Source organism: Lygodium microphyllum, chromosome 25 (assembly GCF_053477565.2).
Source record: "Lygodium microphyllum isolate KBCC chromosome 25, Lygodium_microphyllum_v1.1.10, whole genome shotgun sequence".
Classification (NCBI taxonomy): Eukaryota; Viridiplantae; Streptophyta; class Polypodiopsida; order Schizaeales; family Lygodiaceae; genus Lygodium; species Lygodium microphyllum.
This window is the reverse complement of record NC_141159.1, coordinates 133,383,483-133,455,571: the sequence shown is the minus strand read 5'-3', so window position 1 is coordinate 133,455,571 and position 72,089 is coordinate 133,383,483. Positions and strand designations below refer to the sequence as shown.

Below are 72,089 nucleotides of genomic sequence, written 5' to 3'. Positions count from 1 at the left end.
AAATTCAAAGCAAGAGGCAATCCCTTTTCTTGTGCATGGATCTTGCCATCTTTCCAAAAGATAAGCTGTCGTGCCAAGGCCTCTTGATAGGCAGCACAATCTTTTCTCTCGTGCTGCAAACTGTCACACCATATACATCTTTTTCCAGGCTTAGGGGCTGTTGTTCGTCCCCTTTCCTCTTGTCCTTTTTCATCCAATTTTGCAACCTTCAATTGAAGATTCCGCATCCCTTTGACCAATTCATCTAAGACATCTTCCCTAACAGAGAGAACGATAGCAGGTACAACCATAGGGTTAGGCACAGAAGGAGGTGGCTTACTGGATACTTCAACCATCTTACCCATAACAGTGGGCAAGAGAGAGATACATGTAATCTTTCTCTTCTTATATGCTTCTTCACAAGCACAACAACAACTTCCTTGACATGTCTCCACTCTATTTTCAAACCTATCTCTGTAATCTGATCCTCTAGCAAATCATCAAGTTTCTCTCGAAGCTCAGGATCAGCTGCCTGTAGAAACAATTCAATTTTCTGACTTGCAAGAGCTTGCTATTCTGTAAGATCCAACTGCTCAAATCGACTTTCAAATTCTCTTAACAATTCTGTAGCCACAAGACCCTTATTGGGTCGTATAACCCACTCCTGAAAAGTCTTGTGCGTAATCAAATTGGTGTCCTCAATGTAAAATTCTTCCCTAAGTATCTTCTTGAAGGCTACCCAATCAGCATCCTACAAGTATAATTTAGTAATTCGTGCTTTCAGTTCATGAACAATAACACGTATAAAATACTGGCTCCATGCAGATTGAGCCACTCCAAAGAATTCCATCTTCTGAGCATAGGTATGTACATATGCAGATACATTCCTGCCATTGAATAACTTCACCTCACGCTCAACTGCTTGCAAAGCATTCATCACAACACTTTCTGTTTGAGTTGAAGCTTGCATCACCTGTTGTTATTGTTGTACCTGCATAAGCATATTCATATTTTGTACCAACTGTTGCAAAACATAACTAGAGATTGTATTCAAAGGTTCTCCCATATTATCTTTCCTTCTTCTATGACGACCTTTCACGTCAGGTTTACCAATGTCGGAGGGGTTTTTGTCAAAAGGTCGAATCCACCGGGGATCAGAAGTAGAAGGAAGTAGAGATAGTAGATAGAAGAGAAGATAGAGAATAGTTAGGGCCATTCAAAATAATGATGCCAAGACAACAACTAAGTTCTTATGGGTGTTAGATATGCTCAATATGCCACCCTCGTAAAATGGCACCAATGATCAATGATGCTCAAAGTTGTAAGGCTTCCATTAGGAGGAGAAGCCATGTGTGAGCTTGGAAATTGTTTAGGTCCTCACTTGTATGTTAGATGAGGTCTATGTGACTATATGCAAAATAAGGTGATATTTGTGGATCTTGCCTTTGGGTTAGATAGAGTAGTTAAGTTGGTAGCAAGTTGAGGCACACTACATTGAGTTATAGGTGTAGGACTCATCAAGGACCCCTAATTTTGGGGCCCTATGGCCATGATAGTGGCCCTTGGTGGCAATAAGGGAACATTCTTTGGAATATTTCTTATCTCTAGGGAAGGTTCATAATAATATAGGTTGGACATGCCAACTTGACTATCACCCCAGCTATAAAAGGAAGTTCCCTTTAAAGCCATCATTAATCTATATTTTACCTAGTTAGAGTTCTTTTAGTAGTTGGCCTTAAGCTCTTCACCTATCATTTGTCTAGATCACCATCTAAGCTCCATAGAGGAAGAGCGTGGGTCGATAGAGCTATCTTTGTATTAGTTCGTTTGGAATTTAAAGAAGTTTTTATTTTTCTCTTATTTGTTGTGTATCCTCTATTCCAAAGGATTGTGCACACAAATTTCTTGGTCATTAGAGGAGTTGTATGGATACTAATCTAAAATATGTTAGGAATTTAAATAATTGTGATCTTCTTCTTGCATATTTATTTATATAAGAGTTAACTAGGAAAAAACGACAATAATTATCTTCTCTTGTCTCCTAAAATCATATAAAACTTAAATATTTTAATCCTACCACACTTCTTTTATTATAAATATAGTTGCATAAAGACATATTATTTTGATCCTTTATAATATATAATGTAATGTTATAAGGATCCAATATAATTTAAAAATTTGATGCTCTAGAATGAAAAAGGACAATAAAGATAAGTATACTGGTGATAAGATTAAGAGTTAACAAAGTGGCACTTGATGGTCACTAGTTGGAACGTAAAAAAGAAGTAGATTATATACCACTTATACTAATATAACTTCTAATGTTGAAAAATTATGCTTGTCCTTTAGAATTTACACATTGAAAATATTAATATGATTATAATGCAAATAAAAGATGATATATGATTAATATAAGAGTATTATAAATTGAAATAGTAAACACAATCCCTCATTACACATGGTTAATGTTTTCTATGTTTTTTCTTAGTTTGCAACTTATTGAACCTTTTCCTTCCTTTGTCCTGTGCCCTTTCGGTTATCTCCTTTTTCCATTTTTTCGCTCCTCTGCTCCATTTTCCTGCTCCTTTATGCTGCAATAAACATTACCCCCCTCCTAGCTGAGTGCCAATCCCATGGCGCTGTGGTGGGGAGTAGTGGGGTAGTTGGGGTGGTTGCTAAGTGAAATTGGTGGGTAGATGACCACAATCAAAAGGTGCTGTTGTGAATGAGAGGTGATGGGGTTTGATTAACGATAATAACTGGGAGAGATTCTGGCGTGGTTTAGACTTCATGAAGATGCTCAGTATTTCTCACACAGTTGTAGCTCCCATTCTGCGACGACCGCTGATAAAGGTTTTGCATGGACATCTCTAATACCGATTGTTGAGGACCATGTAGTCGTGCATCCCGTGTTGATCCGAAATCACTTAATCAATAAGTAATCCGCATGTCTAGGGGTTTGAACATACATTTGGAGAATATGATGTTCCAAAATCTATGCCAATGGTGGGTCCATCACTGAGTTTTCCTTCTGCTTGATTTGGTTTAGTCATGGTAGCCATCAACAAGCAGACGGTCGGCTACATCAAGTATGTTGGTCCATCCAACGATCGGAGTATGCAAAAGCTCCTGAAGCTGCTGTAGTGGTGTCATGTCCGACTTAGGGAAAATTTCTTGGTCATTAGCGGATGTCGTGGATGATCTTCTTTAGCTGGGTAGCCATTCACTGAGTCACGATCATAGCCTGCAAGAGAAAGTTGTGCACTCCCTAAGGGGTGTGTCTGTCTCACGATGTGGTGTAAGTGCATGTGTAGTGGAACTAGGAGATGGGTCTATCCTTGGGTAAACCCTTGGTAATGTCCCACACTTGAGGACCCAGTTTGTGTGTTGTTGGATGTGCAATGCAAAACTTAGGGTGACAGGTCTGGAAGTCCTGCCCTTGATGTGCCCTAAGCGTGAAGTGGAGGAGGGGCTAGGTGTAAACCCTAGGTGTAGTGAGTGAAGTGAGCCCTCGTGCTTTTTTCTTTTCTCTTTTTCTTTTTCTTCTCTTTTTTTTTTGAAGAATTGCATATAAGAAAGATGTCCTGGCTAATACTGCGATCACCTTCAGCTGGATTACAAGGCGGTCGCAAGCATTGGGATAGGAATGCACGACTTTGTAGATATTCTTTAATACCGGCCCAGGCCTTTAGAGGTGTGGATGACAAGAAAGGATGATTGCACCTCATGAAGCGAGTATCACTCATATCCTCTAAGATTTCTGGGCAAAAGGAGAGAAGCAGGGTTGCCCTCATCATTAGTCTAGTCATGGCTCTACTATCTATCCCTAGGTTGATGTCAAAAAAGAGTGGAGGGAGGTGGGCTTCCTCGGCTGTGGGTACTAATGAACTTGATAAGCCTAAGATAATTACAAGTAGTTAAGAAGACTGGATCTGGGCAAGAAGAAAAATCTGCGAGGAAGCGGTTGATAAATGGGAGGAGATCCTCTAACCTAAAGACTAGGCATTCCTCGGGGCTCCGGGCATTAACGTTATATATCTTAGGAAAGTCAAAATCCCCATGAATATTTCGATCATAGTCAACTCCATGTCTACGGGGGTAGGACATGTAGATGCGATCGTTGCGTTCTTCAGGGAGTGAGCTGCAGAAGGCAGTTTAGGTGTCAAAATTGGTATCCCAAATCCTCCTCCGCCACTTCGACTGTGCCTCGTAGCCTTGGACGGTTTTGGAAACCCTATTTACCTTGTCTTGCCAGTAGTCTTCAAGCTCTTACCTCCATCTGATTATTATGAGGCTTCTTTCCTCTATCCACCTGTTTGCAAGATCATTAGCCAGATCCTTGATCTTGGCTAGAATACCTAGAGGCAAAGCATGGTCCAAAGAGCGTGGATAAGCAAATGAAAGTTCAAATGGCCTCGTCTGCAACTCCCATTGACGCCATATGACCAATTCCTGAGGCCAATCGATAGGATGGGAATCCCCTCGTAGTGGCATAGGCTCTTCAGGGAATTGTCTTGGTAGTGATCATGCTCTGCATTGGGCTTCCTCTGCTAGTTATTGTCTTCTTCTTTTGGCTATCACAATGCGCTCGGCATATGGGCATCTTCGGGCTCTTCAAGCGAGAGGTCTGGTAGAGGCGGACTAGGCATTCTTTGTTGCTCTTCTTCAATATCCTGCTCAAAGTTTGGACCCTCTTCGACATTCTACTCGACAACTGATGGAACTGCTTGTGGTGGTGGTGGTGGCTGCTCATACTCTTCAAACCCAAGTTCCTTAAGCTTAACAGTGGAGAGATGGGCACGGCAGAGGTAGTGAAATTGCTGCTCTTTTGTGATTCATGTGCCTGTTGGAAGCTCCCGTTCTTGAAGGCCATACTTTAGTGCTCGGGTGGTCAGTTCTAGCTTCCTTCTTACCTTCTCCATTGAATCATTACCCTCCGCCTGGGTGATGTGTAGTACTATGCTGAGGAAGGCTTGCCTTTGTGTGTTGGCACATACATCAGCAGCTTCTGCCATGGACTCTGCAAGCATTCTCTCACACTTAGCCACCGCCAAGCGTTCTATTAAATCCCTAACACTTTCAAAAAAAATTCTTTCCCACTCACTAGCTCTCTCGTCCATCTTCTTTCTTCCCTCCTCCGACTCACTTTCCAAGGTCGTCACAACCTGCTGTTGCTCATTCGTTAAGAACTAGAGTTGGTTCCTTTCCCTAGATTTTTGAGCCAGCTATTCTTCAGCAATTTCTTTTGCCTGATTTGCAATGCTGAATCTTTTTTCTGCCTCAGCAAATAGCTCTGACTTTTCTTGCACAAGCTGCTCGTGACTTTGGATCTCTATGAAGTGCAATCTTCTTTGGGTGAAGGCCATGGCCATGAGGGCCTCTATGTCTCCCTTGGTAATCTCCAATGCATCTTGCAGTCGTTGTGCCTCATTCTGCAGCCTTTGTGCTTCTGTTGCAGGAACTCCCAGCCTTTCCTGTTCTAGGAATTCTATTTTCCTCTCCAATCTGTCTTGTTCTTCAAGTTCATACCATAGCCAGAAAGCTATGGCATCTTCTTGTTGCTCACTTGGCTCGCCCTCCTGAGCTTCTATCTATCTGTACCTTTCCAGTTCGGCAGTTCTCTGTTGCAAGTCAGTATAATGCTGCACTAGTAACTTCAAGCTTCGTTGTTCTGCCACCAGGTTTTGCTCTTCATCTTCCAACCTTTGTCTTAGGCGGCTCTCATTGTCTTGGGCTTCCTTGGTCTTTGCTTCCAGCTGATCTTGTAGAGTTTTCACTTCTCTTCTTCGGTCGGCTCCTTGCTTTGAAACTTCCAGCCTTAAGGCTGCCGAAGTTTCCTTTTCTTTCTCTAACTCCACCAGCGCTATCTTCTTTTCTTATTTTGCCTTGTCTAATTGTGCTAGAAGCTCAGCCACGTAAGCGTCATAGTTGGCACCAGATGGCATGGGAGTAGGGGCTGCAGTGGTTGATGCCTCTAGCTTCTGTCGTTTTGGATCTTGCCTAGACTCGGCATCTGCGGTATCAGGCCTTTTTGCTCCGGCTTCTGGTACAATTTCAGCCACTTTACTGACAAGTAGCTGCATCGTGTTCATCAATTGGGCCATGTCTAGAGAGGGAGTGGGTTGCGGGGAGGTTGTGGTTGTGGTGTCGGTTGGTACTGGCACAAAGGAGGAAGGCAGGGGGTGCAGCAGGGACTTGCCCTTGCCTACAACTACTGAGGCCGTTTCCACACTACATTTGCTTCAGCTTCATGGCGGGGACTCAAAGGATCGATCTCTCCTCCCCCATGGGTTTCTTCGACAGATCTATGAGTGGCCTCTACCAACTCAGCAAGTTCTTTCATTCTTAATTCTTCGGCTTCCTCCTCTGCCCTTCTTTGCCTCTCTTCTTCTGCCCTCTTTGATTCTTCTCTAAATTTTTCGAGTTCTTCCTCTTCTTTTTTCCTTCGTTCCTCCTCCACCCTTCTTGACTCTCTTTGAGCCCTCTTCATCTAGGCTCGCTCTTCTTTGCTTAGTCTTTCTTTCTTCTCCTTCTGGCTCTTGTCACTCTTCTTTTGCTCCCGTGGTTTAGCCGCTTGAGTAGGTGGTACTTCCGACTCTCCTTTGTTGCTTATTGTCCTTTCACTTGAGCCTTCTTCCTCCCGGTGAGGTGAGCTTTGATGCACAGCTTGCTCTTCATCTATACCAGCATCCTTGATAGCCTCATGGATGATTGCCGTCAGGACACCGCCATATCTGATTATGGAGGCTTTCGAGGCAGGCTTTTTCCTTGTGAATCGTGCACTAGAAGCATGGGACTCCCCACCAGCTGGTGCTATGGTTGGAGCCAAGAGCACGGCTGAACTCTTGATAGTTTTCTGCACAAAATCGTTCCAATCCACCTCCTCTGGAACTCCTGCAGAGATGATCTCTAGTAATGGCACCCCGATTTTGTTCATTAAAGCATTGTATCTCTGTCTTGAGAAAATTGCGTGGACCATTTTAGCTTGCATCTTTGTTGTGGGGTCTGGAATATTAGCCAAACTGATTCCATCCACTGTGTACATGTCATCTTTTTTAACTCCCATCATGGTATATACATCTCTTCTTGGGCGCCTCTCCTTCTTGGACATAAGCCCCAAGGCTTTCTCGACGATAGCTGCATTAAGGGGCACTTGCATCCTTCTTTTCTGGTCACCAGTCCTTACTGTGACTGTGCCACAGCTCCTACCCTCATCAAAGCTCTTTAAAAATTCAGCGCACATGCTGTAATCTACAGCCTGTCCAACCTTTTCCACATACTTTCGGAGGTTGTATTTGTTTGAACGTGAACTGGCTAAATCCACGTGTCTCAACACTGATCCCATACTTTGTCAGCTCCTCTTCAGTGAATGGAAGTTTACCCCCCCCTTTTCTTGTCCTGCCATGGTAGGTGCCTATCATTACACAATGCCAATATTAGTGTTATGAATTGACTCATCACTAACAAAAACCCAAGAAAGAATGCGTGTGACAATTTACCGTGTTGCTTCAGAGGTATGAAACTTGGAAATAATTCAAAAGCAACATCTATTTCCTCCTTGCATTCTTTCCTATTTAAATTCAGTTGATCATTTTCATCCATCACTACACCTTGCTACATCACTTGGCTCTCACTTTGCTCCCCCCCCCCCCCCCTTCCTTAAGTTTTAAAGGAATCCTTCCTAGGATTAGCAAGGGAAGAAGGAGGACTCACATGGACTTTGTGGGGCGAGTTACTTGGCCAACAGCCAAGTATAGAGGTTAGGGTTATATTCAAGCTGGGCATGACAATCAAGTTCACATGGTCATATGGAAGCTTGGGTGATATAGGTCAAGACATCATGAAAGATGTCCCCGGAGTTGAGGTGGCTAGCAACGTGCAGTTCCTCTTCCGTAAGGAATTGGTCAATGTAAGGGTGGGCTAACACATGGTCATCTAAGTGTATGTTACGTGTAATGGCCAAAACCCTAAATGAAAGAGGTGCCACATAAGTAGGGTCGTGTTCAATTGTTTTGATTGCCCTTCTTTGCTCAGCATTGGTCATGATGCGGCAACCTTTTTTCTCCCATTGGAGTTGCAAGGCATACCACAGTTGTAAGAACGAAGAATCAGAGCTGGCAAGCTGCGTGAGCTCCTCCAGTTCTTGTTCATGTGCAGAGCGAGCAGGCTTGCGGTACGAGGTAATTAGTCTTCTGAGAATGGCTTGCTTCTTTGAGATTTCTCCATTAGCGATTAACTCGACGGCAATTTTGGGGAATTTGACGGTCATAAATTCGTAGTCTTCCTAAGTACATGGCAACACACAAACATCAAATGCAAGGGGTTCATTGAGAAGTCCTAGGTCAAGCCTCTCATAGCTCCTAGCGAATGTGGTGAAGGTGTTATCTAACAACTTGATGCATGTCACAACGTCATCTCCCGAGGTCTCAGCAAGATCCTTGGCCACTGAAAGGAAAGATCGTATTTCATACAAAGGCCTAAGGCCTGCTAGTGGTGATGGTGCAATTGGGCTGGACAGTGGTGACTCCATTGATGGCATCACAGATGGGACTTTGCACTCAGAAGCATTTTGAGATGCTGCAGGGGGCTCTAGTGGCATAGGAGGTGTGCTGCATTCTATCTGAGCCGGCATGGGGGTGCTCAACTCCTCTGACTTGGATAATTCTGGGGCATCTAGCTTTGGATGATAAATGTATTGGGATTCATTAATCACAAGCGGTGCTAGTCCAGCTTGCTTTGCAGCCTAGGCTCTGTATGTGCAAGCCTCTCTAGCTGGAGTGAGGTTGCTTAGAGTTGAGCCTCTTGAATGTCCACTCTTAGGCACCCATATCCAGGGGTTTCCCTCATAGTATCCTTGTGCTTGCAAGAGATCTTTGGGGATCCATCGTGGCATGGTCACGCGCCTACGTCGATAGCGTCTGAGCTGCCTCTTAGGCTGTGACTGATAGTTTTTGCGTTTAGAAGCACGTTTTTGCAGTTTACAAGGAGGTGGCCCTTGTCGTTTTGGCACCCATATGAGCGTGGACTCCTTGGCCTTGTGAATGGTCTCGGTGGGCTTGGTTCTAGTAGTTTGAGCATGGGGTGAGATATCACAGCCCTTCTCCCTAGGCTTGGTCATAGGCGTGGTTGTAGGGGTCTCTATCGGTGGCTTTGCAATTGTAGAAGGATCAAGATAACCCTTGTTAAAAGTAGTCACTATGCGCACATTGCCTATAGTAAGATGGATGCGATCTAGGTTATAGTCCACATTGCAGTTCGTCTGCTTTTTAAAAGTGAGACCTAGTAGTGACTTATTACCGGCCCCTTTTGTGTTTGGCAACACATAAAAGAAGACTGGTATACTTTCAGACTTGATAGAAACAGCCACTTTGCATTTTTCTAAGAGTAAGTGTTGCCCCTAAATGGGCTGAATTTAGCGTTTGTGGGCTGTAATTTAGGTTGACCAATGCGTGTCCAATGGTCATGCATCAAGATATTATAGTTGGCACCTTCGTCGATCAAGGCATAAAAAGAATACGTCTGTTCTGCAGTGACCATGATTCATAGGTAGGCGGGTGCCACTACTTCTTCATCTTGATCTGTCAGTTCAGTAATAGTGGCCACGCAGATGTTGACAGGGGCTTCAAGCATAGGTGGCTCATGCAATAGATGGGAAGGAGGATAGTACTTTTTCATGCGACTGCCATTGAAAAAGCCTATTCCTTCACCTTCGAGCGTCTCCAATTCAACATTGCCTATTCTACTAATTGTACGTACTCAGAAAGGTCCTAGTCCTCGAAATTTCATTTTCTGCTTGTGACCCTTCACAAAGTATAGTAGAACAAGGTCCCCCTAATCAAAGTTGCGATGTTTGACATGCTTGTCAAACCACATCTTTCTTCGTGCCTTCTCACAAATCAAAGTGTGGGTGGCTAAGAGTCGAGTCTCCATGAGACGCTCTAACTCCACTAAGCGGTTAGTCCAAGCCTCTCTTCCCTCCCAACACTCTTGGGCTGCTATCCTTAAGCTAGGGACAAAGAACTCTAAGGGTAGAATGGCCTCCGTTTCATAAGTCAGCCTAAAGGGCGTCTATCCTACAGCCTTCTTATAAGCTGTATGATAGGCCCACAAGGTCGCCATTAATTTGTTATCCCAATCACTTCGTGATGTGGATACCATCTTCGTAAGCACGTTGACTAGGATTTTATTTGTGGATTCTGCTTGGCCATTTGCTTGGGGGTAGTAGGGCAAGGACCTTCTATGAATGATTAGGAAGGTCAAGAGCAGGTGGGATATCACTGATCACTTAATAGTTCAATTGGATAACCAAAACGTGAAAGGACCTGCTCCCGCAAGAACTTCGCAGTGGTTCTAGTGTCGTTCTTCCTATTGGCTCTTGCCTCTGCCCACTTCGTCAGGTAATCAGTTGGCCACAATGATGTAGCATGCTTGGGAGTACTGTGTCGTAGGACTGATAGGTCGAATGAAGTCAATGCCCTATTTTTCGAAGGGCTATCGTGCTATTACGGGGGTCAACTCCATCTTATCCTTGCGCACAAGCACCTTAGTCCTCTGGCACTCATCGCAGTGTTTTACAAATTTAGCAGCATCATGGAATAGGGTGGGCCACCATAGTTGGAATTGTAGCACCTTACGGGCTGTTGTATTCCCACTAAAGTGTCCTCCAGCTATTCCACCATGCGCTTCTCTCAATACATCGTGCATCTCGTGCTCACACATACATCTATGCAACAAACTGTCTTGTCCTAGCCTATAGAGTTGGCCGGTGATCAATTGGTATGGCTGGATCTTTAAGATAAGTCTCCTTAGCCTGGCTTTCTCAATAGGTCTCTCAGATAGACCGTTCTCGAGCACTTGAACTACATCATCGGCCTAATATCACGTCAGATCGGCTCTAAACAAGTCTCTTTCACTAGACAGGCCAAAGAGATGAGCGTCCGGTAGGTCGTCAGGTATGCCTTGTCCAGCAGCTTCTCCTGTGGGTATGCGGGACATGTGATCAGCCATGTAGTGCTGCTTTCCCTTACGTACAACCACAGAGAAATCGAATTCCAACAAGAGAAGTAACCATCTAGCTATGCGACCTGCAGCGCATGGCTTGTCCACGAGATAAAGCAAGGCTTGATGGTCAACGAAAAAGACGAAGGAGGTGGCCAACAGATAATGCCTAAATTTCTTTACAGCAAACACCATGGCTAACCCTTCCCTTTCTGTAGTGGAATAGTTCATCTCCGTTTCAGTGAGAGCAATAGCAAACTTAGAGGCATCTATGTGTACATGAAATGTTATGCTCCAGTCTGGGGCTCGTAATATTGGTGCAGTGGTGAGAGCCTTCTTCAACTCTTCATATGCACGCTGGCATTCCTCAATCCACTTGAATACGATCAACAACTTGTACAATGGTCTAGCAATCAATGTGTAATTTAGTACAAAGCGTCGATAGTATCCTGTATGGCCTAGGAAACACAGAACACCCTTGTAGTTAATGGGTGATGGTAGGTCGACAATAACCCTGACTTTTGAGAAGTCAATGGCAATGCTGTTCCTTGACACTACGTGCCCTAGGATACATCCGTGCTTCACTCAGAACTGGCACTTTAAGGGGTTCAACGAGAGGTTGTATAACCGACACCATTCAAAGACAGCTCTCAACTTTTCTAAGTGTTCAGTCCAACTAGAGTGTACGCATAAGTCGTCTACGAACACCTCTAGCTCGCGTCTAAGCATATCCTTGAAGATGGTGCACATTAATCGTTGAAAGGTCGCAGGCGCATTCATTAGCCCAAAGGGCATAATAATATAGGCGAATACACCCCCCTCCGTGGCAAAGGCAATTTTGTGTCTGTCATCAGGGTGCACTCGCACTTGATTATAGCCAGAGAAGCCATCTAGGAAACTGTAGGCTTCTTTGCCTGCTACCCTCTCCAGCATGTGCTCGGTATGCGGTAAGGGGTAGTTGTTCCTCTTCGTAGCGGCATTAACTTTCTTGTAATTCATGCACACTTGCATCTTACCATTCTTTTTCATAATGATCACTATAGGTGATATCCAATCCGTGTGCTCAATCTCATATAAAAATCCTACCTTCAGGAGCTTATCGATTTCCTCCTTCACTGCATAGGCATAATTGGGATTCATAGGGTAAGGTCGTTGCTTTGTTGGCACCGCATCTGGAACCATTGGGATATTATGGGTCACAACCCTAGGATCGACTCCTTTAAGTTCCTCCAAAGACCAGGCAAACACGTCGACATACTCTCGTAGGAGAGCAACAAGTTTAGCCTCCTCATCCTTGGTCAAGTCATCAACAATGAGCACAGGTCGAGGCTTCTCACCTTCCCGTGCCAAGTTGACTTCCTTGACCTTGGCGAGTCCCTCAATTGGCTCACTGGTTTGCCCTTGTCTCTTTGCTCCTAGCATAATCACCACTCTATCACCCTTCTTAAACTTTTTGAAGCGTTTGGGGAGATCATGTGGCTTCTTTTGCCTCTCTGCTTCTAAGTCCTTAGTTCGCTTCTTGGCCTCCTCCTTTAGCCGTCTGCGCCTTAGGTGGACTGGCAAGTCCCCTTTGGTGACCTTAGAGGGTTGGGGTATTTTGGGATCACTCTCTGTACTGACTTCTGACTCCGAGTTAAACTTACATCCCTCGCTTGAGGAAGGTGTTTCGCCAAGGGGTCATAATTCAATAGGTGTATCCGTCTTAGGCACTCGAACTACCAATGGTTGCGCCACTCCTACCTGCTCATAATCCATGGCTCCTATGTGCTCCAACCAGGATCTATCGCACTCCATCCACATGACTCCTCTTTCATTCCAGCCTGTCCTTTCCCTTCTAGGCCTAGAGTCTGCCTTGATCTATTCGATCGTTCTCCCTTCAGTGTCATATTCTATTGTGTCTAACTCTTCTTCACTCTCGTCTCCAATAGAGCGGCAATCCTCGTACTCCTCATCATCAGAGTCTTGCCCCTCTGACTGCTTGTCATCCCCCAGGCTTTCCTCTCCAATCTCCTTTTCATCAGTGACTAAAGCCCCAATTGTATAATAGGCTCAGATCGTGAATTTTGGTCCATTTCCACTCAGGCTTAGCCAAAAGATCACTTAGGGGTTTTAGATTGGCAGCCATGTTGCCCTTCAGTTTATCGGTCAGGTACTCTATGATTTCCTGAAGCTCAAGCTTGTTGGTGGGGATATGGAATGAGACCGGTTTCCCTGGGTTACGTGAGCTTCCTGCCATCATGCAGAGTGGCACGATGGGCTCCCTTGCTGGCATGCTTGGGGATTTAGCAGCTTGCCTATATAGCTCTTCCTCATCTGAGAACGGTAGGTCAATGGTTGCCAAGATGTGCATCCAATCCCGCTCGTCCTCAGGGCAAGGGATGTACTTGGTCAATGATCCATAGGGTTTGCTTGCCTGTGCATCACCTTTTAGCATGGTTGAGATAGCATCAAGGTTGGCTGGGGTAGTCTTCCAGGTATCCATCTCAACCCTTACCGCTTCTATTCTATTCCCCAAAAAGATGAGATTGTTACCCCAATCTTCAATAACTCAAGCGTTCCTCATCCAAGATCAGCCTAGCAGTATGTTGTAGTCCACTCCCTTCATGACAATGAAGTTCACGGAAAACTGCACCCCTGCGACCTTCACTGGCCAGTTCTTTAAGACCCCGAATGGTCTGACCTTCATTCCATTGGCCAATGTGACATTGAACCTAGCCGTTTCCACAGTTGGGTTTCCCTAGGCCTGTAGAACTGTGTGGCTCAAGACACTGACACCGGCGCCTGTGTCTACGATTCCTTTTCATGTTACATCCACAAAGGCTAAGATAGGTAAGACTGCATGCATCTTAGTGCCTTTCCAGAAAGCATTGACATGCACTACCTTAGAACTGAGTGTAGCATTAGGCTTGGAATCTGTGTGGTTGCATCCTACTCTTGCAAGTCAGCGATAGTGTGCTCCTCTTTTCCCTCCACCCAGTGCTTTAATTCTTGCCATAAGGAAGGGTGCTGCCGAAGCAGATCTCCTAGGCTCAAGGTTACTGGCATGGTTATTAAAGTGGTGAGGAGGTTGCTGGGTGGTTGCCTTCCTCCTTGGTCAGCACTCTTTGGCCATATGTCTTGGTTAGCTTACTGACATGCTTCTTCCTGGTCTTGCCTCTGTGGCATCTCATGTGGTGTGGGTGCGTTCCCTGATTGAGGTCACGATGGTGAAACGGGTGCACTCACACTAGAGAGATCTTCAATTTGGTCTTCCAATATAGGCTCTACGTCCTTAAGGTGTTCCTGGGAGTCCTTGATCCACTCATTGACTTTGGCTATAGCCTCGAGTTGCCGTTTGGGGTGGGGATATTCCTCTACCTTGGCACTCCCTAGTTCTGTTGTCTTAAGAGCTGAGGTCTCTACCTCTGCATCAGTGACCCTCGTTCCTGTCACTAACGTTGTAGCTTCCTCGGTCTTAAGGGTAATCTTTGTGTATATTCTCTTTCTCCTTCTCCTCCAGCTTTTCTTTCCCAAAACGAGGTTGCATCCAGGTTACTTGGCCCAGGCAATGAGATGCCTGCCTGTTTTTTCTGTGCTCACATCATGACATGTAGTGGGATGGGCGCCCTCGCTGTCAAAGGTCTCCACACCAAACAGCCCCAAGGGTACTGAGGGCACATTGGCATAACTAGTTGATGGCTTCCGTCTAGGACAGTCAGGAAATAGGTGTGTGATTCCACACTCGGTGCATCGAAGGTCAGCTTTCTCCTTGTTTGCCTATTCCCTTTCCGGGCAGCGTGATTAAATATGGCCTGGATGACCACAAGTCCAGCATGAGATTGGATATTGGCTTGGTCCTCCAAAGCCTCTGCCTCTTCCTCTACCTAGTGCCATCACCGGTACTGGTCGGTAGTCCATTAGGGCTGGATTGCCTTCCTCATCATAGGATATGTATGGGTTCACGTAGGTCTCCTCTTCACTAGGTTCTTCCACATAGTGAACATGAGCGTCACTCGGTGGATGGGTTACATAGGGCCCTAGTGGTCTGGGTATGTCTGTTGGGTTCATCTCTAGCCTATGAATGGCCGATCTTGAGTCATTTGGTGCTGGAAGCACCAACTGGCCTCCCCTACCAAAGAGGTTAGGTGGCCTGTTGCCTAAGTATGGAGGGTTATATTGCTGCGCATATGGGAATCTCCTTGGCAGTCTACATTGTAATGCGTTGTCAAAGGGTTTGCAGTCCATAGCATGAAACATGGAGTTCTTCTACTTTTAGATGAACTTCAAGAGCATCCATATGACATAATTTCATACATAAATTAGTTGTTGCTTTACTTCGCTTGTCACTTAGTTTGATAAAGTCTACTTGGTACTTCATATGGGAACTTCAGTTTGTTGTATGACAACTAGTAATGTTAGAGTACATGAGGCTATCCAACTTGGTCTACAGGTGTTACTTGACTATTTGCAAGACATGTCACATTAATTCATGAAGTTCATTTGCTTGGATGAAGCCAAGTTTTGCCAAGTCCATTAAGTTTCTATCATGGGACCTAGTATGTAGTCTTTTTGAGGGTCTAAGTGACTTGTATAAGTCATATGACTTTCAAATGGATGAGATTGAAGGAAGAGAAGGGCCATCGCATTTTTCAATGCAAAATGCGGACTGAAACAGGGCTAGAGATGGATGCGCCAAATGGACCACATGGAGACTATGAGGAGCATGCAAACTCAAGTCAAGAGCAAGGGCAATAGTGAAAACAACTCTCATGAAGGTATGTGACTTTTGGACCATACATTTGGAGAGAGAAAAGAAGAGCTTTGTGGCTGTGAGAAACAAGGGGAAAACAGGGATTTAATGTCCAGCATGCTCTCTTGAGCTTTCGTCTCCATTCTCTTGCCATTTCTTGTAACCATTTAATGCCTTCTTGTGCCCGGGTACTCTTGTGACCTTTGGGGCAAGTAAAGGTGAGATCTTGGAGGTGTATGGGACTCATTTGGATTGCTAAAACTTGTCATTAACAAGGTAGCCCACTGTTCTTGTCTTCTTGAAGGGAAATCAAGTGATCTATGTGGTTGCAAGTGTTGGTATTGACCTCTAAACATCAGGGCTTCATTTGAGAGTGAATAGAGAGGCATATTCTTGAGTTTATGTACATTTTGGGGGCTTGTTAATGGGCTGGAAATTACTGTCATAAAACAGGGCTGAACTGTACTTAGAGCTTTATCAGTGCATTTCAAGAGCTTTTGTTCTATGTCTTGGAAGTAGTGGAATCTACCACTCAAATACTTGTATCTTGGAGGAGTTGTTCATTGGCATTCATGAAATTGTAACCGTTTGGGCTTGCATTTGAAATATGTATTCGGATTAAATATGAGATAAAATCTCTACATGTAATGGTCTATTAACCTCATAAGCATTTGATGTAATCGAGTCAAAGTCTTTGATGCCATTCATGTATGCTAAGTATATGAAAAAGCTTGAGGTCTTCTTCTCCAACCGAATCATCTCTAAAACCCAAGATTTATCAAACCCCATTCTTTTCTCTCTCTTCTTACCTTGAATCTCTCACTCCTCTTTTGCTCCATACCCCGGTGGTAGATCTTCGACCCCAACACAACGACAGTGATGAACCCGACGTGAAGGTCGGCTGCTCTGCAGAAGAGAAAGCACAATGGAAGAATCATCAGGTTCAGGAGGAGATGCCTTGCAGTAGTTGGTTTGCGTCTGATGCAAGAGAACCAACAACAACAATTGCAATTTCAGTAGCAGATGCAACTACAGCAACAATGGAGGCAAGATGAAGAGTGGAGTGATGCTACTGCCATTAAAGCTTTGGAGGCAGTTGGGTAGGAGCTCAAGCAATTTAATGGGAAAAATGTGCCCTCTTTTATCTGCCTCTATATTGACAAGATGGTCTTCTTTGGGGTCCCTCATCATGCTTGGAGCCGATACTTTGCCCGTTTGGCCGTGCATGGCCTCCAAGACCAGATTCATGGTCTTTTCTAGAAAGATGCAGGATGGTCTGCATTCAAGAAGGCTCTTCGAGAAGAATTCTTTCTTGAAGATTATGGCCTCATGACGAAGAAAATCTTCATTGAATGGGTTGAAAGGCCCAATAAGGGACTAAATGCCACTACTCTTCACCGCAAATTTGAAAGCAAATTTGCTCAGCTAGATCTTGAAGATCGGCAGAGTATGGAGAGCCAGAAGATTGAATTGTTTCAGAAGGCTGCGGATCCTCTTCTTCAAGAGAAACCGACTGATCGGCTTGAAGATCCTGACTCTGAGACGGGATTGAAGACTACTAGGGGTGATGTCACTGAAGCAGTTAATATGATTGCTCGGAGAGAGCGGATGCGTCTAAGGTGGGGTTCTACCTCTGCACCATCTGAGTCCATAAAAGAGCCTGTTCCTGTATCTCGACCTCCTATTTCTATGGCCAAGCAACCAAGAAATCCTATTGTTCCACCTCCAAAGAAGGATGTCATGGACGAGCTGATCAAGAGCATGCAGGATCTCCATCTTAATCTAACGGAGATTAATTCCAAGGTGGAAAGGCTTGATGTGAAAGTGGAAGAAAGACGATGAACAGCTGCCCAAAGACCCATACGAGAAGGCTTCAAAAGATGATGTATCTCGTGTGGCAGCCTATAGCATGATAAGAGGGAGTGCAATGCATTCCGTGAAGCTGAGGCGCAAAAATTGGTCTTTTGGAAGGATAGTAAAATTCATGCGACCGAAACTGGGCTTCGTCTTGAGCCAAATTTCGGTAACGGTGGCATGAAGAAAAGACTGGAGGATTTGGCAACAAGAACAGCCTATGCAGCTGTTGATGCAGCTACTTATGGGCTGCAAATTGAGCCAACCAATGAGATTATTAAAGCATGTAAAGTTGATGTAAAATCTAAAGTGTGAATGCAGGCCTTAGATCTCATGGAGCGAGGCAAGGCGTCCAAATATGATTTGACTACTGCCAATCAATGCATCTGAGGAAGAATCGGATGGAACGAGCCAGTTGATTCATTTTCAGCTTTTGCTCGGTTGATTGAAATCTATTATCAAGAAGCTGTGGTAGAAGAAAAGAGAAGAAGATGTTGCCGGTCCCTCATCTTCAAGGCCAACCAAACATGTGACAAGAAGTAAACCGGATCAGCAGAAGGCTGCTAAAAATCCACCACCACCACCAGAGCATGTCATGGAAGAAGCCCCACAAGCAAAGAAGACGGAAGGAAAGAGAAAAGGCAAACATCCCGGCTACAAGCTGCAGTCTGACATAGAGACTGCGACGGATCTCAAGTGGGTCCTAGAAGAAAGGATTCTTGGAAGCAAAATTGAATTTACATTGGGTGAAATTCTCGAAATTGCAAAACGAGGATTTCATGATGTAATAATTGATGTAATTAAACGGAAAAGACAATATGTTGGTGAAGAAACTAAAGAATCTATGCATGCTTTTTTGCAAGCTCTTCATGTGTAATTGCAGGATAAAGAGAAGCTGAATACTCAAGGGATTCGATTGGAGGTAATCAAAGAATTGATTGCAACCATAGAAGCCAAAGATGAAGACATCTATGCAGCTGAAATTGAAGAAGCTATTGCAGAGAATGTTATGGTGGGGTCTTCTCAATCCAAAGAGCAACCCATGCATAAGAAAGAAGCTCGTCCTCACAACATGCAAGAAGAGATTGATGCTCATTTTATTCCAAGTAGTCACTACTCCCATAACCATTGGGCAAGGGCGACTACCGAAATCGTTGTCAAGATTGGAGAAAGAGACTCCATGCATTGCCCTTATAGACCATGGTTCGGAGATCAAAGTCATGCCAAGAAGTCTCTATGAGAATGGCAGATGGCCCATAGATGTGGACCTGGGATGGCACATGAGAGCAACCAATAATTCTTCTGGCGATCTCTATGCAGCATGTCCTTATGTACGAGTTACTATTGGTAATGTAAAAGATGAATTCCATTTCTTTGTTCAAGATTCTTGTAGCTATCCTATCATTCTTGGTCAACCTTTTATTTCTAAGTCTTGTTTGGAGACAAAGGCCCTTGATGATGGTTCATCTTACGCTTGGATAAGAAGTAAGGATAATGACAAAGCTATCCAATTTCTGACTATTTGTGTAAATCATCACCGGAATAGAGATCGATTGAGAGATCATCCTGTGCTTCCTAATGCCCGAGAATTTAAGGGATTTCGGGCTACACTGCTGTAAGTGGAGGCTATGCCAGTGCTTCATGTAATAAAAATTTACCTCCACATGTAAAGGGGGCTATGTCAAAGGCTGATTCGCAGGTATTTATAGCCAATAGTGTGGGCTGTTATAAGCAGTTTTTAGCCATGAATAGGGCTGAAAGAAAGCATTTATGTCATGTGGAACGGGAGCTAAAGCAAGTTGATGTTTTGGCTGAAAATGAAGAGATTTCAGGACTGTTTTATGGGCTAATTTATAATGATACATTGGCTGAAATACATGCAGCTGTTCATGCAGAAAATCAGGCAGAAAATCAGTCCATACAGGTATGCACATTGGATATTTATGACACAATTCGAGAATTTGCTGATCATGAAGCTTTTGGACAGCCAAACAGGGACGAAGCAAGAGTAGAAATGAAGTACAAGACAGTTGACGAGAAGGTCAAGCCGATGGCAACTCCACTACCTCCCGAAAGTGAGGGACTAGCTAAAAGGGAATCCAAACAGCCAAGTCTTCGTGACCCCAAAGATATTGGTCACCAATTTACAGCTAAAAGCTTACGGGAGCTAAAAATTGGTGAAGACTCTTTTCTCTTGCCAGTTGAAAAGCAATCTTTTATGCATATATTGAAGAAACATGGAAAAGTTTTTTCATTTTAGCCTCATGAAATTGGCTGTGTGGATCCAAGTGTTGTGGCACCAATGGTGATTTTCACGGTCCCACACATCCCTTGGAATCTTAAACCAATTTCGGTACCAAGGGCTCATTTGCTTAAGTTACTGGAGCTTTTAAATGAAAAGATAAAGATGCAAATATTGGAGTCATCTTCAGCTCCGTATTCTAAAAGATGGTTTACCATGCCTAAGAAGAATGGATCTTTGCGATTCATTCAAGACTTACAGCCTGTCAATAAAGTCACTATTAGAAATGTTGGTTTGGGTCCAATTGTTGATGAATTTGCTGAGGCTTTTGTAGGTAGAACAATTTATTCCATGGGTGATTTATATTCCGGCTATGACCAATTTCAGCTTGCTTTGGAAAGCCGAGACATTACCACAATGAAGACGCCTCTTGGTTTAGTCTGCATGTGTACTCTACCCCAAGGAGCTACAAATTCAGTGGCTCACATGATAAATGCCATGCATAAAGTATTGAGAGATTATATCCCCCAACTTACTCTTCCTTTCCTTGATGTTGTATCGATCAAAGGATGTGAAATTCATGAGCAGAATGAAGAGCTCAATGAGCTTGGATGCCGCAAGTTTGTTTCCAATCATATTAATGATTGTGCTCAAATCTTATCTAAACTGGAAGAAGTCCATCTTACTCTTTCAGGAGCTAAATCTGTTTTTGGAGTTGAAGAAGTTCTTGTGGTTGGGCATATGTGTGGCCCATATGGCCGAAAGCCTTCTCCAATCAATATTGATGCCATCAGCAAAATGCTGGAAATATGCACAAATGTTTCGGAGGTGAGAAGATTTATTGGAGCGTGTGTTTTCTATCTTATTTGGATCCCACACTTCGCTCATGTTGTTGAAAATCTTTATCAATTGTTAAGAAAAGGCCAAATGTTTATGTGGGAAAAAGAGCATACTCAAGCTGTTCGAAAATTGAAGAAATTGCTAATTTTAGCCCCCACCTTGAAGAGGGCTGATTACTCTAATGGACAGCCTATCATACTCACGGTAGACACAAGTCCTATTGGGATAGGATGGGTTGTTGGTCAAGATGATCTTGAGGGCAACAGGTATGCAAACCGCTTTGGAGCAAAGGTTCTTAATGAACGACAAAGAAGGTATGCTCAAATTAAAAGAGAACTTTGGGGAGTTGTAACTGCATTGAAGTGTGATCGGGAGTACTTCATGGGTGCACATGTAGTAGTTGAAACAGATTGTCTTCCACTCTTGGGCATGGTTGCCAACTGTTCCACTCCCGACATAGCTATGATAAGATGGATAGCCTATATTAAATCCTTAAATCCTGATTTGAAACATATTGCACGAAAAGATAATCTAGTTGCTGACATGCTTTCGCGTGCCAGATATAAAGATGAAGAAGAGATGATGGATGAGGAAGTAACAGAGTCTATATTTGCTGAAAATGATGCTGTAATTGCAGTTTCAAATCAGAAAATAGCATGTACAGCTATTCTTAATGATGGCACAACTGTCATAAATGCAGGTACATCATTAATTACAGTAAGTACAACATGTACTGCTGCTGCAACAGAATTTATAGCAGCAAAGAATGAAAAAATAACCATGGAAAGACAGTGGGCAGCTGAAAGACAGCATACTCAATGCTTTGTTTTAGTTTGTTCTCACTTTATGGAAGAATATTATGCAGATGATTGGCTAAAAATTGGCCAATACTTGAGCACTATGGCGAAGAAGGAAGATTGGACTGATGAAGAGTTCAAGAGAATCAGGAGAAAGGCTTATGGCTTCTTTCTCAAAGACGGCTACCTTTGGAGGCATGCGAAGAAGAAAGGAGGAGCACCTGTTCATGTTTTAGGAGACAAGAAGACTCAAAGATAGGTCATCCAAGAATTTCATGAAAGCCTATTGGCTGGCCATAGAGGCATATGGGGCACTTTTGCCAAAATAAAATAGAAATTTTGGTGGCAAAACATGTATAAAGACATTGAGCATTTCGTTGAGTCTTGTCATGTTTGTCAAATATACTCTATGGTTAAGCATAGAAATGGGCTTCAGCCTACCTTTCCTTTATCCATTCATTACAAATGGGTTATTGATTTAGTAACCATGCCTACAGGAATTTGGAACATGAGATATCTAGTGCTTGCTAGAGAAGATCTCACAAATCAGGTGGAAGGAAAAGCCTTGACAACAAAGACCACTCAAGCTGTTTGTAGATTTTTACTTGAAGAAGTGTTTTGCAAGTATGGCTGTGTTGCCAAAGTAACTCCTGATAGAGGAGAATTGGATGCCGATGAGGCTCGCCATTTCTTTGCTCAATTGGGAATCAAGCTATCTCTTACATCAACCTACAATCTTGAAGGCAATGGTAAGAGTGAAAGAGGTCATCAACCGATTCTCAAAGCTTTGGCAAAGTCTTGTAGAGGGAAGATGAGAGAATGGCCTAAAATGCTTCCAGTCGCATTATCGGCTGATAAAACTACCCATAGTGCAGTGACAGGTTATATGCCGGCTGAACTAATGTATGGGCAGCCACCTATTATGCCTATTGAGGAGTCTATTATCACATGGAGTATCTTGCCTTGGGATGAAGGCATAAATAGAGAAGAACTGCTGATTTTGCGCACAAGGCAGCTTGAAAGAAGGCCAGAGGATGTCAAGACAGCCATTGAAAGGCTGAAGGCAGCGAGGTTGAAGAATAAGAAGAGGTTTGACAAGTGTCATCAACTCCATCCAAGAGCTATCCAAGAGAATGATTGGGTACTTGTCTATGACAGTAGCCTAGACAATCAGTATAGTGCTCATAGGAAGCTAGCCAAGCGATGGTTTGGACCATATGTGGTGAAGGTAGTACATGATAATGCTACTTACACTTTGGCTGAAATGGATGGGACCATGATCAAGATACCAATAGCTAGCAAACGTATCAAGCTCTTCAAATGAAGAGAGTCTTCTACTTATGAGCCTAATGACTTGGATGTGAGCCATCTACTTGAAGACAAGGAAGAAGAAGAGGAGGAAGATGAAAATATATTAGAAGAAGAGTCTCCTTAATCTGCAATTTCATGAAGTGGCACATGCCGGAGGATGTGCAGGTTAGGAGGGGGTGAATGTCAAAGGGTTTGCAGTCCATAGCATGAAACATGGAGTTCTTCTACTTTTAGATGAACTTCAAGAGCATCCATATGACATAATTTCATACATAAATTAGTTGTTGCTTTACTTCTCTTGTCACTTAGTTTGATAAAGTCTACTTGGTACTTCATATGGGAATTTCAGTTTGTTGTATGACAACTAGTAATGTTAGAGTACATGAGGCTATCCAACTTGGTCTATAGGTGTTACTTGACTGTTTGCAAGACATGTCACATTAATTCATGAAGTTCATTTGCTTGGATGAAGCCAAGTTTTGCCAAGTCCATTAAGTTTCTATCATGGGACCTAGTATGTAGTCTTTTTGAGGGTTTAAGTGACTTGTATAAGTCATATGACTTTCAAATGGATGAGATTGAAGGAAGAGAAGGGCCATCACATTTTTCAACGCAAAATGTGGACTGAAACAGGGCTGGAGATGGCTGCGCCAAATGGACCACATGGACAGTATGAGGAGCATGCAAACTCAAGTCAAGAGCAAGGGCAATAGTGCAAACAACTCTCATGAAGGTATGTGACTTTTGGACCATACATTTGGAGAGAGAAAAGAAGAGCTTTGTGGCTGTGAGAAACAAGGGGAAAATAGGGATTTAATGTCCAGCATGCTCTCTTGAGCTTTCGTCTCCATTCTCTTGCCATTTCTTGTAACCATTTAATGCCTTCTTGTGCCCCGGTACTCTTATGACCTTTGGGCAAGTAAAGGTGAGATCTTGGAGGTGTATGGGACTGATTTGGACTGCTAAAACTTGTCATTAACAAGGCAACCCACTATTCTTGTCTTCTTGAAGGGAAATCAAGTGATCTATGTGGTTGCAAGTGTTGGTATTGACCTCTAAACATCAGGGCTTCATTTGAGAGTGAATAGAGAGGCATATTCTTGAGTTTATGTACATTTTGGGGGCTTGTTAATGGGCTGGAAATTACTGTCATAAAACAGGGCTGAACTGTACTTAGAGCTTTATCAGTGCATTTCAAGCGCTTTTGGTCTATGTCTTGGAAGTAGTGGAATCTACCACTCAAATACTTGTATCTTGGAGTTGTTGTTCATTGGCATTCATGAAATTGTAACCGTTTGGGCTTGTATTTGAAATATGTATTTGGATTAAATCTGAGATAAAATCTCTACATGTAATGGTCTATTAACCTCATAAGCATTTGATGTAATCAAGTCAAAGTCTTTGATGCCATTCATGTATGCTAAGTATATGAAAAAGCTTGAGGTATTCTTCTCCAACCGAATCATCTCTAAAACCCAAGATTTATCAAACCCCATTCTTTTCTCTCTCTTCTTACCTTGAATCTCTCACTCCTCTTTTGCTCCATACCCCAGTGGTAGACCTCCGACCCCAACACGATGACAGCGTCATGACCGAACCTACCACAGTTCTAGCACGTCCTAGATCTAGAATCTTGGCACTCGACTGGGAGGTGGTTACCGCCATAGTGTATACACTGCACATGCGACCTCACAGGTTTCCTCATTTGGTCTTGCAATCGTGGAAGCTCCATTCTCACCTCAACCAGCTCTTGGCCTTGGTCAACACTCTTTCCCTTATCCTGTATGCTAGAGTTCTCTCTCTCTCCTGAAACTGTTGACCGCTTTGGAGCTCTTTGACTTGTACTGTCTCGACTGGTGTTCCTCATGCTTCGCTCCCTAAGCTGATTGTCCACCCTTATTGCCTCTTCAAAGACTTTAGCTAACACGTCTCGGTGTAGAGTGGAGTTACTAGCCAAAGCCTTGTAGAGCTCCTCACATCGAATTCCATTTACAAATATGGTAGACACAACCTTCTCGTTAGGTCGCTCATTTGCAGGGATCCTCTTGAAGAGGCTACTCACATGAGTGACATAGTCCCTTACGTCTTCTTTTTCCCTCTAACTGACATTCATCAACTGGACGATGAGATTGTCAGAGTACCCTGCCTCAGAGAATCTCTTGATAAAGAGGTCCTTAAGACGGGCAAAGTTCGTGCGCTCAGCTGCATTTAGACTAATGTACCAAATTCTCCCCTTATCACCTAAGCACAGACCGAAAGCTTGAGAGCATTGTGCAAGGTCCGTGAGACCGTTTGCTTCGCAAACTTGTTCAAATTGCTCCACAAAGCTATATGGGTCATTGCTATGTTCATAGTTGTCTAGCTGCTTTGCTACAATAGGGATTCTAGATTGCCCCTTGTATGACCCCTAATCTCGAGAGTAATGTGGTGGCTAAGGCTATTGCACTCTGCTTAGCGGACGTATTGTCCATGAGCCGTTTAACGGACGTATTGTCCATGAGCCGCTTGGCTACGAGTTCACTCAACGATAAGTCAGCCTCTGCTGCTCGTTCTCTCTCTGCATTTGGCCCTACTTTGGCTGCACTAGCCAAGGCTAGCACACGTTGGGTTCGTATATGTCTATATCTTGTTGGAGTTTCCTAGCCTTCTGCTCATGGTTATAGGCAATTATGCTCTCTAACGCCTTTCTAATCGCCTTTCTTTCCTCTTCTAGGCTTGCTACCACTTCCTCTACTGGTCTGCCCTGAACTACCGTCCTAGTCAACAAGTCGTACTCATTAACTAACTCCTGCACTAAAACTGAGAATTCTCCCAAGTCCAGTCGGTCCTCTCCTTGTCCGCCTCGTGATCCTGACATTGCTCTCACTTTCAGCTCCACAAGGTCGTCGATCAATTTGAGTAGCTCCAGCAGCGTCTGATCCTCTATCTTGTCACCTTCTGGATCTTCGTATCCTCTTAAGGTCCTACTGATGGGGCTCTCAGGCACCCAACTATGTTTTGGGATCTTCTCCTAATAGTGGGTTCCTTGATGTTATTATATCTCCTGATGAGTTCCTTGTTATTGAAAGTAGTTGTCAATCTTATTCACAAGTTGTGCTTCGTGCTTTCTAGTGCTCAATGCGAAAACATGCTTTTTCACAAGTTCGTAGCCTGATATGGCTCTAAGCGCAGGTTTTGGTTGATCTAAGGTCTTACTGAAAGTCCATGCTGCGTTCTTTATTCTGCTTCAGGGTTGGTTGGTTCGTTACCAAAAGTCAAGTCAAGTTCTAAATTCAGTCCGCTCAGTGTCTAGCTATTTGGGGTGAATCCTCAGTTATCCTGTTTGGTCTCTGGCTTCTAAGGGCTAAATTGGGTTTCCAGGGGGGTCAGAGATGTGAACAGGGTGGCTAGGACTGTCAGGCAGGTTAAAAAACCCTCTATTTTAAGTTCTGGTGAAGTGGTCCGATTCCCAGAATCGGACCGTCCGATTCTGGGAATCGGAGGGGTTGGTGCGATTGTGAAAATCGGACAGGGATGTCTGATTGTGAGACTCGGACAGGGTGGTCCGATTTTGAGACTCGGACAGGGTGGTCCAATTTTCGCACTGGGTCCGACTGCTGGAACTGGATCGGACTGAGTGGTTCGATTCTCGACAGTTAGACGGAGTGGTTTGATTCTCATAGTTGAACGGAGTGGTCCGATTCCAGAAATCGGGTGGTTCAATTGTGGGAATCGGACCCAGATGACTTGGTCCGACTGCGCAGATGACAGCCTCGCAGGTTGCGCGCGATGACTCAAGCTCAGTGTCTACTCCATGAAATCATCCAGTGCCTTCCAGATAAGTGCAAAGCGCTACAAGGAAATGCCAGACATACTTGGAATCATTGTGGTGCTCGAATCAAATGATACTCCAAGGATCTCTCTGCAGCTCTCTCTCTCTCACTCTCTCTCAAAGCAAAATGTCAAATGTGGTCTTTCTTGCTTCCAACCAGAAATTTGAATTTGTGCCCCTATTTCCCTGTTTCCAACAGAGCAGAAGAACCGTTTCAGTTTTCCTTCTTTTTTCTATCCTAATCTTAACCTAATGCAATAAAAACAAAAAACAGAGATGGAGATGGATGGTCCTACTCTGATATTCAACAACAAATCAAAATACTTACTTGCTCTCATGATTAAAACCTCCTAAATCTCCTAACTATCTCGAGCACCGATTCGGGCTACAAACCCTACTTCTATGCTCGATTCGATGCGTGCACCGCTCGAGGCTCGATTTCGTCGGTCCCGGCAACAATGGAACCAAAATGAAGGGGAGCTACGGAGCTCTACCCTGAGACCTACGGACCGCTTATTGATCAAGCGTTTTAAGCCGAGCGGCCATGGCTACCTCTCACATAGCCGACGCGCAATGCCTACCTTACGGGTGTAGTGAGCTTACCTTGATGCTTGATCGAGTTCCCTCCTCTCTCTTGCACTCCGGTAGCTCCATGATCCTTGCGCAAGCTCAAGCCCTCTCCGTCAAGCTCCATCCTCCATAGCCGCGCGAGAAAAGAGAAGAGAAAAGAAGAAGAGAAGATGAAGAGAGAAGATGGGGAGCTTCTTCTCCATGATCCCTCGCTCTCACACGCTCACTCCCTCAATTCCTCACTCAAGCACAAGCAAGAAGGCAAGAAACAAGAGAAGAAGAAGAATAAGCTTTGGCCACACACAAGAATGAGCTTCTCATTCACTTTTTAACTTTATATAAAAAACCCTAAATCCCTTTTGGACCGTTATCCCCACTTTTTACATGGCCGGCCATTAGCCTAGGCCCTCCTTTCCTATTTCCCACCGTTCTAACTTATCCCATTCCCAACTAGTGCATACAATTTGCACAGGAGTGAGCCTGGCACTCTTTTACAAGGATTCGGGAGCGCTTTCACAATTAATGGTGCACTTTTACTCTTTTTTTTTCTCGAGGCAACATTGAGGCCTTCTGGAGAGGTCGTCATTCAAATTTTCAAGGTTTGACTTCCATCCAGGGCGCCTTTTCCTTCCTTTGTCCTGTGCCCTTTCAGTTATCTCCTTTTTCTATTTTCCTGCTCCTCTACTCCATTTTCCCACTCCTCTGTGCTGCGGTAAACAATGTCCCTCTTGGCCCTTATCCTCACAGGTGACACCTTCTTCTCCCCTACCTCCGCCTCCTCCTATGGTTCCTCCACACATGCACACCACATAACCTGCACTTTGATACCATCATGTGGGATCTTAATGACTACACTGATGATCATCTACAGATTCAACATCCCCCCCTTGAAAGTGCATCATTCTACTATCAAGGTGGACCATCATGACCCTATCAAATTTGATGATGATAATAATAGTCAAGACAACAAGACAAATCCTAATGATATAACTTTGTACTCCGACACCATCATTAGGGATTTAATTAACAATGCTAATAATCATTTGCACCACTCCATCTTCCTAGATACCTTTGTTTAAGACTTCTTGCAGCATGTCATGGAGGCCTACATCTACATTATCCAATGCTCAGAGGTCGCTTATGGGGTTATCTCTTGAGATTGTCCCATGACCTTGCCATGTTAGCTTCTCCATTTGCCCCTCAAGGCTCACTCCTCCCCACAATAGGCCACATAGACTCCACCCCACTTATCATGTACCAAGCTCGCTTATGGGGTTTTTTGCCATAAATACCACGGACAAAGGTATTTCTCAATTAATTAACTCTAAATTATACATATATTATTTATATTACATAGAATTTTGTATTTTATATGTGTGTGTGTGCGTGTGTGAACTAGCACTTCATCTAGGAATATAAACAAGGTACGCTTAAAATACATACTACAAATAGAATTGCAATTGAAGGTGTTTTTGATATGTGTCTTGTTCATTTGATGTAGTACTAAAGATGTCTATGGATCAATGACCTATTCATTGATGTAGTCAATATTGCAATCGAAGGTGTGCGTGAGGTTAATATCATGCTTGTGTCATTTAGACTTGACATCTTACTTGTGTGATGCAATTGTGTCATGTGAATACAACTATGACTCAAGACCTATGGTCAATGTCTTGTTTGTGTGATGCAATCATGTTGTATAGAATTTAATTAAAGTCAATATGTTTTTAATAGTTGTTGCATGTTGATTCAAGCATTGATTTAATATTTCACTAATACAATTATATTGTGTTGTCTATAACATCATTGATTGCTAATTTTATGATAGTGCTATTTGTGTCATGATGTTGTTTAATGCCATTATACTCATGTGCTGCTTTAATGCTATCATCCATGTGATAGTCTTACCTCGTGACATATGCAATTTAGTTAATATGTTAGCTAACATGCACATGTGTATTAAATAGTTATAAGCAATTATTTAGTTAAACTTTATACTACCATACATAATGAAATTTAATAATGATAATGTATATTATTAATAAATTTAATAGGTTAGGGCAATATGCTTAATAACTTACTGTATGTATTAATACTCTAATATAATCAATATTATTATGCAGTGCTCTCTTCATGAGAAGAGTTTCTTCCAATACTACCTTTTTTGCGGCTCAACCTTAAAAAATACAATCTATATAGTTGAAGATGTTATGGAGCTACACATCAACCTCCAGTAGTATCGCGAGAAGAAAGGCAATAATGGGAGGTTCTTATGTTTGTTTTTGAGAAGCTAGGGATATTGCAAAAGTTAAGACTCTCTTCATAATCCATCAGATACCAAGGTTTGGTTAAAGTTAAGGCTCTCTTCACAACTACTCTGTACAAGTAGTTGAAATTGACATTATAGTTAGTGTTGGATGCAACGGTTCCTTAGGAGTAAGGATTTTAAGATAAAAACCCTTGCATAGCAATCTATGGTCTACATTATCTAAATAGTTAATGGTCTAAATAATTAATATTTAATGTAGCTAACAATAATTAATTAGTCTAAAATTTTAGTGTTAATTAGCATAATGAATAAAATATAAAATAGTAAAAAGTACAATTAAATGCTAATTGTTGTTTGAGATTAAAATGCTAGTTTCCCATGATTCTTGTAGGATTGACTACAACAAATACATTTGGGATCTTTAGAAGTACAAACTTTGCGAGGGTTAGAAACTTATTATAAAACCATGTTTTTGATACCAAACAATAAAGGAACGTAAAGAAAAGAAAAGAAAATTTGAGAGTGTACGAGGACATGGCACCTCCCCCATAATTATAAAACAACGAAGAGATGTGTGCTAGCTCTTCAACACGCTACTTGTATAGCATGTTCAATTTTTTTTCTTTGGTTTTATTGCTATACTTTTATAAAGTCATAAGTTAATTCTTAATTGGAAAAATAGTGAAATGTAAAAGCAATTGCATCTTAGACTTTGATCAAGCAACTTTTTGGCTTTTGGTGTTATATTTTGCAAGGTGCTCTTTATCAATGCAAAGTCCCAAGTTATATAACAAATTCCAACTAAAACTGATTATCTTTCACAAAGTTATAACCTACCTTTTTATCATAACGAACAATAAAGGAAAGTAAAGAAAAGCAAATAAAAGTGCAAATGTTCCGTTTTTTCTCAAAAGATGTGGGAATGACACATTTTTCCATAATTATAAAATAACGAAGAGACCTTTGCCAACTCTTCGACATTCTGCTTGTATAATATGCTAGTGTTTTTTGTGTTACTCCTATGCTTTAACGGAGTTATAAGTTAAGGCTTAACTAAAAAAATTTAGTGAAAGGTGAATATTTTGCAAGGTACTCTTTATCAGCGCAATGCCCTTATGCTATACGACAAGCTACTAGCCCAAATTTGATCAGCTTCAAAAACTTTGAGTGTTATTTATCTAATGTGTAGTTAAAAAAAAGACATTTCATTATGCTTAAATATGGTTAAAAACACATTCAATTCAGCAAGATTAATATCATGCATAAAAATCCACACACGATTCTGCTACCTAAATGAGGTTGCACATGTCGACCTAGTTTACAGATGAACTGGGCAGCCCCTCCTTGCGAGGGAACCGGCGAGAGGTAGTCCGTAAGGGGCGTAAGTTCTTGCATATGACTTGGCCTTGTGGAGTCATTATCATCGTTATCATTAAGAAAATTAAATTAATAATTGTTTGTGGGATGGGAGTTATGAGGGGAGGGGCGGGGCGGGATTTCATTTTTTTAATGGTTTTTTGTTTTCTTGCTTTTTATATTCGGGGGTTCGATTGCCTGCTATACAACAACGACCACCTCCATGTCGAAAAGAAAGGTCGAGAGAGTATTATAGGCTGCCTAGTGGGGCTCGACAACACAGCGCGACAAAGAGGGCAGCGAGGGAGATTATTTCCATCGCAGGGTACACGTTCGTTGTCTCAGTCACCCGGCCACTTCTCATGCCACGTGTAGATTTTGACCTGCCAAGAACGCCACGTTGGATGGCTGGCCTTGCCACGTCTACCAACATCCCTCCCGTGTAAGTTTTGCAGGTCCGTCGGCTATGGCGGCAACTCAACTGACACGATCCCTAGGCTTTCTCTGCAAACCCTAATCTCGTCGATCGCTTGCCGCCGCCGCGCCTCTCCCTCCGCAGCCTCGTCCTCGACCCCCCGGCCCTGCTCCTCGGCCCCCCCCTTCCAGCTGTGTTCCTTCACCCGGCCGCCCTCCCCGCCCCGTCCCGGCCAACCGACGTGCCTCAACTGTCCGCGGGAGCCGTCGCAGGCCGTTGCACCTTCGCTGTCCGTGTCGCCTGCCGTGCTGCATAACTTTCCCCGGTCGGCCTCCGTGCGTGACGGCATCGATTAGGGTTTCCTGCGCTCTCTCCATGGCTTCCGGTGACTTCTCCCTGTTAACGCCTCGCACAGGCGGTAAGTCTTCACCGCCTCTTTTCTTCAGTACTTTTGAACATCCATAGGGTAGACTCTCGCATCACGATTTGGACGCAACAAGATTGTCGCAGAACTATTGAGGCACATGCCATACGGCGGGAGCATGAATGAATGAGTAGTGTCTGAGATGATGTTAGTCTCTGTACTGGTATGATGCATAACGGACATCTGCTGAAGGTTCATCTCGTGGCCAGCTTACAAGCATGGACACGGGACTGTAGAATTTAGGGTCCGCGTAATGATCACGTTTATCATCCAGAATCTAGAATACTTATTCGTTTGCAAAGCAGTTATCGGTTTACTGCTCTTGTGCATGCACATGTTGTTCAAAATTATTTGGCATTGTTAAAGTGAAGTGTCAATTTACTCAAGGGCAAACGATGATTCCTCACTGTCTTGGAAAAGAAATTATAATCTGGGACATTTGAAATTTGCAGTGTTTGGGCCCTTCACTGCTAATTTTAACATTTCATATGCTATGACATTATCTCCAAAACACTGATCTTTTTCTGCTTGCAGGCACGAACCTTGCTCTGAGTTTTGCTACAGTGTGAAGAAGTTGGCCTGAGCACCGATAAGGTAGAAGATGATGGGTAAAGGTGCAGATGGGGGATGCCGAGAAAATAGTTGCAATGCAAGATTGGACCCTTTCTTCTGTCCTACTAAATCCATTGGTTTAGGTAGGATAGGCGGAAGGAATGGGCTAGGCAGGAGTGTAGATGGATTTTCACAAGTCCTTAAAGCACTTGCTTTAAAGCCAATGTATACAAGTGAGGATGGTAGTGCAATATCGAATGGATCATTTGTTGCAACAAACTCAGGTGAAAACAAGCGCAGAAATCGAGTTAAAAAGATGGATGTTATTGGTGGTTTGCAGAAAGACCACCTTGAGGATAGCTGGAACAGAGACTCTTCTGGGGGCCAGTTTTGGCTGCAGGTAGATGAATTTTTCCGAGACCTGACACCTGAGGATATTCAACTGCTATACCCAGTCACAAAATTGCCTACTCGATGGACTCAGGATGCATTGGACCCACTCCTCCAACTTCCCCCAGTTGCTTGTTTTTACAAAGACACATGGAAGGAGAAGGAACAGCCTGATGGTTTGACCATGGAGGAACACCCTTCCCTGCCACCTGTCATAACAGTGCCAGAAGATGAGAGGGACATCAAAGAGAAAGTTGTGAAAGAAGTTGTACAGTCTCCTAAGGTGTCTGTACTGGAAATTCCAGTCATAGGGTTAAAGCGAAAGTTTCCTGCAGGAAATGTTGCCAACAAAAAAAGAAAGCTCACAGTTCCAGCTGCAGAACTAAGCACGACAGTCATCTCCCCTCCTGTAAATGATGATGATGAGCTGTGTGATGTTTGCTATAGTGGTGACAGCAATGAACAGAATCAAATCCTTTTTTGTGATTCTTGCAATGTTGCAGTACATCAGGAATGTTATGGCATTAAGGTCGTACCAGATGGTCAGTGGTTGTGTGCATGGTGTTCCAATTGCAGTGCCAGGGCTAAAGACTGTGCCAGGAATCAGCCAGGTTGTATAATGTGCCCTACAAAAGGCGGGGCATTGAAGCGGATTGCCACAAACAAGAATGCCAACAAAATTCCTCCCAAGCCTGCATTTGGGCACTTGTTTTGTGCCCAGTGGATACCAGAAACATATATTGGTGATGTTTCCAAGATGGAACCGATAATGAACGTGGATGGTGTGAGAGAGGAAAGGTGGAAACTTCTGTGTAGCATGTGCAAAGAAAAACACGGGGCATGTATCCAGTGCAGCCACGGTAATTCTATTGATTGCTTTGCCTCTGACATTATGTCGACCATTCTCTTGCTGATGTTTTCTAGAAGACAGGTGGTCACTGGTTGTTCCAGTAAGTGTCGATCTTGATGTTGAAGGATAGGTTATGTCACATTCATGTCGGATGCTTCTGATTTTGTATTAGAAACCTCTATTGAACCTTTGATTGAGAAAAGTGATAGGTTGTTGTGTAATCTAACTACACAGACTTTTCTGAATAGTTACTTTGATCTGATGTTGTAACAAACACAGACTTGATTTTCGTTGTTGTGCCTTCACTATGGTATTCCTTACTGTCTGAAAATGGATGATGTCATGTGGGTCTATTTATAGTGCCTGGTCTTCGTCAGAGTACAATGATTGAATATAGTGTGTGCGGTGCTTCGATTGTTCGTCAATTGATGTAATGTAAATTCACATCAAGTTCACCATCAGAATGGCCTGTGAGTATAACACATGTTTAATGTATGACACATGATGTACAGCTCTTAATGTGAATTGATATGTAGTTCATTAGGTTATGTTTGTGAGTGTGTGGATGCAAAAGGACTTTCTCATCTCCAACTTCTGTATCATCATGGCAAGACCGTGTCACTTCTAGGCCCTTGCTACAAGCTGTTTTATGGCTTTGTGATCTGGCTTGAAACTTGTGTGTAGGCTTCATGTGATGGTTTACTTTCTCATCTTGCGCAGGTATGTGCGCGACGGCTTTCCATCCTCTTTGTGCAAGGCAAGCAAAGCTTCGTATGGAGGTCTCTTGCTGGGAGGGAAGTGAGGAGGTAAGCAGCAGGCCTACATTTATAACTGGTTTAACCCTGTTCTACCATGCCTTTTATGAGGTGCATGTTATTCATATTTTTGAAGCATTTGCAATTTCAGGTTGATCTTCGTGCGTTTTGCTCAAGGCACACACTTCAACTTGGGAAACCTCTTGCAAGCTTGCACGAAGGCATGCAAATGGAACAAGAGGAGTCTAGGGCTCAAAATTGTGTTACCTCTGAGACTGCTCCATTTAACAAAGTTGGTAAAATTTGCACAACTGACAGTGCCAAAGAAAATTACGGTAGTACAGTGGGTGATAGAATAACAGGAGTGAAGGTTGATCAACCTACCAACATGAAGGAGGACACAGAATTGAGTTCCTTGGAGTTAGAAAATGACAAGGCTGTATCTGCAGAGATGTGCAGCCCTCAGTCTAGGCTGGGTTCAGAGAGTGCTATTGGCATGATTGCCGATGATAGATGCACTGTGAGGAAGGTGAGTTGCACTTCTGGAAAGCTCTTCTACTTCCTGGTATTAGCTGCCTGCATTTGATGTAGAGGATCAGCTAGAAGACTGCTTGAAGATGTGTCTGGTTTTGTTTTCAGATCATGGGCTGGGCTTGCAGCACTGTGTCTGATATTGCCATGCAGATGGGTATCTCAGAAAGCAGTCTTTGTTCCTGGCTTGAGGTATGATCCAACGTTTCTGCATTGTATGAATGCATGTGGCAGGAAGTTCGACAGCGCTTATCACTCACAGGTGGTTATTGTGTGTCCATTGTGCAGGATAAGGAGATAAATGATCAAGAAGTTCACAGCAAGATAAAATTGTGGCTTTCAGCTTCATTTGGTCCTTTAGCAAAGGATATGCATGGCACTGATGCTTCAAAAAAAATTCCATTTTCAGAACAGAAGGATTTAGCAAAAAAGAACACTTCCCTTAAAACGTATCGCAACAAGAGGCGCAAACTGGAGCAGCCATCAGTCTCTGTTCATAAAGGGCAACCTGATATAGCTGATATACCTCAGGACCTTTCTTGTGCTTCTCAAAGAGGGGAGGATTTAAAGGTAGTAATCTCATGTCGAGAACTTGCATTTGTAGTTTGTGTGTCAATGGACCTAATATCAAATGTGATTTACTTAGTAGAGAAGTAAAATTGGCAAAATGTTCACTTGAAATTGAGTCTATGAGCTTGGTTTCTCTGGTAGAGTAGTTAGGGCTTGCTTGCTGGTAGATTAGTAAAGGTTCCCATTGCAAGACTTCCAGCTGTCACAGCAGTCACTTTCATAGTTTCTCCAAAGCTAGAAAGATGCTGTAGACTCATGGAGTTCTTTTAGCTTGAGGAACATTGGAAGCCATTAGGTAAGATGCTTTTAGGATTCAAGTATTGATTGGATACTTCAGCTTTCCTCGGTGATTTTAATGCTGTAGTTGGACGTATAGTGGACCTTCAACTTTCCTGGTTCAAAAGCTCTGAGGCATCCTATGTTGTTGATAAGTGCCGAGCTGGAGGAGAAGTCCATTGCTCATGCGATAGATGCTCTTCTATTGCTCTTGCAGATAAACCATTTTGTGTCTTAATGCTTTTGGTTAAGTGGTCTAAAATAAGGCCTGAGGCTGAGTGCTCTGTGCTTTGGAAAGTGGAGATACTAAGGAGCCAAATGTTGCATGTTGTTCAGTCACCACCACATCTTTGGTTTTTTTTTTTGGGTGCTAACTTTGCAATCTCCTAGTTTAGTGTCCAAATTTCCAACTTGTAAGGTTTCTAGCAGCGGCAGAATTATGAAGAGCTGCACTGTAATCTAGCTAAAGGTTTACAACCGCTCTAAAGTTTGAAAAAGTTCCAATTAGACAAATTACACTTAAGCTTATACAGGACTAGGTTCCAAGAAATAAGTGACTTCCAAAATTGGATTGTACCTCTTGCTTCCTTGTTTGAACTGGCTGTTGTCAATAGTTTTGTTTCTTTGTATACTCAAATGTCTTAATTCAAATGATTCCTTTTTGATCTGTTTTAGCGTTTGATGACTTTACACTGTTTGTTATTTATTCGTTAACATCACAAATTACTGCTACAGTCAAGGTTGGTATGTAGGGGTCCCAAGTATTGTTTTGCTTTAAAGGGATTCCTTTTTCCAGCACTTTATTTGTGCCAATTATCCCAGCATTTCAAGGGATTTCTATCGCAAAAATGCCACATGAAAGTACTCTGATTGAAAACCTGAAGGGATAAATGGATTTAAAGCTCAAGTTCATTCTAAGGATTAGAAGCACCTACAGGCTACAAATCATTGGAATCTTTTTCTCACAGGTCTTATTTTAAGCCTCGGTGCTAGTTTTTAGTTTGCTTTTAATGCTTCTTGGGAATAGCATTCCTGATCCATCATTGTTTGTCGTAGGTTACTCCAGTTTGAAGATTCTGATGTTTGGTTTTAAGTATGTTATCTACTAAGTACTTTGATTCTAAAAATCGCTAATGGTTTTCCTCCCAGTCATGGTCTAGTATTCCCTTATCTAGGTGGTTGGAGGAATTGGCTATTCTGAATGTGCTAGCACTGCTGCACAATTTATTGTCCTGCAAAATTGGCAAAAGTGGAATGAGAAAAGCTGTCTCATGCTTGAAAAGAAGCCAGGAGACACTCCTCAGTAGCAGCTGATTGCAACAATCTCACTCACACTCCATCCAATGTTTAACAGAGACTTCGAGAGGCTTGGATGCTGATAAAGGCAATTCAACTTAACCGTCTCAATGACGTGAAGGAATCAGAAATCAAGCAAGGCATTGGAAGACTACTGATAACAGCAGTGCTGGAGCCTTTATTATGACTTTGTATTGCTGGTCTTTATTTTTGTGGGCTTGAACCAGTATGTTTGTGAGTTGGACACGCAATGGAGATGTTTCTAATCATTGCCCAAGTAATCCCTTGCTGGCTTGGGCAAACTGCCTGCCTGTTGCAACTTTTTAGCAGGGAAAAGCACTTGAGCAGCTGCTTATTTATGTTGAAGCGCTAGTGCTGTACTCCAGTGGCTAGTTATATCCCATACTTAATGTCCTTGTAGGTTGAGCACTGCTTTGTAGGTTCCGGCCAACAGAGCTTTTGGAAAGGCATGCTCTAGCAGACTATTGCCAACATAAAGTTTGCATAATCCGAGGAAACCCACGTCTTTTGAAAGGACAAATCCAGCCTGCTGGCTGTAATGTAACATTTGCTCTGGTTAATGATACTCATGGTTGTTTTCTCAATGTACATATTCCTTGCATATGTTCGACTGTGCAGATTCATTGAAGTCACTGCACGGAACATTTTCTATCAAAAGAGGTGTATGCACTGACTCCGCAGATTCATTGAAGTCACTGCATGGAACATTTTCTATCAAAAGGGGTTTATGCACTTTGGTAGCATGCACAAGGCTATTTGATCTAATGTCGACTTCAATATGTTGCTCATTATTTCCAGGATACTGCCACATGTTTAGTGACAAGAGGCTTTATCTATCTCTGTCTTGAGTAGCAGGGCTTGTTTTGTGACATTTATGCTGGTCTCTTCAAATAAAACCCGAGGAACACTATTTTGTATGTCAGTGTTACGGCTATTTGTGCTTTCGATTAAAATATTGTAATTTTGCTTCTTTTCCTAGAGAACTGTACATTTGCCATAGCTGTGGTATTGCATCAGTGCCTTAAAATGTTATGGCTTCACAAAACTTTTCAGTATTCTTGTCTCTTGTGTAGTTATTTTCATGCCCCCATACCCATATCCATTTCAAACACCAATACAGAACTCCGAGTTAAAAAATAGATTTTTTTTTTGGGGGGGGGGGGGGGGGAGCAGATATATATCTACACACATGTGCATGCACGCGCACACACACAAACACACAAAAGCCTTACATTAAAAAAGAAAGAGTTATTAGCCTCTATTAGAGGCCAAAATGGCCTCTGAGACTGAAATCATAAGTACAACTGATCTATGCTATGTCTTATCATGGATAAGCAAAAGAAAGATGAAAACTAACATAACGAGAGAGAGAGAGAGAGAGAGAGAGAGAGAGAGAGAGAGAGAGAGAGAGAGAGAGAGAGAGAGAGAGAGAGAGAGAGAGAGAGAGAGAGAGAGAGAGAGAGAGAGAGAGGGGGAGGGGGTTTGATTCAGTCCTAGCTATCCATGACCATGTGGGCCGTGTTCTGAGGTTTTTATTGTGGCAAGTTATTTCCATGGTTTCTGCTGGTGTGATCCTTAGAGAGGTGGCTGCTGCATGGATGGATAGCATCCGCACCACTCTGGTTGTGCTGCTTCATGATCCCCTTCTGTAATTGTAGCCTTGAGTTTTTGTAGCCTTTTGAGTTTGCTTGGTTGGCCTAAAGGCCCTTTGTAAATATTTCAATTCATTAATTCAAACTTCACCTGGAGAGAGAGAGAGAGAGAGAGAGAGAGAGAGAGAGAGAGAGAGAGAGAGAGAATCTTAAAAAGGCTGCAGTGTCTATGATGCAAAGGAATATACACTAATCAAATCTCTCGTGTGATAGGAAATTTGAAACAATCTATCTTTTGATAAGGTATAAGGATATCAGGGAGCCTATGGGGCTTGCAGAGCCTAGTGCATGCATGGGCAACGATATTGTGCATATGAAGCATTCTCCTCAATCTCCAGTGTTTGTGGTAGGGCCACATGACAATTGTGAGAAACCTCATTTGTCTCTGATGTCTCTGCTGAAATTGAACTGGCAAGTGGCGGTTGCCTAGGTCACCGATCAAGTTTGAGCTTGGTCTGCCTGCTTAATGACATTCAAGGACATGTTCTTTCTGGGGTGCCAGAGTGCCCTGCTTGGTCTGTTCATTCTTCAGGGTGCTTCAGGCCATGGGCTTACAAAAGTAAGTCATGATTACTCTGTACGAAGCCTTTCAAGTTTGGATCCTCATTGACGTTTTTGATGATCTTGCCCAACTTGACAAGGAAAATTCCACATGTAATTCTGATTTGCAGCAGACTGCCCATACATCTCGCAGTAGGTTGGGTATCCTACTTATGTAAGTTTCCTGTGACTCCACCTATTTAGTGTTACAGAATCTCAGACTTGCTCCTTATGCTAGACTATGCATCGAAGAGTCAGACTCGGCTCCTTGTGGTATATCCAGCGAAGAATCAAGTTTGCAGTGGATGAGATGAGAACATGAATCATAACCTACAACTGAGCCTCTTTGAATGGCATTTTAGGCTGACCCAGGGTTTTGGGTCTCTAGGACAACTTTATTGCTTAAGCGGGGTACAATTGATCTTCAGCTGTGGTAGTGGTAAGTTGGTGCATCAAATGTTCTAGTTGATCTATGGTTTTGCAAAACTGACTGATCCATGAGCTCACTAGGGCGGTGCACATGAGTTTCCCGAGCAGATTGAATAGACAGTGCATGTGGATTGTGTTCATCCAAGTAATATCTCTCTGTTTGTATCATAATATGTAGCTATTGGTGGTAGTCCTTGGGTTGGGGTGTTGAAAACTAATGGGGTTTTTCGGGGGAGGAGGGAGAGAGACATGTCATTAGAGAGAGACGTCGTGGCACACAGCTTAGGATTGGACACATGGTGCCCTTTGGAGGGTTGGCTGCTATCTGCACCTCATTCTTTCCACTGTTACCATTTATAAACCAGACAACCATGCATGGTGCTCCCCTTTGTATGCAAGTGGAAGTGCAAGTCTTTGTGCTGGATAATGATTTTGAATGGAAGCACAGCCTGTCGGCTGTTGTCTAATTGAAAAGGTGGATACAGGAGATAATTACACTGGCCTTTTCCTGGTGCCACAACAGTTTTATCAGATTTCTACTGGGTCATGTGCAGCAAACTAGTCTGCTTCCTTTGCTATTTTTCTTTCATATTTGCCAAAAACTATTATGTGGTCCCTAATTTTGGGGTTATTTTTAGAAGATTTATGGACTTCCTCATACAGCATCAACTTTCTAGGCTTTTTTGTGAATTATTTGGCATTCTGGGCTCCTTTAGACATTGTAAGGCAATGCATGACCATGTGAAGCAGTCTTTCCTGTTAGTGGCTAGTCTTTGCTAGCCTAAGGGCTTTTCTCCACATTTACAGCAGTAATATATTGGAAGTGATGAAATAGGTTTTTTTCCATATTTGTGGGGTAAAGCCTTTCCCTGCTCAGTTGATCCTGAAGTGCTCAGGGAAGCTTTTGTTGTAAACTTACACGATTACTGCACGAATTGTGGCACTAAATTTTGGAAGACCAAAGAACAGTTTGAAGTGGGAAGACCAAGGTTTTGCACCATAAAGGCTGACAATGATTTCATATGGACTGACTGATTTTCAGTGTTGGTTATATAGTTAGCTACAAACTTGGGGCAGATGCAAAAGGTCATCATATTGTTGGTGTTAAAGGTGGTCATGCTTAATCTCCTGTTCATGGCTTGAGTCCCAAGGTCAACACGAGATGCTGTTCACTGGCACTGTGAACTGTGAAAGGTGACTTAAGATGTTCCACTGGATGCACTGAAAGCTCCACGTAAACATTTCTCCTGGATGAAAATTTCTGTTAGTTCTTGGATATATATGACTTTCTCCAGTTATCTCTAGTAAGAACTTGTTCCTGTGGTTTTCAAAATCTCTCTTTCACTTCCCATCATTTTAGAGAGGATTGTTAGTTCTTTCCTGGGCCTTCTACAATATGGCCAAAAATCTGAAATGTCCAAATACGCAGTGAGGTTTGTGACTTTCAGATTTGGGATATTACAATTCCCTACATCCCCTTTACAACTTGGTGGATGACAGAAGCCTGCAAATTCAAGATGTGGGGAAGTTCATGCCTTTAAACTTTGTTTACACTGGAAAAAGAGAGAGGAGATGATCATCCCACTATAAAGGCTAGACATTAAAACACCAAACTGACACAGAACGGTTGAGGTCCCTTCAAAGAATATTATCTCCAACAAGGGAAGTATGGAGAACAATGGTTGGCCTATCAGTATGCTAACAGGAATAACCTTCAAACTGGCTACCCACTATCTAACTAGTTGGAACTAGATGATGGTCCACAGGAACAATCTTCAAACTGACTACCCATTATCTAATGGTTGCAACTAAATGATGGTCCACAGGGGCAGTAGTCACAATTGCACGTGGCTTCATATCTCGTCTTTGCAACTTGGTTTGCTCCAATTCTTTTGTGGTGAAGCTTCGCAACAACCACCTTGTTCATCTTTGTTGCATGGAGATCTGTTATGAAATATTGAAAGAACTTAACTGTTGGATGTACACATTTATTGTATAGGAAGAATCATGAGAGAACAAAGGCCACAAGATTGGCCCAAACACGTGGTGGGAGAAAATGCCATACCTAATGTATGACAGATCTAGTTTACATTTTGGTAAGCCAAGCAATCACCTTCTTCATCTTTGTCGCATGAAGATCTGTCATTAAGCATTTAAATATCTTAGCTGTTGGATGTACACATTGTATAGGAAGAATCATGACAGAACAAAGGCTACAAGAGTGGGCCAAGGATCTGGTAGTAGAAAATGCTATACGTAATATGTGAAAGATCTAGTTTACAATTCGGTAAGCCTATTGGGACCCTTAGCCAAGGAGACTGATCTACTTACGGTATGAGTTTTGTATCGCTTATTATTGCTCTTGCCCTTACACAATCAAAGAGATGGAAAACTAAGTAGCCTAATGCCATTTTCCAGAAATGAAAACTTGTGTCAAAGGAGCTTGACTTCTCCCAGTGATAATGCTATGAAATTTTGTGTTTAAAAATGATTTTACTACTAAAAAAAAAGCCATGTTGTTTGTCTTATTATGGATAGAAGGGAATGATTGTTCCTCATTTTGAGGATGATCTAGTTTTCCCCGCACATGGCATTATTGATCATGTGACTTGTGTCAAAGGAGCTTGACTTTTCCCAGTGTGGGAACGATTGTTCCTCATTTGAGGATGATCCACTTTTCCCTGCAGATGGCATTATTGAACTTGTAAATCTCAAACTGTGGTTTCTGTTCTCCAAGCCACACCCCCAGTCGATGGGGTGGCAAGGAACATCCCATTGCCCCTAGTCAATAACAGAAAATCCACGAGGTTGCGGCCTCTTAGCATGTGGGAGTGATGCAGAATAGTTGCCATCTCTAGTTACATCTATTGTTTTATAACAGAAGTTTTGTGTTCACTAATCAACTTTGGGACTCTGTTCGTGTTTTGCAGGAGATGCAAACAATTATCAGGCTGCCTGAAGGAACAGGGGAAAAGAGTGTGGAGGAGTTGAAGCTGCGTAATGTACTTGTTACCCTGGAAGAAGCCTGTGAGCAGGGCGGACAGTTACAAACTAAAACAACTACCAATATGAGTGTCTCAAATATGCCCGAACATTGTCAAATTTCACCCTCAGATCATCAACAAAATGCACAGTTGCAAGGTGGCAATAAAGAACCTCTTACAATGTCTGATGGTTATTCTGTACACAGGTATTTGGACAAAAAGCAGTGTCATTTTTCTGAGTGCCTTGTGTAGTCAATTTCTGAGCCAATAAGTCTGTTGTGCAGGGCAGAAGATGACTTTACTGGCTTGAATGTACACCCTTGCATATTGCAAAGACTTCAACTAGTTGAAAGTAACACAGCCCAAAGATGTTCCCAGATGGAGAAAGCTGGTGAATGGTTGCAAGAGACTCGTGCTTTGTCTGATGGCCTGTGGGCTTCTGCATCTGCTCATGATGAAGTTAAGCAAAGTCCCCGAAGCAAGTGGGTCCAAAGGGATGAGTCAGTTTATAAACCTCATCTGACTTCAAAAATTGCAAGTGGCTCACCTGTTGGATCCATTGAGGCTCAAATAAAGCAGCTTGAACATGCAAGAAAATCAGGTGTACTAGATATGGCACCACAAGATGAGATAGAAGAGGAGATTATTGGTTTGCAGTTGATGTTACTTGCTTGTGCGGAAAAAAATTGCTGTCGGAGTGGTGAGTGTGGTTGCATGCTTATCGCGTGTTTTCTGCTGTGTATTTGGTAGGTTTTGAGCCTTACTCACTGGATCGTGCATTTGACTGGTTGTTTCAGAGCAACTTATTACAAAAGTCATCACAAGTCTGGCTGATGATTTGCGTAGTTCACAGAGAAAAGCTAAAGATTTGCTGTTGGTAAACCAATACCTAAACACTGTTAGAGAAGCTAAAAAGCAAGGCAGGAAAGAAAGGAGAAACAAAGAAGCTCAAGCTGTCTCTGCCGCTGCCGCCGCTGCAGCAGCAGCATCTTCCAGGATAGGCACCCTTAGAAGAGATGCCCCAGGTGGCCACCTGAGAGAACCTGCATTAAGAGAATGTGCAAATGATGTGGGTACTACTTTACCAGAAAATCTGCATTTGTGTGGTGTGAGTACTATAGCACCCCCGGATATGCCAAAACCGATGAAGTTGAATACCAGTGCTGGACGAACAAGCTCAACATCTCGAATTTCTTCACATGATAAAGGAAATTTGTTGGGACAGGAAGGAAGGGTGTCAGTACTGAAGAATCATGGAAATTATACCGAATCGAGAACAGATCTCAGTGCTTGTGATGTATGTAAAGATCCTTCACGCTCAAATCCAGTTATTATCTGCTCGAGATGCAAGGTTAGTGAGTGACTATTACTGTTGAATATGTAGGCGAGGTTGTCTATTTTCTTTATATCTTGTCAAATAGGGGCTCTAATTCTGAAAAGCAACATCTACATGTGGTTGTGATTGATGGATTGATGTGGATTTCTGGTTCATGCTTTGTATGGTTTTGTGCTGGCATGTATCAGTTGTTGGACAAGCCATGGAGTGTTGGGCTGAATACTCTTTTGAGGTTGGTATGATATTTACCAATGAAATAAGGGGTGTTATTTCTCTGCAGATTGCAGTTCACCAGGAATGCTATGGCCTTAACAGGTCACCAGTAGGTGACTGGTACTGTCAGCCCTGTGTAGAGATAGTTCGACAGTCTCAGGGTTTGAGGGCCCCTGCAGTTGATCCAGGCACACCAGGGTGTGGAATTGCTTGTGCTTTGTGTTTTGGGTCATCGGGAGCTTTTAAGAGATACTGCCAAAATAACTGGGCCCATGTTTTTTGTGCTCAAGTAAGCACTGTGTCCATGTGTAAAATTTAATACTTGGTTTTTTCTTGTAGACAATGCTCTTGATCCGTTGTCTTCACGGGCTTTAAGTTTGCTCAATGTCATTTGATAGAGCATTTTTCAAGAGCCTACTTCTTACTGCTCTTCCCCTTCCTGTTCATTTTGGATTGCAGTGGGTTCCAGAAGACATTCTCAAAAAGGAGGAAACAGGCCTGATAGAGGGTCTGGTATGGTGCTCAACCCAAGTGCCTGCACGGCATGCTTACGTTGATATTTGACATTATACACAGCATGTTTCAAGTCAACATTTGAAACTAAATAATGTTTTACATTCAAGTTGTCTTCAAAATATTTTAATGGGTTGGTTGTGCTACGTGTATCAAGCATAGTCCACTACCTTGAAGTACTAGGCAAAGTTTCTCCATAATTAGTGTATAGTATAACAAGCTGAATATATACACAGGTGTGAGCTGTTTTTCTTAAATTAGGTAGCTTTAGTATTGGACTTGTTTTGGTTTACTATACCATTGCTTATCTAGTTGTCGGTTCTAAGGATTTTTGCAACTATAAGCAAGATGCTCTCTGGCTGTTATGTTGCTATACATGCTGGCATTGCTACAATTTTTGAATTCAGACATCCTACAAGCTTTTGTAAAAGCTAGCTTTCTGTTTGGTTGGTGCTCTCTCCTTTCTCTTTCGTTACTTCCTCAGACTTGACAACTCTGCGTTTTGGTACTCTTTTTGCCCCCCCTTTTGTTTCCCTTTTCAGTGCATATTTCTGAAACAAAGCTTTGAATATAGTGATCACACCTCGGACATCAAATTAAGCATATCAAGATAATTAGTGAACATAAGAATTACAAAGTCTCACCAACTGGGTGAAGTGGTCCTGGTTGCAATGGCTGTGTTATGCCATGTCTGTACACCAGAAAGAATACTAACACCATAATTGGAAAAAATCCATATGTAAAAGAAGACTCCAGGCTCTGAAAGATTGTCAGTAAATGAGTCTTGATCATTTGCTCAAAACCAAAGGCAGTTTGTGGGAAGACCTCAATTTCTTGCAAGCGTAAGGCTAGGTATATAGTATATCTTGATTGTTTGACATTGTGCTATTGTTTTTTCAGGAGCTGCTTCATGTGCAATGAGGCTTATCAAGTGCATACCCCTTCTCTTGCACTGTTGCCACCCATGTCCTTACAGCTCTAAGCCATCATCTTTGCATCACATCTCTCTTCAATCTCTTTGAGAGGATGCAATCTTCTTTGTATCTTGCCACATGGCTCCTAATTATGCTACTACAAAAGAACTTGCACTTCATGAGATCTATACAAAATGGTCGAAGTCGTTTCCAAGCGACAATAGAGTGATGAACCTTTTGTGTTGCTATCTTAGATGACTTTTCTTGGCAGAGCAGTTTTGACATGTGCAGTTATTTATTTGAGGCTATAGGAGCAAAGGTCATGTTTAGGAGGTGCTACAGTAGTAATGGTTACGATCAAGAGGCTGTCAAGATTGTGGGAGAGAAGGAAGGAGTCTCACTTGTAGCTTTCTTGCTTGCACAATGGGGGAATACACACACAGGTGGAGGCTGAAAACAGTTTTCCTCTTCTTAGTTGTGTAAGCCAAAAAGAACTCTTATACAAAGAAATAGAAGAACCCTATATATGGGTCTCAAACCAAACTCAACTAACTAAGGTGGTATTCTAACTGAGCCACGAACTAGAGTAGATAATGATAGCTATCATCTAGCCATTATTCATGGGCGGTGTACCAACCGCATCTGCAACTAACAAGTCGGTGACATAAATGCACAACTGTCACCCTGGCATATCACGAGTGGAGCTCAATATCTCAACACTCCCCCTCGAGCTCAATCCCAATTCCTGCACACCAAGCAGGTCTCTGAACTTGCGCAGCTTCTCTGCGCCCAATGCCTTCGTAAATATGTCAGCTATCTGATCCTCTGTGCTGACATAAACTAGATCAATAAGACCTAGTAAAACCCTCTCCCGCACATAGTGATAATGCACCTCAATGTGCTTTGTTCTAGCATGATAGACTGGGTTATTTGCCAAGTGTATACTACTCATGTTGTCACAATAAATGACAACTGGCCCATCTGTAGGCTGATGCATATCATAAAGTAGCTTATGCAACCAAGCTACCTCACATGCAGCCATTCCTGTATTCCTGTACTCAGCCTCTGTGCTCGACGAGGCAACTGTAGGCTGTTTCTTGCTGCTCCAAGTGACTGCAGCACTCCCAAAAGAGAACACATATCCACTGGTAGATCGTCTATCAGAAATACTACCAGCCCAATCAACATCAGTGTATCCATGCAACTGTATCTGAACCCCAGTCTCATAAAGTAGTCCATACTGCAATGTGGACTTCACATACCTGAGTATGCGTCTAGCCGCATCCAAATGCGGTTTCCTTGGAGCCTGGATAAACAGACTTACTAATCCAACAACATAGCTCAAATCTGGCCTAGTAATAGTCATATAAATCAAACTTCCTACTATGCGTCTGTACATAGTAGGGTCTTTCAGAAGCTCACCTGCATCTGCGCTCAGTTTTACATTCTGCTCCAAAGGAACTGAAATATGCTTACAGCCTGTCATCCCATATTTGGACAGTATGTCCAATCTATACTGCCTCTGCAAGAGCTGTATCCCACTTGGTGATCTAATCACCTCAATGCCCAAGAAATAACGCAGCTATCCCAAATCCTTCATCTCAAACTTCTGCTTCAATAGCATTTTCACATGAAGGATATCTTCATCACTGTCACCTGTCATAATCAAATCATCAACATAAATGACAAGTAACATAATATCTTTCTCTGTTTTTCTCACATAAAGTGAGAAATCTGCCTTGGAAATCTGAAAGCCAATAGTGACAAGATACTGTCCTATCTTGTCAGACCATGCTTTAGGTGCTTGCTTCAAGCCATACAATGCTTTCTTCAACCTGCAAACAAACTCAGGATGAACAGCATGCACATAACCTGGTGGCTGCTCCATATAGATCTCTTCTTGCAAATCACCATGCAAGAAGGCATTCTTAACATCCATCTGATGTAAAGACCATCCCTTTGATACAGCCATAGCAATGATTGCTCTTATGGTTACCATCCTTGCAACCGGACTGAATGTTTCTTCATAATCAATGCCATATGTTTGTGCATATCCCTTGACTATTAATCTTGCCTTGTATCTGTTCACAGAACCATCTGCATTGTGCTTCACCTTATAAACCCACTTACAACCAATTGCATTCTTACCTTTAGGCAAAGGTACTAATTCCCATGTAGCATTTGCTTCCAAGGCATCCATTTCTTCATCCATGGCTTTCTCCCATTTTTTTTTTTCCATGGCTTGCTCAAAAGAAGTGGGTTCTGGTTCTTGTATCACTTTGCCATAGGCATAGTGAATGGCTGTAAATCCATCATATTTCAGCCTATCCACAGATACCTAGCTCTGGTAGACCTGCGCAAAGTAGGTTCACTCCCAGGTGCTCTCAAAACATCCCTGGTCTTCCTTACTCTAGGTGTAACAATAAAAGGAATACCCAACTCATCATCAATGCTCTGTTCCGAGCCACTGGATTCACCATCCACATAAGAGTGACCTACATTCACATCAAACATGGGCTGATCTACCTTCTCTTTTCCTTTTCGTAATACCTGCATACCACTATCTACATTGCTTTGAGAAGAATCTCGTGATCTCAATCTGCCTGTCCATGGCAAAGAATGTGAACCACTGCTAGAGGACGCTCCAGGTCCACTAATATTTTGTGACTGCTGCTGTGAATTCTGTGCGGCATTACCACTTTGTGCATCTACATCATCAATCACATTTACCAGCTACTCATCTCATCAAAAACATCTCTGCTCACTGTAAACTTACGAGTAGAAGGGTTATAGCATCTATACCCTTTCTACTGCAAAGAATAACCAATAAAGATGCACTTCTCAGCTTTTGGATCCAACTTGGATCTCAACTCATCTGGTACATGAACATAGGCAATGCAACAAAAAATTTTCAAATGAGAAATATCTGGTTTCCTACCAGTATACCTCTCCTCTAGAGTCATCCCATGTATTGCTGCAGTGGAAGTCCTGTTCATTATGTAGACTGTTGTAGCAACTGCCTCAGCCCAATAAAAATCTGGCAGGTCTTTTTCATTGAGCATGGCACGAGATACCTCTCCAATATGCCTGTTTTTCCTTTCTGCAATTCCATTTTGTTGTGGGGTATGACTGCATGAATATTGCTGCTTTATGCCATGCTCCTGCAGGAACCTTGCAAACTCATTTGAGAGGTACTCTCCCCCTCCATCTAACCTTAGGCATTTTATTTGCAGGCCTGTTTCTTTTTCAACCATAGCTTTAAGAGTTTTGAAATGCCCAAAAACTTCACTTTTCTTTTTCATAAAATACACCCAAACTTTTTTGCTATAGTCATCAATAAAAGTGACAAAATAATGACAGCCTCCAAGAGATGCAGCTTTAGTAGTCCACACATCAGAGTGGATTAATTCCAATGGCTTCTTACTCTCTTGAACATGTCTAGGAAATGGTTTCCTTGCCTGTTTTTCAAATTGACAGGCTTCACATACCTTATGCATTTCTGCAACCTTGAATTTAGGCAATCCTACAACAATATTTTGGGCTTGCATTGATTTAAGTCGCTGTACATTAACATGACCAATGTGTTTATGCCAGATATCAATATCTGCAACTACACCGGTCCCATGTGCAAACATTGCTGTACTCAATTCAGGCATGTCTGCATCCAACGTAAACATTCTGCCATTCTTATTTCCTTTTGCTATCAAGCGACCTTTATTTTTCATATCCTCAACAAAGCATCCATGAGGATTAAATCTGACTTGCAAGCCTTGCTCAACCATTTGACCAACAGAAACCAGATTCTTGGTGATATTCGAGACATGAAATACATCGGACAGGTATTTCTTTTTCCCATCCTGCATAGATAAATGAATTTTTCCAATCTGCACAATAGGATGTGCAGTATCATCACCAGTCTCCAAAATCCTTGTTTTTCCATTTTCCTTGCATCCTCCATCCATTCTGCATGACCTGTCATGTGGTTTGATGTACCTGAGTCAACATACCATACATCGTTGCTTTCTTTTGCACTTGTCACAGAATTGTTCATGTGCTGCACCATAAACAAATGCTCATTTCTGTTATCACCCTGTCTACTAGAAGATGCATAATTCCCTTGTTGCAATTTTCCATTCATGATGTCATTTTGCTTTTTGTAGCAGTCTTTAGCCATATGACCCATTTTACCACAGTAGTAGCATTGAACATTACTGTTTGTATTTTGGCCTCTTTGCCATCCACCACGACCTCTTTGGCTCCCCCTGTCTCTAGAGTTACCACGTTCTCCTCCATAGGACTGGTTTTCTTGAGTTTGCTGCATATTTTGATTTCTACCACGGCCTCCTCTACCTCTGCCTCTACCTCTTCCAGCATTTGAGTAGAAGATAGCTTATTTTGAAGTTCCTCCTGAAGAAGATGCACCACCATTTCTCTGCTCCTCAGAAATTAGAAGAGCAATCAACTCCTCAAAATCAAGAAATCTTTCATGGACGGAAATGGATGTTCGGAACTGTGCATAATCCTTTCCTAGACCATTCAAGGTCACAGAAACTAAATCATCATCTTTCACTGGCGACCCAATGGAAGCAAGTGCATTTGCAATCTTCTTCACCTTCATGTGGTAGTCATTGATGCTCATACTTTCTCTTTGCACATTGTGCAACTCTTGCTTGAGCTGCATTTTCCTGGCTTGCGTATTTGTGCTATACATTTTTGACAAAGTATCCCATGCCTCCTTTGGCGTACTTGCATCTTGAATATGCACAATTATAGAGTCTGAAATGCTGATAGACAGCCAATACATAACTTTCCTGGCTCTCTTATGCCATGCTTTAAATGCCTGCATTTGCTGTTGATTGGGAACATCAAGAAGAACTGGTTCTTCTTCATTTCCTGTAACAAATTCCCAATATCCTTTTCCCATAAGGAAATTCGTCATTCTAAACTTTCATGCTTGGAAGTTGTTTTTGTCAAGCTTTTCAGTTACAATCTGTGAAAGAGAATCAGACGCCATTACAGAACACTGCAAAAAATTTTGTCACTGCAAAAAACACAGCTTCACCCTCACAAGGGCAAATCTGCAAAACTGGCGAAAGTGGTATTTGACCACACAGTCACTTCCTAGTGACGATTTTGCATAAACAGGAACCAAGGATGATTCTGTAACTCCCAATGTCTCTGCACACAAGCATACGATGCAATTTTTGTGGTAACTTTTCACCGACCTGTAGAACAGTGGTCGCACAGCATAAAACAGGGCATTTTCCTGAGTGGGTGCAGAAAAACTTCCGCCTCCAAAACAGGCCCTGAAATGGCCTCAAATAAAAACAACAGAGATACCTAGGGCTAAAGCCCTCTCCCGCAGCATATACTGCCCTCTTGCTTCACCGCGAAGGGCGTCTCAACCTGAGACAATGCACTCTTGCACTTTCTGGCTGTGCTACCTGCAGAGACTTGCTCCCAAAACAGAAAAATGAAAGCAACACTGGTCCTCTTACCAGAACACCGTGAACTTGGTTTGCTTTCTTGAGCTCCTTACCACGAACAAGGCTCTGATACCATGTCAAGATTGTGGGAGAGAAGGAAGGAGTCTCACTTGTAGCTTTCTTGCTTGCACAATGGGAGAATACACACACAGGTGGAGGCTGAAAACAGTTTTCCTCTTCTTAGTTGTGTAAGCCAAAAAGAACTCTTATACAAAAAAATAGAAGAACCCTATATATGGGTCTCAAACCAAACTCAACTAACTAAGGTGGCATACTAACTGAGCCACGAACTAGAGTAGATAAGGATAGCTGTCATCTAGCCATTATTCATGGGCGGTGTACCAACCGCATATGCAACTAACAAGTCGGTGACATAAATGCACAACGGTCACCCTGGCATATCACGAGTGGAGCTCGATATCTCAACAGAGGCTACATTTGTATAGTTCATTGGAAGACAACATAGCCCTCTGGTCCTATGCACGTCCTCAAATAATCAATTGGGAGGAGAGATTAACGATCCTAAAGTAGAGTAGAGTGATGATGCTGATAGGTTAGTCAGGCCTCGAGTATCCATTTCATGGGCTGCCATTTACTTTATCATGTTGGGGGTGAGATATCTGCTAGCCCTTGCTCTAGTATCCCAACAAGTAAGTGCATCTGAACTTGGCCAATGTGATAGAGCATTGGGAATAATTAGACCATGTCCGTTGCCTAAGGCAGGCAAGTTTCTTGTTTTGATCACATTTCCTATGTCTTTGGGGATATGCTGCAAACCCATTTTGTCTGCAGTCAATTCATTGTACATAAGCTGGTAGTATATCTAAGGTAAGGTAACATATAAGACCCTATCAAGCTCTTTCTTATCAAAAGTGAAACTGTTGTAATCAAACACCCCTTTGTCATTGTGAGCATTGAGTGTAAGCTCGCTCTGCACTATTAGATGGACCTTGAGATGTACATGAGGTATTTCATGTTCATTATATGGGTTAACCTTTGAAAGCTTGATTACTCTTAGCACTTCTATGAGTAGTTCAAGATCAAGATGTCTTTGAGGGTAGTACTTACATAGTTTTTCTTCCATTGGCATATCTAATATCCTCTTCATCCATGCTTCTAACTCTAAATCACCTGCTTTAATGCAAAAGACTCTAAATGATGCTAGATATCGAAACTTCAAAAGGAGTACTAGGTATTGTTTTCGGAAGTTCCTTTGTTGACATGCTTATCGTATATTGTAATAGGCCTTTTGTTAGTTAGGCTTGGTATTGTTAAGGTCTTGATGTCTCTATTATTCGTTTGATCTTAGTAAGTTGTGTGATCTTAGATTTCACACTAAGATAGTGCTAGAAGCTAAGGCAGCACTTAGAGTAGCTCCACAAGTTGAGGTATCCATGAGAAGAGGGATGTTGTATTGTTTTTCACTTGTATGGGCAATTGGGCAGCTCATTTAGGATTAGTCCATTTGATTCAGGTCTCGCTCTAGAGTCTATATATACTCCACTCCTATTGTATCGGATCACATCCACTTAGAGAGAAGGGGACTAAGGTACTGCTGGTCATACACATGCTATCAATAGTGTGATTTATTTGGTACATCTCATGTCTTGAGTTATGGATTCCATTGCTGGTTTACTTGTTCTTTGAGTTCTCGTGTAATCTCTTTCACTATTCATTCTTCTCAGTGTTCAACAATTGTATTCTTTTGCTTCCATTGCTCATCCTCACAATACACACGTTTAGCACTTACATTCATCTATTGCTGTACACTCCACCCAAGGTAATCGTGAAACGTTTCACCTCGGAAATGTTTCACCCTTAAAACATTGCGGTTCACCCTGAAACATTTCACCTTTGGGCAAGTCCCAAGCGAAACGGTTGAATAATATATATGAGATAGCTTTCTTTATAAACAATGAGTTGTAACTTACATATTTAAACCATCCAAATCTTTTCATGTCAACAAATGATGTCTATCCTATATGTAGAGTGTAAAAACTCTCAAAAGAGCAAGAAAATATAAAATTTTTATGTTTAAAAATATGGTTTTAATCAGCCATTTTACTCAAGGCGTTTCTCATTTTACTAAATGTTTTAGGCATTTCAAGCGTTTTGCGTTTTAGTGCCAGTGAAACGTTGTCGTGGCGCTATGCGCACACAGTGTGAAAAAACTCTAGAGTACATTGTCATTCGGCTTTCTTATTGATCTAGAGAGCCAATGCCATATTAGTCATTAATGTTAGTGTCTGTAGTGTGGGTGGTTCAAAAATACTAGATTTTTGGACAAGACTAGTCAAATTTTGATATTTTAGATATTATCTCTTGTAAAAATTCAAAAAATATAGACAACTTCTAGAATAGGATGACATGTAAACGAAAGCAAATAGCTTCCAGCCATTTTGGAAGGATTTTATGTAAAAAGAAGAATTGACGAAATCGCACGATGCACGATCGCAATTTTTAGGTAGTGAACAACACTCCGAATTGGGAGATGGAGGAGTGATTTGGCAGAATTCTGGCTAGGGATGTCATGCCGCTACGCGATCACAGTGTAAAAAACTCTCGAGTGCGGTTTTCTTATTGATCTAGAGAGCGAATGCTATATTAGCCAGTAATGTCAGTGACCGTAGTGTGGATGGCTCAAAAATACTAGATTTTTAGACAAGTTTAGCCAATTTTTTGATATTTTAGATATTATCTCTTGTAAATATACAAATACTGTAGACAACTTCTAAAATAGGATGATATGTAAAAAAAAGCAAGTGGCTTTCAGCAATTTTTAGGGGGATTTTATGCAAAAAGAAGGATTGGTGAAATTGCGTGACGTGCGATCGCAGTTTTCAGGTAGTGAACAACACTCTGAATTGGGAGATGAAGGAGTGATTTGGCAGAATTCTTGCCAGGTATCCTGGTATTTTGTTCCCCTTTCGGAGTCAACGAAACGCGCGTTGCGTGATTTCGCCAATCCTTCTTTTTACATAAAATCCTCCCAAAATGGCTGAAAGCTACTTGCTTTCTTTTACATGTCATCCTATTCTAGAAGCTATCTATAGTTTTTGGGTTTTTACAAGAGATAATATCTAAAATATAAAAAATTGGCTAATCTTGTCCAAAAAATCTAGTATTTTTGAACCATCCACACTACGGACACTGACATTAATGACTAATATGGCATTGGCTCTCTAGATCAATAAGATGCTTCCATTGGCTCTGAAAGGGGGGTAAAATACTAGGACGCCAATGGAAGCATCAGATTGGTGGTCTGCATAGAGGAAGATATTGTTTTATGCACGTTTTTGTCTACAAGAGATTTATCTTCTTATAATGCAAAAATAAATTGACAGGCTTTACCTCTATGAGTATTTTTCTATATCTTCTATTTCTTTGAGCCCTTACTTTTCCATCTACTCCTCTCCCTAAAATCTCCCTCCACCCTGTTGTCTCTTACCCCTGCGGTAGACTTTCGACCCCAAACGCTCCGACACCATGGAGAGAGGAGCCGGTGCTGTTGCCCATGCAACTAGTGACTCACTATTGTATGCGACAGTCTCGTGTCTGATATATGGATTCCATTTCCCGAGCATACATTTGAGTTTTCATTTGTATTGTGTTTTTTTTTTTCTTTCTTTCTTGTCTTGTGTTTCAACAGTTTATTATAGCTTATGTTTACACTTCCATCACTGCACCACTTCTGACATGGTATCAGATTTGAGGATTTGTGCTCCTGCTGTGTTTTCTTGCTGATTTCAGGACTGTTTCACCCTTGCTGATCTGGTGATTGTTGCTCCATATAGGTGACTTGTTTTTCGTGCGTTTTCTACAGATCTGCCATCACCTGCTGTCTACAGCCCTTCTGTTGCTTGCGTTTTCAGTTTTCAGGCTGTTGCGACAGTTTTTCAGCCTATTTGTGGCTGAGTATTGTGGCAGTACTCATTCTGCGTTTTGGTGTTCCTAACTCCTTCCTGGTTGGGCGACTGTACCTTCAGGCCGTTTTTGTTGTTTTTGATTGATATTTTGACTTTTTGCAATAGCTTTTGTCTTCTTTTGGTCAGATTTTGGATTATACTGTATGTAAACTCTTGTTTTTTCCCAGTTTGTGCTCTTGTTTTGGCTGTGTTCCCTCTCCAAATACCTTCTCTTCTCTACTTCTCTTCTAAATCCTCTATAGATGGCTCCTCCATGCACATCCACTAATGACAAGCTCCATGGACCTAATTATTACACGTGGAGTGCGGTAATGAAGGCTTGGTTTTCCAGAAGCGGCTATAGTATGTGGTTGGCGGAGCTCTTGCATGCCCTCAATAGCCTTCTTTTGTTCCAATTGATTTTGATAAAGACAACCATGAGGAAGCAATGCTTACATGGGATTCGGATGATGCCTGTGCTTATTTGGCCTTACTTCGGTGTATTTCCAAGAAGTTCTACTGGCGGTCACCTCCTGCAGGACAGCTTTAGACATATGGCCGAAGTTGCAGTTGATGTACGAGGCTCCTTCCTCCATGAGGGCCGTTACTCTCTATGGCCAGCTCCAACAAACTGAAGTTTGAAATCAAAGATATGATCCAATCATTCCTACTTCGAGTTACCCTAATCCAAGACCAACTTCGCACTATGCAGTCTGCTCTATTAGAGGCACATCTTGTTGGTACGGTACTCTACAAGTTTCCTCAGGAGTTTGATGGAGTGGCGATGCTTTACGTGCGTAGACATCTACAACTCCTGTTAGTTTTTTTTATATGTTGTCGATGTTGCTTGAACACGAGGCAACTTTGTGACTATAGGGGTGACTTCCGTCACATTATGAAGGTTCAAATGAGGCTTTTACAATTTTAGAGAGGGGTTCGAAGACGAAGAAGTCGAAGGCCCAGTGTTATCATTGTGGCAAGAAGGGCCACTTGTGGAAGGACTGCAAAGAGTTAGTGACTTAAGGAGCAGAAGACAAAGCGGGACGTGGCCTCCTTCGACGAGTCATCATTCGTCTCAAATTCCGATTCAGATCCTCCGGCCAAGGGGAAGTCCAAGGTGTCAAAGGGATCCTCTTCTTCGGATTGTGGGAAGGGCTTGGTGGCCCCTTGCTCAGCTACTTTCTAGTGGTGGTGATGAGGTCATCCCTCATGACTCTCCAATTCTAGAGAGGGAGTATGAAAGGGTGGTGAGATGGGCCAGCCGCGCCTTATCTATCTATACAAATGCACATGATCCAGAGAGCGACGTTCCTGACACATCGACCGAAGTCTGGCAAGTACAAATCCTGGAGCTAGGATTGTTATCCAGGTTCATGATGGGCTGGTTACTTGACAGAGAGCAGATGGCTTTTGTCTAGAGCTCACATGAGGGGACACCTTGGTGGTTTGGCCAAAGGAGGGGATCCATGGTCATTTATGTGCTGTGGCATTGGTGACAGGATGGTGACGTGTGCTACATCAACGGCATTGTTGACAGACATCAAGAGCTACTATGATCTTCTCTATTTTTCGGATCTCTCTGAGGCACCTTGGTGGTGGCTTGATCACCCATCGCTTGGGTATCCATGGTTCTACTTAGTGGTTCTATGTTGCATGGTTTATGATTCATTCTCATTGTACCAATGTATTGTATGAGATCACCCATGATCTGAGAGAGGGTGTTAGCAGATATGTCAGCTCATGTGTGAGTCTGAGTTACAGAGGCTTAGGCACATTATTTAGGTTATCTAGGTATTTTTTATTGTGTCATTTTATGGTCATATTGGGCATTTATTGCTGGCCGACTTGACATATTTTATGGCATTATTTGTGCCTATTTATTATGGGCTCCTCCTCCTCCTCAGTTGATCAGTTCATCACCTGGAGGTCTCGTGGAGAGAGGAGCCGGTGCCGTTGCCCACGCAGCCAATGACTCACACTGTTGTATGTGACAGTCTCGTGTCTGATATATGGATTCCATTTCCCGAGCATACATCTGAGTTCTCATCTGTATTGTGTTCTTTCTTTCCCTTTTTTTCTTGTCTTGTGTTGCAATAATTTATTATAGCTTATGTTTACGCTTTCGTCGTTGCACCACTTCTGACACATCCTTGATGAAATAGTAGGGGTAGTATCTGCACTGATCCCTTAGCTCTATCATGTGTTGCTTGTGTCACTGGTGGATCTCCCTCCTCTCTCTTTGTTGTAGCATCTACATTTGGTATGCCTATATCCGCGGTAGGCGTTTTGCTCTCATCTCCTCAACACTCTGGATTGTCATCCCTCTCTATGTAGGTGTTGTGTATGTGGTCACTGTCTAGAAGAAATTAGTGAGCTGTGATTGACATTCCCCTCTTTGTATAGTGCTTGCTTGTAGTAATGATGTGCGAAGCCTTTGAATCTCGACTAGGAACTGGCCCAAGGGATGCTTGTCTAGGGACTCCATTACGAGTTTGAGAGAGGTGTCTCATCCAAATAGCATGAGGTATCTAGCTCAAACTTGTTGAGCTGGAGTGCTGACCGGAATGCAAGACTAGAATAAGCAGTGATAGAGCTGAGAGTTGAAAGCTGAGAGAATCGAGTAAGAGTGTATCAGTGTGTTGCATGGTACATAGAATAAAAATGTATTTATATATTAGGGTACAAGTAAAGGATGTGTTCACACCTGTAAGTTTATACATACGGGATAAATGGGAGTTTACATCCAAAGGGGCTTTACACGGAGTTTATACCCAAAGTGGCTTTACACCCAACAACCTCCCACTTAAAGGCCCGAAGTGGTGCCTTTAAACTATCCAACTCCCACTAGTCGAATGCAATGCTCATGCTGAGCCTTTGCAAGGCTTCTAGTGAGAACATCTACAGGGTTATCTTGGGTTTTGATCTTAGTTAGTGTGACAAGGCTATCATCCAAGACTTGTCGAATGAAATGATACCAAACATCTATGTGTTTGGTATATGCATGAAACATGGCATTTTTAGCCAAACATATTGCACTCTGGCTATCACAACAAAGCAGTGGAGTACGTAAAGAAAGACCAAAATCCTTGACCAAACGGCCAAGCCAAATAGCTTCCTTAGAAGCTTCTATGGCTGAAATATATTGAGCCTCTGTAGTACTTCGTGCTACAATTTTCTGCAACCTTGAACACTAAGAAATAGCTCCACCAGCCAAAGCAAAGACATACCTACTGATAGATTTTCTAGTGTCAAGGTCTCTTGCCATGTTCGAATCACAATTCTTTATTTATATCACCTTCTCATTAAATCGTGACACTTATATGTCAAACAAAATCAGGCCAACGGACTCCTGCTCATCACACACCTCCAAATCCATCTAATCAGCCCCCAACTAGTTGGATCTTGAAAGATCCCAAGCTTGGTAGGGCCTCATGGTCACGTTTCGTCCAACCAACATGTGTAAGCTTCCGCCCAACCGCCAGAACAAACGCCTAGGCTTGGCACACAATGTGGCACCATAATCCTACCTTCTCCTCTCCTCCCTTGTGACACATACAAAGGGTTGGCATCACTTCATTGAATCTCACACCAGATTGCAAGTTGATACTTTGATACCAATGAAATATCCCTAATATCCAACCTAAACATGAGACACGACACAAGCCACATTCACAAATATCAGAGACTAGATATCAAACTCACCTCCCAACTATAGAGCTATATAGGCTCACCCCTGAGCCTGGGAGCTTGTAGCAGTTTAGGTCACGACCATATCCCAAGGCTTGGCATCTCATACCACCAACCCACACCATCCCAATGTGTGGATAGTCTCCACTTAATATGTCTAAAATGAAAAACACCAATACACAAGAAAGGATTACAAACTAAAAACAATGATAGAGCTCCCAGAGTCCTCATCTAAATCAAGTCGACGACCACAATCAAGAGACATATATAGAAGAAGACAATATACATGTCTATTAAACCACCCATGGTTTGAGAGGATTAGTTGCATACATTTCTATTAGTATAGAGGATTGGGGTGTATTCATCGTGCTATTAAAAATAAGCCATTTAAAAATAATAAATAAGTATTAATGTGCTTTTCGGGCTGTTTTAAGGAGATGAAGTTAAGGATTAATGCACCATAATTATGATTTTGTGCAACCCTAATATTAGTGGCTCAACAAGAGTGTGGTGGAGGCATGGTAACCACGAAACGCGTTGTCGGACCCGTTTGGGGTCGAAAGTTTACCACGGGGGTAAGAGACAGTAGGGTGAAGGGAGATTCAAGGGGAGGAGTAGACAGAAGAGAAGGGGTTGAAAGAAATAGAAGATATAGAAGAATACTCATAGAGGTGAAGCTTGTTAATTTATTTTTACATTTTGAGAAGATAAATCTCTTGTAGACAAAAACGTGTATAAAACAATACCTTCCTCTATGCTGCTTAGACTGCCAATTTGATGCTTCCATTGGTTCTGAAAGGGGGGTAAAATACTAGGACGCCTGGCCAGAATTTTGCCAGATCACTCCTTCTTCATCTCTCAGTTCGGAAGTGCTGTTCACTGCGATCGTGTGTTGCGCTATTTTGCCAATCCTTCTTTTTACATATAATCCTCCCAAAATGGCTGAAAGCTACTTGCTTTCTTTTACATGCCATCCTATTCTAGAAGTTGTCTACAGTTTTTGGATTTTTACAAGAGTTAATATCTCAAATATCAAAAATTGGCTAATCTTGTCCAAAAATCTAGTATTTTTGAACCATCCACACTACGGACATTGACATTAATGACTAATATGGCATTGGCTCTTTAGATCAATAAGAAAGCCGAATGATGATTTACTCTAGAGTTTTTCACACTGTATGCACATAGCAGCACAACGGGACCTCCAGGTGGTGAATTGACCCACTGAGGAGGAGGAGCCTAGAATAAATAGACACAAATAATGCCATAAAATATGTCAGGTTGGCCAGCAATAAATGCTTAATATGACCATGAAATGACACAATAAAAAATGCCTAAATAACCTAAATAATGTGCCCAAACCTCTGCAGCTCAGACTCACACATGAGTTGACATATCTGCTAATAAGATGTATGACACACTATCCACCGATCTTGACTAGGCGAAACTAGATATTTGTGTGTCATTCAGCCACACAACTAGATGTACTGCTTCATCCTCCTGTTATATCCTTACAGGGACATTATTTTGCCCTGTAGATCACCCTAGCTTCTTTTCATAGTATATCACTGGTCATCTTTCAGCACGTCATACTTTAATTTCTAGTAACGATCAGGATTGTACATGGTTTTCTCTCATAGGCCAATTTTAGCCTTAGAAGAAGTTAACGTACCTTTCTTTCTTTCTTTCCTACCTAAGACCACAAAACCTGGTTGTTCCTTCTCTGCCATGGCTAGTCCATGCATTATTGTATCTTTATTAACTCATTTCTGATCAATAAAAAATGCTCCAGGTCATTTGATGATCAGCGTACCTCTAGGATCCCTCTCTCTTGGTGGATGTGATCCGATATAACAAGCATGGAGGAGGGGAGTATACATAGACAGCGGAGACAAATGGACTAGCCCTTAATGAGGAGTCCAACTGCACAGCCTAATAAATGAACATGAGCCTAACACCCATGACATGTATACCAACAAAGTGCATTTTTTTTTTCGGGGGCCAATAAATTGATGCTCCCCAAAAAAGAAAAACACATTCCACCCCAATTTAGTGACAATTTTGAGCAAAAGATGCTTTGTTTTTAGCTACTTGAAGCTATGGCACAAAAGTTCCATACTTAACCCACTGTTGGGTCTTGATGCTGTAATTGTAATTGATTAGTCACTTGATACTTTAAACTGGGTTCTTTGGTTGCATTCTGTGTATTTTTTGCTCGGTCTAACTTCAAGTTCATTTTCTGAGAGCAGATTTAACTTGTTAATATGTGTGCATTGTGGATGCTAACTCATGATTGTTGATTACAGAAACTGGTGCCAATGGATAAGGTCACTCAAGAATGTGGCATTTGCCATCGTGCACATGGTGCACGCTTAAGGGTAAACTTTCAACCCATCTTTTGTCCAAATCACTCATGAGAGATCTGGCCTTGTGAATGCTGATGTGCTTTGACATTGTTGGCTGGTTCTTGCAGTGCAGTTTTGGGCACTGCCATGGTTCATTCCATCCTTTGTGTGCTAGAGAGGCAGGATTCTTTATGAGTGTGAAATGCATTTCTGGTGGGCGATTGCAGTATCGGGCATATTGTGAAAAGCATAGTCCTCAACAGCGACAGAAGGTAAATTGAATGTTGTAGCTCTTTTGTTGGAGGGGTCCATGTTGTGTTGTCTTTGCATTATTAACTGAATCGAAGATTGGCAATCGAGTTACCTTATGTCTTACAAGGTCTATTATAGAGTAAAAGCATCAAGATCTTTCAGGTTATCTTACTGTCCAGACAATGCACACATGTACCCTCGTAGATTGCCATAAAAAAGTTGGCTTCCTTAGCTCAAAATATAATATTCCTCCTTAATGAGCTTTATTGTTTAACGAGGGTGCTTATTATTGGGATAGATTGTTTGATATCATTTTGTTTATGATGCATCCTTAATTTGACAATTTACATTGTTTTTAATGATGATCCCTTTTTCTCTCGAATAAGTCGTGCGCTTTGGCGGCAAGAGTCATTGTAAAACCACCTTTCATGTCTTTGGTATTTTTTGTTGACAGGCTGAAGCTCGCAGATGCGGGAGTACTGAAGAACTCTCTGCACTGGTGCAAATGAGGGTACAAAGTTTTATTCATTTTCTGTCTAAAGTTAATGCAACCCCAATCCCCCTCCCCTTTCCCCTTGTCTTCCATCTCCCCAAGTTGTCCTATGTGTCCTGCTTACCTATCGAGTTAGCCAATTTTATATTAATGAGCTCAACCTTGCAGGCTGAACTTGAAAGGGTACGCATCATATGTGAGCGCATCTGCAGGCGCGAACGATTAAAGGTTAGAAATTTATACTTGGTCTTTTTTCTGGCAAAAGTTAATTTATTTAAATTAAGTACCACAGCTTGAGTGACAACACAAAGCTGAGGAAGGCACTGGATTGTTTCATCAGTAAAAGGTTTAATGTTAATGCATGCTTTTAGTTGCTTTAGAGAACTGAGGAAGTTTATATTTACATTCTGCAATAACCTAAAGCCTGTGTTGTGAGTACATTATGTGTTTGAGTTAATGCACAATTATTCGGAAAATAGAATGTTTGCTACATCATTCAGATAGTCCAGACAGTCAAAAAAGGCTTGAAGGCATAGGACATATCTAGAGAGACATTTCTTTCCATATTTGATCAAGTTTTGCATGTTTTCATTCCAAATTACTTTCTGCAATGCAAATCCTCTCTTGAATGGTCTTATTGTTCACCTCATTACTTGTACATGCAAGTGTGTATGCATGCATGCATGCACACACAATATGTATGCACTTTAAATGGTTTTCTTGGATTTTGACTGGTTCAATTTCATTGTGTGCAGCGTGACAGAATGGTGTGCATAAAGAATATGTACCTTGCTCGTATGCTGTCCTTGCCTTCATCAGTGATGGAATCCAATGATCTATCTGGCACTTCCAACAGTATGGATACACCTGATACTTACAAAGAAGATTCATGGGCTACCGAGAACCAACATGATGAGTTGGTTTCCAGGCCTCAAGGTATGGAAAGTGAATCTGTTAGCTGGACCAGTGCAGGTGGTGAGGTTAGTAAGTATCAGGACTCACTTTCTGGTGAGTCTGTTTACCAAACTCAACTCAGCTGCTCTGAAGCTTCACGGCAGACATCAGCAAGATCACAGACATCTGAGATAGCTGCTGTACATGAACAATGGAGAGGTGGTTGGATTGGTTCTAGTATGAAGGACCATGGCCAGAAGAGACCCAGGAGACAGCGAAAGGTAGGATGCTTGTTTTACTGTGCAGTCCCTCCCCTGGTTAAGAACCTGTACATTTCGTCTGATCTATATTTCCATATTTTTGGTGGTTTCGATTTTGGCAGGCTGAGACACTACAGACAGAAGTGATCATGACTCCTATAGAGGCATCTGTACAAAACCAGCGGTTACCTAAAGGGTATGCTTATGTTCCCGTGGGTTTGGTCTCGAGTGGAAGGGTTAACCCTTCCGAGGCTTCAGTCGCCAAGGATCTATGAAATCTAGGCTGCAATGTTGCTGCATCCAAGATGGAGGTCCATTTTAACTTAATTGTAACCGGTTCTCTGTAAGAAATGTATTCTATAACTCTTTTATCTCATTGATTTTTCTTGAGGTATACAGATGATCCACGTTCACGTCAACAAGTCTGTGGAATCATCTAAGAATTTGTAACAGTATCACTGTCATCTGTACAGGACAGTTTTTACAAGCAAATTTGATTTTGTAAAGGAGCTGGCAGTATAAGGCCAGTCCTGGCGAATGCAGAGTGCTATTGCTGTTAACAAAATTAAATAGCAATTTCTTGTTTAAAGGTCTTCCATTGCAAGATGTTTTCCTGGTCAGATGCCTAGAGGGACAGTCTTCTTTACAAGCCTGATGCAAATAATCACGAGTTTTGGGAAGGTTGTGCAAGACCAGATTGATACTGTTTATTATCCATGGGTGTAGTCAGCAGTGTTGCACTTAAAAAGTGATGTCCTTCTTAGGCACAGTTTGGAAGAGTAATGTTCGTTACAAGGTTGTTACTGTAAAATGTATTTTATCTTTTACCTGTAATCCATGTTTGTAACTAAATATATGCAGTACAAGTAAAGACAGTACATATGCTGTCTTTTTCGTTTTGTGCTGTAAAATATATACGATCGTTTACCTGCAATCCATGTTTGCAGTAAAGACAATTCTGCTATGTATAAGTCCTTTCTGACTCCATATAGGCAACCGGTTTGGGTCCTTCAACTTTTTAGGAGCTGAAGTTCTTAACATCACTTTCCATAAGAAACATATTGAAGAAGCAAAAGTTTGTGGTGGAAGAGAGGATGAGAGACATGAGAATTTGAGGGTTATAATGAACTGAATGCACAACTGTTTAGTGCACTTGGTCCCTCGTCACGAAAGAAAGGCTTCTTAAAAGACTTATTTGCAGTTGGTTGTATATACTTAGGAATTAAGTATACGCATGTGAAGTAAGTTGGACCTATGTTGATAGCTCCATAATAGGACTGTATTACCAAGTTGTTGCTCTATGCAGTATGTTGAACTAGAATAGTAATTCTACTGGAGGTTGCATACTGTAACACCTCAGAAGTTGCAATGTAGTTGGGGGACAAGGAAACCTGAAGAATAATAAGTGGAGCCTCCAAGAGCCGCAAGGCGCAACCAATTATGGTTGAAATTTGAAGAGCCAATAACCAATTGACTATCAAATAATTTGGTCAGTTTTGATACATCACCCAACCAGTACTTGTGCATAGTTAAAACTGTAAGTTCCTATTTCATGTTTTAGGTTTGAGTAGAAGAATTCACTGCAAAGATTTATAAGAGTTAATCAAATATTTGCGTTGGATATAAGTCACTTCAAATGTGTGTAGTCTCTGAGATGTCCATTCAAGCAAAATGTTTGAAGGGGGGAGCATGTTGATTCCAAACCGTCTCATGGCTGGGAGCAGCAGCAATCTTATCTTTGAACAAAACTGCCCTCATTCCCTTGATGGGGTGATCTGACTCGTCCAACTGTGTGCTAACAAACAAAGTCCGCACTAGGCCCTAAGATATCATTATTTAATCACCTAACTTGTTTAATATGCTTTAATAATAGTAAGCTGTCGACAAAGGAAATCATACATGATTTCCAAGCATTGACTTGAAGACCACAAAGAATGTCTGCTTACTTGGAAGGCCTCGTAAAGGTCTGCTTTAGCTGGATACCTATTCTTATTCACCATATAGGGCCGCCCAAATACTTGATCACCTTCCTTTGAATGACGTCCATGTTTATCATAGGCCTTTTCCAAATCAAAGTTAATCATAACAAAATTTATATTGTTGAAAAGAGCATAGTCAAGGAGAAGGCCATGTTTAGAGTAGCTTTCCTCTTATGGAACCAAATTCGAAATGGATGAATCATTTTAGACAATGCACTTGATGACCTTGAACTATTTGATGAATTATATCACATGACAGATATGTGATGAACACATTGATTGGGCGAATTTTGCTCTTATGGATGAGCTTAAACTCGTTGGGAGAGTTTCCATCTTCACAGATATGGCATTTAAGGAATTTGAGGGTCAAACTAATGATGTCGAAATTTATTGTAGGCAAAGGCACCTTAGTAAGTCTTAACTTCACAAGCAAATTACATAAATTTGAGCCAGGTAAATCCCAAAACTCTTGAAAGAATCCCACAAGTAATCCAATCCTCTTTTGGAGTCTTGTTTCTAGATGGAAAATACACCATTTATAATTAGCTCAAGGGAGACAAGTCTGGCCAAAATAGTAGGTTTACCTAGATAAAAGTTGAGCTCACTCCCTACAATACCAAACAAATAAATAATGAACCTATGGCAATATCTAATTTGACAAACATGAGTTATTCCTTGGTTATTTATCAACTTTGAGATAAAAACTTGAGCTTTTTTTCCCCTAATGGCATTGGGAAGACAATAGTAATCCCCTTTTGTTCAATAAGTTGAAAATCAATGATAAAAGTTATTATAAATAATTATGTATCGTGAAATGATTATCGTAGTTTAACATTTACACATGTGCATACATATACACACAAATGCTTCCCTTTTATTTTGTTCACAACTACTATTTGACAAAATTATAATGATTCACCTTAAGGACATGATCAACTACCTATAATTGATCAAAGTCCCAAGTTCTAGATTTTAACTATTAGTGAGCATGTGCAATATCAACCTGCCAATATATTTTACAAATGATGATGGTTACATATATATTTCTATATGTTTGGACCTTCAACATGTAGTTTAGAAACAATAAATGATTTTTTTTGAATTTGCATTATTTTCTTTAAAACTTGAGGCTATTCATTGACAAATTTAAATTTTGTATTATTTTTCTTTGTATTGCCTAGTAAGCTACTCCACTAATCACAATTTCTAAAGATTGAGTGAAAGAATTCTAACTATTAGTAAAAAACATAACTATAAGTATTTAGAGTTTTCTTTCAACTACATTCTTATTTGAATAGGACATGTGAGCGTATTCATCTTTTTTCTTGAATTACATGAATTTTTAAAGCTTGCATGTAAACTTAAAAGTTAAGGAAATGTGTCGAATACTAATATAACATATTGGAATAATAATTACAATTTATGTTGTTTTAAAAAGAACTAATAAGTGAATAGTGATATATGAACCTACAAAATATCCCCAGCATTATAAAATAAATCAAGAATCTTTCACATAAATCTACATCTTGATCTTGAAATAAACAATCTCCACCATGAGATAATTTTGGTCCACATGCACACACAGTGAAAAACTAAGTTGTTGCTCATGTGGAGTCTTAAGATTTTATGTAATTCAAAACTTTTCTTGTTATCGATCTACTTGACGAGTTTGGTATAGAAGTCCCCTTCTACAAATTCGAAACTAGACCTTAAGCTCAAGACTAATATATCTTTTACACATCTTAAATCTAGGAAGCCTTAGATATTTTTAATGCGGTGTAGTATCATATGAAATTATATTGCAATATAGAAAATATTAGGATGCACAAAATAGCTTATCTAATTGTATATTACAAATGCATTATAACATACAAAAAAGTAATATCAATATTATAGTGTATGAAACCAACTTAGATAGAAACGAAACTAGGCACATGAGAGATTGTGTAAACTATTTTATCATAGCAAGTAAATACAAGTCAAGCTTTATGATGTATAAAAAAATAATAATAGATAAACATTTATATCCTAACTATTAATGAGCATGTGCAATATCAACTCCCTAATATGTTCTATAAATGTCAATCATTACGATCAATAGATTTCCATAAGTTTGGACCTTCAACATGATCAATGGTGCTAAAAGTTGTAAGGCTTCCATTAGGAGGAGAAGCCATGTGCGAGCCTAGAAATTGGTTGGGTCCTCACTTGTATGTTAGATGAGGTCTATGTGACCATCTGCAAAATAAGGTGATATTTGTGGGTCTTGCCTTTGGGTTAGATAGAGTAGTTAAGTTGGTAGCAACTTGAGGCACACTACATTGAGTTACAGGTGTAGGACTCATCAAGGACCCCTAATTTTGGGGTCCTATGGCCACGATAGTGGCCCTTGGTGATAATAAGGGAACATTCTTTGGAATATTTCTTGTCCAGGGAAGGCCCATAATAATATAGGTTGGACATGCCAACTTGACTATCATCCCAGCTATAAAAGGAAGTTCCCTTTAAAGCCATCATTAATCTATCTTTTACCTAGTTAGAGCTCTTTTAGTAGTTGGCCTTAAGCTCTTCACCTATCATTTTTCTAAATCACCATCTAAGCTCCATAGAGGAAGAGCATGGGTCGATAGAGCTATCTTTGTATTAGTTCATTTGGAATTAAAGAAGTTTTTATTTTTCTCTTATTTGTTGTGTATTCTCTATTCCAAAGGATTATGCATGCAAATTTCTTGGTCATTAGAGGAGTTGTATGGATATTAATATAAAATATGATAGGAATTTACATAATTGTGATCTTCTTCTCACATATTTATTTATATAGGAGTTAGCTATGAAAAATTGACAATAGTTATCTTCTCTTGTCTCCTAAAATCATATAAAACTTAAATATTTTAATCCTACCACACTTCTTTTATTATAAATATAGTTGCATGAAGAAATATTATTTTGATTCTTTATAATATATAATGTAGTGTTATAAGGATCCAATATAATTAAAAAAATTGATGCTCTAGAATGAAAAAGGATAATAAAGATAAGTATACTCGTGATAAGATTAAGAGTTAACAAAGTGGCACTTGATGGTTACTAGTTGGAACGTAAAAAAGAAGTAGATTATATACCACTTATATAACTTCTAATGTTGAAAAATTATGCTTCTCCTTTAGAATTTATAAACTAAAAATATTAATATAATTATCATGCAAATAAAAGATGATATATGATTAATATAAGAGTATTATAGATTGAAATCGTAAACACAATCCCTCATTACACATGGTTAATGTTTTCTATGTTTTTTCTTTGTTTGCAACTTATTAAACTATTATCTCGTTGAGATATAATAAAACAAAGTAAGAAAACAGACAAAGAGGGGAATAGAGGGAGGGACATACATGATAAGAGTTTAAATTCGTTTCTCATTCTCTCTCTCTCTTCCTTGTCCATGTGTGTGTGTGTGTTTTTTTTTGTTGCATTTATTGTTTTTTATATAGACAATGTGATTTGAACATGTGAATAAAAGACTACACAAGGAGATATTGACATAAAATCTCAACATTGCGTTTACAATTTCAATCAATAGTACTATTGTATTAATCAATTTCTATCTTTTATTTAGATCATGACTTATGCCAGCATTTTTTAGTAAGAAACTTACTACTGTATGAAATAAAGTACACATTAAAAAGTCTTCCTAATTCTAAGAATTTAATAACAAAAGGTCATTGTAGCTTCCATTCGTGTAAACAATGTATTCAAATATTTAGTAGTAGCATCCTTCAAGCTTACTTTTACCTTATTTAAAGAAAACAATTGAGCTACAATGACAAAGTTTTCAAATCAATGAGAGTTTTCTTAATGATGAATTTATGCCCAATAATTAAAAAAAATAGAAAATTGATATGTTTATAGTTGGAAAAAAATTCAAGACTTTCTTTGACTAATGAATTTAACAATAGAATTTTTATCAATTACAAGGGAATGGGGGTATAACGACGGTCGTTTCCAACGCAAAATAACAGTGCTGTTCTGAGAAAAAAAAAGCGACAAAAACCTGAGCGTGGCATTTTGCCGCAAAGAGTTTGAGAGAGAGAAAAAGAGAGAGCGAAAGAGATCGTGGCTTTGGGAGGGGAGAGGAGGAAGAGAGAGAAGGAGAGCTTCTCACTACCCCCGCCGCTGCCAATGCCATATGCAAAGAAGAGGGAGAAGTGCACGAAGGAGAAAGAGGGGACGTTGCGAAGAGGAGACAAAGAATCCATCCTCGGGCCTTTGTGGTAAGTACATTGCCTCCTCTTGGTTTGTTCTTGTGCTTTCTTCTTTTCTTTTGTTTGTTTTTCTTGAGAATGAGATGCATTGAGGGAGAAAGAGAGGAAATGAGAGAATGAGAGAGAGAGAGAATAAATATGAAAGATAACAAAGAAAGAGAGAAAGAGAGAGAGAAAGGGAGGGAGAGAGGAGAATGAGTGAGAAAACAACGAGGGGACGGAGAGAAACAAAGAGAGGGGCAACAAAGAAAGAGAAATAGAGAAAGAAAGAGAGGGGGGAGAGAACACGAAACGGAGAGTGAAGGGAGGTGGATAAAAGGGTGAAGTAAAGGGAAGAAGGATAGTGGAAAGAGAGAGAGAGAGAGAGAGAGAGAGAGAGAGAGAGAGAGAGAGAGAGAGAGAGAGAGAAAGGGAGAGAGAGAGGATAATGAGTGAGAAAACAATGACGGGGTAGAGAGAACAAAGAGAGGGGCAACAAAGAAAGAGAAAGAGAGAAAAAAAGAGAGAAACGAGGGGGTGGAGAACAAAGAGACGGGCAACAAAGAAAGAGAAAGAGAGGGGGAGAGAACACAAAACAGAGAGTGAAGGGAGAGGTGGATAAAAGGGTGAAGTAAAGAGAAGAATGATAGTGGAAAAGAGAGAGAGAGAGAGAGAGAGAGAGAGAGAGAGAGAGAGAGAGAGAGAGAGAGGGAGGGAGGGAGAGAGGAGAATGAGTGAGAAAACAATGAGGGGGTGAAGAGAAACAAAGAGAGGGGCAATAAAGAAAGAGAAAGAGAGAGGGGAGAGAACACGAAACATAGAGTGAAGGGAGAGGTGGATAAAAGGGTGAAGTAAAGAGAAGAAGGATAGTGGAAAAAAAAAGAGAACTAGAAAGAGAATTGGAGAAAAAGAGGGAGAAAGAGAGAGAGAGAAAAAATAATAAATAGAGAGCAAGAGAAAGAGAGAAAAATGGAAACAACGAGACAATTAGAGAGAAAAAAAAATTATAGAAAGAGAATGGTAGAGGGGGAAGAGAGGCACGAAGAGGGGTGGGGAGACAAAGTCTTTCAATGCCTTGTTTTATGAGTTTTTTATTGTTGATCTTTGATTTTGATTTAGCGAGATGTGTCGAGTGCGAATGAAGAGGAAACGAGAGAAAGACATAAAGAAAAGAAGGGAGGGAAAGGAAAAGAGAGAAGAAGTGAGAGTGGGGAGGAGGGAAGATGGGGGGAGGGGATAAAGAAACATTTATAGAAATAGAGGGGGAGAGAGAAGTAGAAGGATGAAGGGAGGAAAATAAAAAAGGAAAAAGAGAACGAGAACAAAAACATGTTGTTTGTCATAAAACGATGATAGTCGTGATGTCCAAGATCGCAATGCGTATCTTAATCAATGTGTCCCGTGTCCTTGCTCTTAATGCAAGCTGGCAATCAGACGAAAGCATCGCTTATCTATAGAACACGTACGACGCTTCGGCGAGTTCCAATCGAAGATCATTGATCATGAGATCTTAGAGTTTGAGCAAATGGTAAGAAAAGTGTGTATCAATTATGCCTTATATTTGCAAACTAATTGAATATCATATACAAAAACATTAGACGTGCCCATAAAATTTATACAGGGAGGTGACGTCTCATCCCAAGGAGGAATGCACCTATTGAGGCCAGTTAGAAGAGTTCGTGGGTGTGCGATGGATGGAGTGCCTGAGCCAATCCACCACTTGGAAGGCATGACTCAGTCTATACCTTCAATATCAGAGGAGACAGGTAGCCTTTCGGACCTTCCTTAAATCTTGGAGCCTGAGATGGAGGCAATGATTGATGCATTGATGCCAACGAGTCATGCGATCCGCTAAGAGAGGAAGCGTCCATACCATTATATGATGGGTGCTGAGTATCTCACCTGAAGACACTACTTGCACTCCTAAGTGTATAGGCAAAATATGGGTGGAGCGATGCGAGTGTGACCGAGTTGTTCAGGTACATTCTACGTACACTCCATTGATTTTTTTGACTCCATTATAAAAAACACTCGTGCTGTTTCAAGGTTTTTAATGATTTTTTTAAAGGTTGCTAAAGTATCATATATTACCACTTAGAAATATCATGTTTGAGTCTCATGGTGATGCACGTCATGTTTTACGAAAGCTTGGCATGGACTACAACATCATCCATGTATGCGTCAATGATTGTGTGCTGTTTCGAGGAGAGTACAGGACTTTGAAGAAATATCCAAAAGTGTGGTGCTCACAGGTATCCGCAGGACTTGCAAGGGCAAACCATCCCTTAGAAAGTTCTTAGACACTTTTCACTTATCATGTGTATACATCATATGTTTTGCACGTTGAGCATGGCGAGCTTGACAACGTGGCATGCGCAGAATAGATCCATAGATGGAGTCCAATGAATATCAATGGATTCACGTGCATGGAGCCACATTGATTCTACCTTTCCAAGCTTTGCACGAGAGCCAAGGAATCTTTGGCTCGGTCTTGATATGGATGGCGTGAATCCATTTGGTCTCCGTTCAATTTCTTACAGTGTGTGGCCTATAGTCCTCGTTAACTACAACATCTAGCCATGGCTTTCTACGCAAAAAGGACACTAGATCCTTAGCTTGCTCATTCTTGGGGGCTACAAAGTCAAGAATACGGATATCTATCTTCGTCCATTAGTTGATGAGCTTAAGATTTTGTGGGAGAAGGGGGTCACCATGGAAGATATGGGCAAGTGCGATGGTTGACAGTCCGCCAGTATACGAGCCATTCTCATGTGGACCATGCATGACTTTCCGGGATTTGGGGAGTGCTCAAGTAAGTCGACTTTCGTTCTTGTTGGTGATATCTAACATAGCTCATTCAAGTTTGTGTTGACTAAATAGGGGTGTTTGGACAAGTCTGGTTACCTTAGGTTATCATGCATGTCCATTGTGTGGGCCATAGTTAGACTCTCGAAGGAGGTCACGAACCATGAAGAAGATGGTATATCAAGGACACACCGCTTTCTTGCCGGAGGGTCATGAACTAAGGGAAGGGTTTCTTGGATGACCTCCAGCATAAATGAATGCCCAAAGCTGGTAGGAGTTGAAAATGGTCCACATAGAGTCACATCCAAATGTAATGTGGTGG

The 72,089-nt window shown here is 41.6% G+C and overlaps 1 protein-coding gene and 1 long non-coding RNA gene across 3 annotated transcripts; both read left to right on the top strand.

The window, feature by feature from the left end:
• The first annotated feature begins 30,982 nt into the window (after positions 1-30,982).
• Positions 30,983-63,394, top strand: LOC148014766 (PHD finger family protein). 2 transcript variants are annotated; one of them, XM_087667418.1, is made up of 18 exons: positions 30,984-31,081; positions 31,212-31,589; positions 32,130-33,397; positions 34,108-34,193; positions 34,294-34,671; positions 34,782-34,865; positions 34,962-35,243; positions 42,388-42,647; positions 42,726-43,141; positions 43,239-43,792; positions 44,058-44,279; positions 44,450-44,503; positions 60,802-60,873; positions 60,969-61,112; positions 61,547-61,603; positions 61,754-61,813; positions 62,341-62,760; positions 62,862-63,394. In XM_087667418.1, exons 3-18 carry the CDS (start codon positions 32,197-32,199, stop codon positions 63,012-63,014), a joined length of 4,443 nt encoding a protein of 1,480 aa, XP_087523544.1. In that variant the 5' UTR covers positions 30,984-31,081; positions 31,212-31,589; positions 32,130-32,196; the 3' UTR covers positions 63,015-63,394. The 2 variants fall into 2 exon arrangements, 1 of the variants encoding a protein (XP_087523544.1); XR_015688771.1 differs by lacking the exons at positions 61,754-61,813; positions 62,341-62,760; positions 62,862-63,394 and having other exon boundaries at positions 30,983-31,589; positions 60,974-61,112.
• Positions 38,706-42,380, top strand: LOC148014767 (uncharacterized). The gene is made up of 4 exons (XR_015688772.1): positions 38,706-39,047; positions 39,160-39,203; positions 39,312-41,553; positions 41,648-42,380. It is a non-coding gene; the product is annotated as an uncharacterized LOC148014767 (long non-coding RNA).
• Positions 63,395-72,089: the final 8,695 nt, after the last annotated feature.

Excerpts from the sequence above, each read along its gene's own strand:
- LOC148014766 (XM_087667418.1), top strand. The coding sequence starts at position 32,197 with ATGATGGGTAAAGGTGCAGATGGGGGATGCCGAGAAAATAGTTGCAAT. Across the intron at positions 33,398-34,107 it reads ATGTATCCAGTGCAGCCACG|GTATGTGCGCGACGGCTTTC; the intron begins GTAATTCTATTG and ends CATCTTGCGCAG. Across the intron at positions 61,604-61,753 it reads CTGCACTGGTGCAAATGAGG|GCTGAACTTGAAAGGGTACG; the intron begins GTACAAAGTTTT and ends TCAACCTTGCAG.